The following is a 71,815-nucleotide window of genomic DNA, read 5'->3' as shown; positions in this document are numbered from 1 at the left end:
GGGGGTTGCCTCTGCCGCTCATGTTGTCTCTGCCAATAATAAAACAACCATGTTCACAAAGAATGGACACTCATTCCCTAAATTAAATCTAAATTTCAATTAAGTTTAGATAGTCATAAGCCTAATTTCATAACTTTTATAATCTACGTAATACCTTTAATATAAAAATGAGGTTACAATGATGACTGAACTACACATCATTCACCATTTCTGCCATGTTCCACTCCTTTTCACACACTCTTATAACTTACATGAAGTCGTTAAGGTTACCGCTCTCCAACCTTCTTCTATTCCACTTTATGGTGTTGGAGGACAGGACAACTTCATGTGCGATACCCAGTATGGAGAACACATTATCAAGGAGATTGATCATGCGACCTCTGAGCATCAACCTGTCATCTCTCAGATTCACCCTAGCCTATCTCGCCGCGGTCCAGTAGACGAGCTACCGCTCCCCGGCCACCCGACCCAACCTACCTCACCATAAGTCAGTACACAAGCCACCACACTTGCCATTTCTGGGATACCTCACCGCGACCCAGTATAGTAACCACCGCTTCGCAGCTGACCGAACACAAACGTACCTCACAATGATCCAGTTTGGTAGCCACCATTCACCCGCCTATTCTAGCCACCTCACCTTGACCCAGTGCAGTACCTCCCCGCCCACCCGACCGTAGCCTATGAAAATCTTACCTAACCTACCAAGAAACAGATAATCATAATGGAAATGAGCCATTATTATTGTGGTCTGCTGGTGTGACAACGGATGAAGTGACCACGTATAGGGGAGGTTAGGCAGTGGGGCGAACTCTTACCACAATTTCTAAGTTCTTTCCCTGGCAACACGAAACTTCAAAAGGACCCGGTGGTCTGTTACTCTTTGTATTTTGCAAATCCAAAACAAAGATCGTCATTCGGATGAGCTAAACTATCAATTTGCAAAAACCATGTTAACTGCAATAACGTCTATGGCGTTCCAGGATGAACAATCATAAGCTGTCACCTGAGTGAATAGCAATATATTTCGAAGTCTCTGTCTACAGAGTTTTTTGTTCTCTACATTTTCTAGCAATTGTAATTATATTAAGTACACCTAACTATAGTCCATCACTCTACATTGGTTGCAACCATAAATCTCCAAATGTTACACTTACCCGACTACATATAAGACCTATGTTTATGCAGAAATCAGTCATCTCCGAGCCGGGAGCACGAAGCCAGCTGGCAGCTACCGAGCTGGAGACCAGTCACCTGTGGTCACATATCCTCACCTTTCCACCACCACAAGACTTTTGTCAGGAAATTGAGTTTTACCCAGAGTGTCTCAAGTGACCCTGAAACCTCCTCCACCACTACACTTGCCGGAACTTTAACGCGATACTGTCACTCACCACAACAACCCAGGAAATAAAACCAGAAACATAATAATCTTCGATTCCGCAATAAACGCGCTCGTCCGCCATCTCGAAGCAGAAGCGGGGCTTCATTGTATCTCAAATTGTTGTCTCAGTCCAGTGAAATGACTTGCATGGCCTTTTATCATTTTGTAACGTTCCCTTTTGACTATGCACTTCCTAATATTCCATGTATTTGTGCTACATGCACATGTTACTAAAGAATCTATGAAGGAAAATTATTTTTGTTACTTTATAATGTATATTGTAAATGCGAGTCCGTCCATGTCAGAGCCAATGTAACAATTCGGATTCAGACATCGTCCACGTTTATAATGTATTCCGACTCTTCTGACCAGTCAATTTCTAAACAATGTTTTACTTGTTTGTCTTTCTATGGTCAACCACGACTGAAAAAAAAAAAAAATGTGATCTTAAGAACATATTTTTTCCTTGATGATGGAAATTCAACGACCTTTTCTTATCACGATTAAAGATAGAACATCTGGCAGGACGGCCGTAGCCAGGACTAACAACCTATTTCATCATTTACCACACTCACCATAGAAAGTGGAATTGTGTCGACGGTTTTCAATAACCACATATGTCTTAAAGTACTTCCCTAACGTGCAATGAGAAGTGGACACAAAATCAACAGAAGAGTGTAAACTTACCATACTAAAACATTAGCAATATTCTCATCCTGCTTTTAATGTGGTATTTCCTGAAACAACCTTTGTCGACGGAAATATCTAAGCCACGTATGCCAACTGTCCTGATTGATTTACTTTTTTGTGGAGTGTCCGAGGCAGAAGGATCATCTGAATGTCCTAATCAAAGCATCTTATTAACGAGTATATACATATACGTCCTAATGTACGACAGTGCACTACGATGGCCTGTTCTCTGACACGCATAAGGTATTCGCTTCCCGCTAAAAGAGAACGGGTCACTCTCTGAAGAATCAAAGCCGCTTTTTCCAATGACGTCTAACCAGCTGACATACGTCAGCACCTCATATCCTGGAGCATGTTGGCCCGTCTCCTCCTGATACAGGACGTCAACACACAATTCACTCTCTGACAGTAGGGTGTCAGTCACCGCCACGTGTCGGTGGCTCTTTTTCTGGGCGACTCCGGCAACTCGCTCCCTAACAAACAACCTCCTGCCTAATACCTAAAGCTCATATCTTTCTCTAAAAGCTAAATATAATCGCCAGTTATCGAACAAAAATATATAATTTGCTAAGTGAACCCTATTTTGATGACCCTTGGAGCTCGATAGAGCTGCAAAATATCGTTTGCCATTGGTCAGCATAAACTCAGAGTAGAGCTTTACTTTGATTACCTGTTGTGCCCTCAACAGCTAAATAAAATCGTCTGGCTCAGCCAGAGTAAAGTTACTAATGTGCAGCTTTACGTTGATGACCCATGAAGCCCGCATAAGTGTTTAGGCCAGAAGAAAATTCTCAAGGTAAAACTCTACTCTGATGACCTATATGCCCCATAAAATCTATATAAAACCGTCTAGCGTTAGCCTGAATATAAGTCTGAATGTAAATGTTTACTTTCACAACCCATAAACCAAGTTGAAAATAATCGTCTGGCATTAGCTGGATCAAATATCCTAAAGGGACGCTTTAGTTTGGCGTCGTTGGTTCATTTCTCGACAATCTACTTCGACTAATTCGTTTATACACACACATTGCGGATTCCTACGTGACACACTATAAAGGTGAAATGGAAGCGTTACTCACTCTCGACAGGCGTCGGTGGCTCAGTCTCTGATACACGTCGGTAGCTTACTTCACCACACATTACTTCGAACTCAAAAACTTTGCTCACTCTCCAACAGTCATCGATGAGCTTCGTCTCTAACACACGTGTGCCGGTAGCTCACTTCACCAAATTCGATTCTCTCTCAATGACACACAAAGGTATGGCTTCCTACCTGACACACTAAAAACACTGCTTGATCCCTGACAGACGTCAGTGGCATCGTGTCTGGTAAACATCGGTAGCTCACTCCAAGATACACTACATTGCCTAACTCCGTTTTGATTACTTCCTGCATGGCACACACGCTTCACAGGTAAAAACACGTCGGTAGCTCTGTTTCTAACGTACGTGGGTAGTTCACACTATGACACAATACATGACTAACTGTCTGATGCACAAGGCTGGCTTTCTGCCTCACACTACTACAGTGGCGACAACACAAAACTGCTGCTCACTTCCTAACAAACTACCATGTCAAAGAATGGCTGCTCACACTGACAGATTGTCTGGCTCCGTCTCTAGCACATGTTGGCACCTCACTCTAGGACACACTATTCCCACTAACTCCCTGGTACACAAGGGCGGCTACCTATCTGACGGTGGAGGAACGCTACTCACTCCCTGACAGACGTCAGTGGCTTCGATTCGACCACACGTCGTGGGCTTATGCCCAGATGTACAATAGTTTACCACGGCGGACTGTTGTTCTCTGGCACAGGACGAGAGGTTCTCTACCCCCGCAACAATGACAAACAACACCCGACGCGTCCCCTAACATCAAAGCCGTTCACTTTCAAACGACCATTTAACCAGCTGACATGCGTCTCCACCTCATATCCTGGTGCACTGGCACTTTCCTTCCTGACACACAGCTGCAGGTCACTCCAAGAGAGAGCAAGCATGACACATCATAACGAGCGAGTCATTCCCCAACACACAACAGTGTCTTACTGCCACGCGCTGTGTTCTCTCTCTCTCTCTCTCTCTCTCTCTCTCTCTCTCTCTCTCTCTCTCTCTCTCTCTCTCTCTCGTGCTACGGCAAATCACACCCTGACACAAAGCTATGGCTTCCTGGCTAACAATATCCTAAGAGCTTAACGCTCCCTGAGGAACCAAATGCTCCCTATCCTAACATATGTCGGAGGGAGGGTCCCAGTCTGCCACATACCGTCATGTCAATCATTTATGTCGGTGGTTTACGCCTCGACTCGACGAAGATCTAACCCCTACAAGACTTACACGTGAAGGAGGTACCACCCTCCTTGACTCGACAGTTTATCCCCCTATCAAACTTACACGTGAAGGAGGTACCACCCTCCTTGACTCGACGAAGGTTTACCCCACTATCAAACTTACACGTGAAGGAGGTACCACCCTCCTTGAGGCAAGACGCTTGAGTGATGTCATGACGGCTTCCTATCCTCCCTCTTGCGATGTCAGCAGGCGACTGAGGGTGACGTGGTCCTCGACGGTGGAATTCTTGAAATGAACGGCATCTTAATTTCCATTTCAACTTGAACACATTACGGCATATTTTTCATTAAGTTAAATTACGTCATGTTGTATATAACATCTACCAGTCTTTATGTGTGGGTTATGATAGAGTTGAAGTCATGGTTACATTATAGATTAATATATCCTAGCCTACCTCACCTTAACCCAGTGCAGTACCTCCCCGCCCACCCAACCGTAGCCTATGAAAATCTTACCTAACCTACCAAGAAACAGATAATTATAATGGAAATGTAATTATTATTGTGTTCTGCTGGTGTAAGAACGGATGAAGTGACCACGTATAGGGAGGTTAGGCAGTGGGGCGAACTTACCAAAATTTCTAATTTCTTTCACTGGCAACACGAAACTTCAAAAGGATCCGGTGGTCTGTTACTCCTTGTATCTTACAAATCCAAAACAAAGAACGTCATTCGGATGAGCTAAACTATCAATTTACAAAAATCATGTTAACTGTAATAACGTCTATGGCGGGTTACACGTTCCAGGATGAACAATCATATGCTGTCACCTGAGTGAACAGCAATATACTTCGAAGTCTCTGTCTACCGAGTTCATTGTTCTCTACATTTTCTAGCAGTTGTAATTACATCAAGTACACCTAACTATAGATCACCACCACTCACTCTACGTTGGTTACAACCATAAATCTCCGAATGTTACTCTTACCTAACTAGAAACAAGGCCTTTGTTTTTGCAGAAATCAGTCAACTCCGAGCCGGGAGCACGAAGCCAGCTGGCAGCTAGCGAGCTGAAGACCAGTCACCTGTGGTCACATATTCTCACCTTTCCACCACCACAAGACTTGTGTCAGCAAATTGAGTTTTACCCAGAGTGTCTCAGTGACTAGATCCTTACCTCTTCTCTAGTATCCTGAAACCTCCTCCACCACTACAGGAAAAGAACCACTGCAGGGAGTAATGCACCGACGCGTGGCGGTGGCTGACACCCTACTATCAGAGAGTGAATTGCCTGCATGTGTTGGGCATAGTCGTCAGTCTTGAAGTGTGTTGACGTCCTGTATCAGGAGGAGACGGGCCAACACGCTCCAAGATATGAGGTGCAGACGTATGTAAGCTGGTTAGACGTCATTAAAAAAAGCGGCTTTGATGCTTCAGGGAGTGAGCAGTTCTTGTTTAGCAGGGAGCGAATACCTTATGCGTGTCAGAAAACAGGCCATCGTAGTGCACTGTCGTACATTAGGACGCATATGTATATACTCGTTAATAAGATGCTTTGATTAGGGCATTCAGATGACCCTTCTTCTGCCTCGGACACTCCACAAAAAAGTAAATCAATCAGGACAGTTGGCATACGTGGCTTGGATATTTCCTTCGACCAAGGTTGTTTCAGAAAATACCACATTAAAAGCAGGACGAGTGTATTGCTAATTTTTTAGTGTGGTATGTTTACACTCTTCTGTTGATTCTGTGTCCACCTCGCATTGCACGTTAGGGAAGTACTTTAAGACATATGTGGTTATTGAAAACCATCGACGCAATTCCACTTTCTATGGTAAGTGTGGTAAATGGTGAAATAGGTTGGTAGTCCTCGCTACGGCCGTCCTGGCAAATGTTCTATCTATAATCGTGATAAAAATGTCGTTGAATTTCCCTCATCAAGGACAAAATGTGTTCTTATGATCACATTTTTTTTTTCAGTCGTGGTTGACTATAGAAAGACAAACAAGTAAAACATTGCTTAGAAATTGACTGATGTCAGAAGAGTCGGAATACATTATAAACATGGACGATCTTTAGATCCGAATTGTTACATTGGCTCTGACATGGATGGACTCAAGTTAGCAATATATATTCTTTATTATGTAACAAAAATAATTTTCCTTCATAGATATTTTAGTAACATGTGCATGTAGCACAAATACATGGAATATTAGTAAGTGTATAGTTAAAAGCGAACGTTATGAAATGATAAAAGTCCATGCAAGTCCTTTCACTGGATTGAGACAACGCTTTGCGATACAGTAAAGCCCCGCTTCTGCTTCGAGATGGCGGACGAACGCGTTTATTGCGGAATTGAAGATTATTATGTTTCTGGTTCATATGTTCATTTCCTGGGTTGTTGTGGTGAGTGGCAGTATCGCGTTAAGGGTTCCCGCAAGTGTAGTGGTGGAGGAGGTTTCAGGGTACTAGAGAAGAGGTAAGAATCTGGTCACTGAGATATTCGGGGTAAAACTCAATTTCCTGACACAAGTCTTGTGTGGGTGGAAAGGTGAGGATATGTAACCACAGGTGACTGGTCTCCAGCTTGGTAGCTGCCAGCTGGCTTCGTGCTCCCGGCTCGGAGTTGATTGATTTCTGCATAAACAAAGGTCTTATATCTAGTCGGGTAAGAGTAACATTTGGAGATTTATGGTTGTAACCAATGTAGAGTAAGTGATGGTGGACTATAGTTAGGTATACTTAATGTAATTACAATTACTAGAAAATGTAGAGAACAATAAACTCTGTAGACAGAGACTTCGAAATATATTGCTATTCACTCAGGTGACAGCTTATGATTGTTCATCCTGGAACGTGTAACCCGCCATAGACGTTATTACAGTTAACATGGTTTTTGTAAATTGATAGTTTAGCCCATCCGAATGACGTTCTTTGTTTTGGATTTGTAAGATACAAAGAGGAACAGACCACCGGGTCCTTTTGAAGTTTCGTGTTGCCAGTGAAAGAACTTAGAAATTGTGGTAAGAGTTCGCCCACTGCCTAACCTCCCCGATACGTGGTCACTTCACCCGTTGTCACACTAGCAGACCACAATAATAATGGCTCATTTCCATTATAATTATCTGTTTCTTGGTAGGTTAGGTAAATTTTCATAGGCTACGGTCGGGTGGGCGGGGAGGTATTGCACTGGGTCAAGGTGAGGTGGCTAGAATAGGCGGGTGAGTGGTGGCTATCAAACTGGATCATTGTGAGGTACGTTTGTGTTCGGTCAGCTGCGAAGCGGTGGTTACTATACTGGGTCGCGGTGAGGTATCCCAGAAATGGCAAGTGTGGTGGCTTGTGTACTGACTTATGGTGAGGTAGGTTTGGTCGGGTGGCCGGGGAACGGTAGCTCGTCTACTGGACCGCGGCGAGGTAGGCTAGGGTGAATCTGAGAGATGACAGGTTGATGCTCAGAGGTCGCATGATCAATCTCCTTGATAATGTGTTGTTCATACTGGGCATCGCACATGAAGTTGTCCTGTCCTCAAACACCATGAACTGGAATAGAAGGTTGGAGAGCGGTAACATTAACGACTTAATGTGAGTTATAAGAGTGTGTGAAAAGGAGTGGAATGTGGCAGAAATGGTGAATGATGTATAGAGAATGAAATACCTGCATCGGAGTTTATTAGCAGCCAACTCCGAAGTCCCTGTTCGCCGGTAGCTATATATGGATTTGGCTAAGTTTTGATAACAATGAAGTAACCTCATTTTCGTATTAAAGGTATTACATAGATTATAAAAGTTATGAAATTAGGCTTATAGGCCATATAGGTTATTACAGCTCTATGGTTATTTGCCTCAATTAGCAGTTTAGCTCAACATGGGAATAATGACTACTTAAGTTTTATGTTTGCAGTATACAAACAATGAGACCAGCTTTTGAAGCTCCATTTGCTGGTAAACGATGACATCCAATTGCATCTTGTTTATCCTAAATTTTCTCAGAACAAGAATAGTAAGGATAACATTGCGAGTGAAAAGTTTTTGTCCTCGCAGTTGCCACCAATTTTAAGCAAATATTCAAAGATGGATGATAATAGATTAATCTATAATGTACCCTTGACTTTAGCTCTATTATAACCCACACATAAAGACTGGTAGATGTTATATACAACATGACGTAATTTAACTTAATGAAAAATATGCCGTAATATGTTCAAGTTGAAGTGGAAATTAAGATACCGTTCATTTCCAGAATTCGTCAAACAACGGGTTGGATATGATGACCTTCCGACCACCGTCGAGGACCACGTCACTCTCAGTCGCCTGCTGACATCGCAAGAGGGAGATAGGAAGCCGTCATGACATCACTCAAGCGTCTTGCCTCAAGGAGGGTGGTACCTCCTTCGCGTGTAAGTTTGATAGTGGGATAAACCTTCGTCGAGTCAAGGAGGGTGGTACCTCCTTCACGTGCAAGTTTGATAGGGGGATAAACTGTCGAGTCAAGGAGGGTGGTACCTCCTTCACGTGTAAGTCTTGTAGGGGTTAGATCTTCGTCGAGGCGTAAACCACCGACATAAATGATTGACATGACGGTATGTGGCAGACTGGGACCCTCCCTCCGACATATGTCAGGATAGGGAGCATTTGGTTCCTCAGGGAGCGTTATGCTCTTAGGATATTGTTAGCCAGGAAGCCATAGCTTTGTGTCAGGGAGAGATTTGCCGTAGCACGTGAGAGAGAGAGAGAGAGAGAGAGAGAGAGAGAGAGAGAGAGAGAGAGAGAGAGAGAGAGAGAGCCCAGCGCGTGGCAGTAAGACACTGTTGTGTGTTGGGGAATGACTCGCTCGTTATAATGTGTCATGCATCTTGCTCTGTCTTGGAGTATTCTGCAGCTGTGTGTCAGGAAGGAAAGTGCCAGTGCACCAGGATATGAGGTGGAGACGCATGTCAGCTGGTTAAATGGTCGTTTGAAAGTGAACGGCTTTGATGTTAGGGGACGCGTCGGGTGTTGTTTGTCATTGTTGCGGGGGTAGAGAACCTCTCGTCCTGTGCCAGAGAACAACAGTCCGCCGTGGTAAACTATTGTACATCTGGGCATAAGCCCACGACGTGTGGTCGAATCGAAGCCACTGACGTCTGTCAGGGAGTGAGTAGCGTTCCTCCACCGTCAGATAGGTAGCCGCCCTTGTGTACCAGGGAGTTAGTGGGAATATTGTGTCCTAGAGTGAGGTGCCAACATGTGCTAGAGACGGAGCCAGACAATCTGTCAGTGTGAGCAGCCATTCTTTGCCACGGTAGTTTGTTAGGAAGTGAGCAGCAGTTTTGTGTTGTCGCCACTGTAGTAGTGTGAGGCAGAAAGCCAGCCTTGTGCATCAGATAGTTAGTCATGTATTGTCTTGGTGTGAACTACCCACGTACGTTAGAAACGGAGCTACCGACGTGTTTTTACCTGTTTAGCGTGTGTGTCATGCAGGAAGTAATCATAACGGAGTTAGGCAATGTAGTGTATCTTGGAGTGAGCTACCGATGTGTATCAGACACGAAGCCACTGACGTCTGTCAGGGATCAAGCAGTGTTTTAGTGTGTCATTGAGAGAGAATCGAATTTGGTCTGCCATGAAGTGAGCTACCGACACGCGTGTGTTAGAGACGAAGCTCATCGATGACTGTTGGAGAGTGAGCAAAGTTTTTGAGTTTGTCGAAGTAATGTGTGGTGAAGTAAGCTACCGACGTGTATGAGACTGAGCCACCGACGCCTGTCGAGAGTGAGTAACGCTTCCTTTTCACCTTTATAGCGTGTCACGTAGGAATCCGCAATGTGTGTGTATAAACGAATTAGTCGGAAGTAGATTGTCGAGAAATGAACCAACGACGCCAAACTAAAGCGTCCCTCTAGGACATTTGATCCAGCTAATGCCAGACGATAATTTTCAACTTGGTTTATGGGTTGTGAAAGTAAAGATTTACATTCAGACTTACATTCAGGCTAACGCTAGACGGTTTTATATAGGTTTTGTGGGGCATATAGGTCATCAGAGTAGAGTTTTACCTTGAGAATTTTCTGGCCTAACACTTGTGCGGGCTTCATGGGTCATCAAAGTAAAGCTGCACATTGGTAACTTTACTCTGGCTGAGCCAGACAATTTTATTTAGCTGTTGAGGGCACAACAGGTAATCAAAGTAAAGCTCTACTCTGAGTTTATGCTGATCAATGGCAAACGAGATTTTGCAGCTCTATCGAGCTCCAAGGGTCATCAAAATAGGGTTCACTTAGCAAATTATATATTTTTGTTCGATAACTGGCGATTATATTTAGCTTTTAGAGAAAGATATGAGCTTTAGGTATTAGGCAGAAGTTTGTTTGTTAGGGAGCGAGTTGCCAGAGTCGCCCAGAAAAAGAGCCACTGCAGGGGGTAAAGCACCGACGCGTGGCGGTGACTGACACCCTACTATCAGAGAGTGAATTGCTTGCGTGTTGGGCATAGTCGTCAGTCTTGAAGTGTGTTGACGTCCTGTATCAGGAGGAGACGGGCCAACACGCTTCAGGATACGAGGTGCTGACGTATGCTAGCTGTTTAGACGTCATTGGAAAAAGCGGCTTTGATTCTTCAGGGAGTGAGCCGTTCTCTTTTAGCGGGAAGCGAATACCTTATGCGTGTCAGAGAACAGGCCATCGTAGTGCACTGTCGTACATTAGGACGTATATGTATATACTCGTCAATAAGATGCTTTGATTAGGGCATTCAGATGACCCTTCTGCCTCGGACACTCCACAAAAAAGTAAATCAATCAGGACAGTTGGCATACGTGGCTTGGATATTTCCGTCGACAAAGATTGTTTCAGGAAATACCACATTAAAAGCAGGACGAGTATATTGCTAATTTTTTAGTGTGGTATGTTTACACTCTTCTGTTGATTCTGTGTCCACCTCTCATTGCACGTTAGGGAAGTACTTTAATACATATGTGGTTATCGAAAACCATCGACACAATTCCACTGGTAAAATAGGTTGTTAGTCCTGGCTACGGCTGTCCTGGAAGATGTTCTATCTATAATCGTGGTAAAATGTCGTTGAATTTCCATCATCAAGGAAAAAATATGTTCTTCAGATCACTTTTTTTTTTTTCAGTCGTGGTTGACCATAGAAAGACAAACAAGTAAAACATTGTTTAGAAATTGACTGATGTCAGAAGAGTCGGAATACATTATAAACGTGGACGATGTCTGAATCCGAATTGTTACATTGGCTCTGACATGGACGGACTCGCGTTCACAATATACATTATAATGTAACAAATGATTTTCCTGCATAGATTTTTTTAGTAACATGTGCATGTAGTACAAATACATGGAATATTAGCAAGTGTATAGTCAAAAGCGAATGTTACAAAATAATAAAAGGCCATGCAAGTCATTTCACTGCATTAAGACAACGCTTTGCTATACAGTGAAGCCCCGCTTCTGCTTCTAGATGGCGGACGAGCGCGTTTATTGCGGAATCGAAGATTATCATGTTTCTGGTTCATACCTTCATTTCCTGGGTTGTTGTGGTGAGTGACAGTATCGCATTAAGGGTTCCGGCAAGTGTAGTGGAGGAGGATTTTTCAGGGTAATAGAGAAGAGGTAAGAATTTGGTCACTGAGATACTCGTGGTAAAACTCAATTTGCTGACACAAGTCTTGTGTGGGTGGAAAGGTGAGGATATGTGACCACAGGTGACTGGTTTCCAGCTCGGTAGCTGCCAGCTGGATTCGTGCTCCCGGCTCGGAGTTGACTGATTTCTGCATAAACAAAGGTCTTATTTCTAGTCAGGTAAGAGTAACATTTGGAGATTTATGGTTGTAACCAATGTAGAGTAAGTGATGGTGGACTATAGTTAGGTATACTTAATGTAATTACAATTGCTAGAAAATGTAGAGAACAATAAACTCTGTAGACAGAGACTTCGAAATATATTGCTATTCACTCAGGTGACAGCTTATGATTGTTCATCCTGGAACGTGTAACCCGCCATTGACGTTATTACAGTTAGCATGGTTTTTGTAAATTGATAGTTTAGCTCATCCGAATGACGTTCTTTGTTTTGGATTTGCAAAATACAAAGAGAAACAGACCACCGGGTCCTTTTGAAGTTTCGTGTTGCCAGTGAAAGAACTTAGAAATTGTGGTAAGAGTTCGCCCACTGCCTAACCTCCCCTATACGTGGTCACTTCATCCGTTGTCACACCAGCAGACCACAATAATAATGGCACATTTCCAGTATAATTATCTGTTCCTTGGTAGGTTAGGTAATATTTTCATAGGCTACGGTCGGGTGGGCGGGGAGGTACTGCACTGGGTCAAGGTGAGGTGGCTAGAATAGGCGGGTGAATGGTGGCTACCAAGCTAAATCATTGTGAGGTAGGGTATGTTAGGTCAGCCGCGAAGCGGTGGTTACTATACTGGGTCGCGGTGAGGTATCCCAGAAATGGCAGGTGTGGTGGCTTGTGTACTGAGTTATGGTGAGGTAGGTTGGGTCGGGTGGCCGGGGAACGGTAGCTCGTCTACTGGACCGCGGCGAGGTAGGCTAGGGTGAATCTGAGAGATGACAGGTTGATGCTCAGAGGTCGCATGATCAATCTCCTTGATAATATGTTGTCCATACTGGGCATCGCACATGAAGTTGTTCTGTCCTCCAACACCATAAAGTGGAATAGAAGGTTGGAGAGCGGTAACCTTAACGACTTAATGTGAGTTATAAGAGTGTGTGAAAAGGAGTGGAACATGGCAGCAATGGTGAATTATAGAGAATGAAATACCTGCATCAGAGTTTATTAGCAGCCAAATCCGAAGTGTCTGTTCGCGGGTAACTATATATGAGTATGGCTAAGTTTTGATATTAATGCAGTAGGCAATATATTTGGAAATATTTCAGTCATTATTATAACTTCATTTTCATATCAAAGGCATTACGTAGATTATAAAAGTTATAATGACTACTTAAGTTTTATGTTTGTAGTGTACAAACAATAAGAGACCAGCTTTTGAAGCTCCTTTTGCTGGTAAATGATGACATCCGATTGCATTTTGTTTACCCTAAATTTTCACAGAACAAGAATAGTAAGGATAACATTGCTAGTGAGAGGTTTTTGTCCTCGCAGTTGCCACCCATTTATGCAAATATTGAAAGATGGATGATTATAGATTAATCTATAATGTACCCATGACTTTAGCTCTATCATAACCCACACATAAAGACTGGTAGATGTTATATACAACATGTCGTAATTTAACTTAATAAAAATATGCCGTAATGTGTTCAAGTTGAAATAGAAATTAAGATACCGTTCATTTCCATAATTCCAGTCAAACAACGGGTTGGATACGGCCGCCATCTTTAGTCTTCTCTGTGTCGGTTCCAAAGACGGATGTGTTCTTACGCTCTGTATCTCAAGTCTGTGTTTCCTGATGTCTTGGTGTCTATTCTTCTTTTTGGCAAGTCAGACTTTCCTTAGCACTAAGGCAATGTTTCTGTGCATTTTTCCTTGACAAGTGGGGCTTGCTTGAGTTTTTATTCGACGTATCAATACGTAGGAAGATTGCACAGCTCCTAGCTAGGACGCCATTTAGGTTTCGTTTAGAATGCCATGATCAACACTCTTCTTTCAGCCCTCCTATCTTCCGTTAACCTTCACTGCTTTCTTTGGATTATTCATTTATATTCAAATTTTGTGTGTGTTTATTGAACATATGCAAAGTGCTGCGTCTGGTAGACATACATGTTTATTGCTTTTTAAGTGTGGAACAGCGCTTATAGGGGCTGGGATCATAGTAAAGTGTATTATCTTCAGTGGCTCACTCTGAATATTGTTAGAGACCAGCCCCGCAGCAGTTGCAAAGGCGCGGACACCGTTGCTTCGTTGCCAGCGAACTTCATTGGGTCGTGCGTTCTGAAACTTAGTTCTACCGTTCTAATTTGCCTTTCGAAGGGGTCAAAATTGGGAGCCAGCCTCTTGAGAGCCCGAACAACGAGCTCTTTTCATTTTGTGGGCCAGTAACCAGTGTTAAGCGGGAGGGTTTCCTCTAGTGCGTCTGCCTAGTTCATAGTTAGACAAAACTAATGATATTCACTGACCCTTGCGTTCTGCTTGGCTTTCAAGCCTTAGAATTGGGCTTCGCAAATTCTGGTAAATGTTGGGTTCCTTGCTGTTCTATGATTTGCCAATTTTAGGTGCTTGGCGGCCTTAGTTGAGTAAAACGCTTCAATTCTCTAAGACTGTTTCAAAACGGCAAGTTTTGAACATTATTGAGGCCAATAAAATATCGTTATATTCGTCTCGCTAATAAAACTTTGCATATATGGAGTTTAGCTAAAAGAAAATAATTCCAAAGAATCAACATGCTCGAATACTTTAGTTACGCATGCCATCACTGCTCCCTAGCGGTGGTAGCCATAACTATATGCGCAGCGACATTGCGCAGGACAATGTGCAGTCTTTGGTGTTCCGACTCTGTCGCGTGCCAGCTACTGGCATGTTCGGAGCTGTAGTCGTTCTTTCAGAACGACTTCTTACTGCTCTTCCCTGCGCTGTCGCTACCCTTGTTTTGTTTTGAAGGGTTTTGAAATTTATTGTTCAATATATTTCATGATGTATTGAATGTCGAACCTCCCACAACATACAACAACGCATCAGTGTGATACGAACGAAGAGTCGTCAGTGAAGAGAGTAATTGATGGTTTCGGTATCGGCCAACTTTACCGGTGACGAATGATGGAGTGTATCAATATCATACTTACGAGAAGGAGAGGCAGGAGTGTTCATGCAAATATCGTATTATAATGGGGAAATCGTGTGACATAATTGTAAACTACTTGCAGAATTGATATCACAAGTGTTCAGTTAAAAATATATCTTGCTGCTCAGATACTTAACGGTACTACTGCAGCACTTGGTTCAGGGGTTTGCATTAACCACTTGCAGCCTTCACCTACCTCAGCTTTATAGATATCACACCCTCTCCAACTGAAATGTCCGAGGTACATTTTGATTGATAGGATAATGAATGAGGATGAATGTCACAAGTCGATCATCGTAGAAGTTGATGGTTTGGAAATAAGATTTTTTTCTTCTTATCCGCGAAGGATAATGACATTATAATTGTACACATGTACCACAAATATAGAAAAAAAAATTTGTTCTGTTTCACAAGCCTTCAGCATAAAATTACGGGTATATATAAAGGAGAAAGTATGGGTAACTTCGGTAGACTTACTGTACCAAAAAAGTAATAATGATTTATATGAGGGAATTGGAAAGAAATATTTCGGTACAATATGGAAACTGGTTATAAAAGGGATACTTTGTGCCAATATAAAATTTTGCAAAGGAAAAACGTACAAAGATAGACCTATTTTCCCAATAGTACGAGACATATTTTTATTAGAATGAGGGTATCGCATAACATCTAAAATGCAGAAGCGTAAACATTTTTGCAGATACAAAAGAAAAGTATATTAATTTCCGTACGTTCTCAACAATGCAATATATGTTTACAAGCAATGGCTTGATACTTTTTTCATCACTATGTAGGTCTTATTTGAGTTGTTTTGATATCAATTTTTGCACAGTTTTTGATGTTAACAGGTGTTGTATTTGGCAATCATTATATTAATTTACTTTACTGTCAGGCAGACATTATAAGATTAATTTACCTCAATTTGAGCCTTATTCTAATAATTACATGCTCTCTTGTTTCATCTTTGTGTGTTTGTTCGCAGTGCTGCGTCTGGTAGACTTGCATGTTTATTGCTTTTTTAAGTGTTGAACAGGGCTTATAGGAGTGTTTTTCACTTGAAGTGTTTACAAGAAAATGTTTTTTAAACTTGGTGCAATGCGTTATGTTTCCGTGTGCTCAGGGCTGGGATCAAAGTAAAGTGTATTACCTTCAGTGGCTCACTCTGAATATTGTTAGAGACCAGCCTCGCAGCAGTCGCAAAGGCACGGACACCGTTGCTTCGTTGCCAGCGAACTTCATAGGTTCGTGGGTTCTGAAACAGTTCTACCGTTCTAATTTGCCTTTCGAAGGAGCCAAAATTGGCAGCCAGCCTCTTGAGAGCCCGAACAACAAGCTCTTTTCATTTTGTGGGCCAGTAACCAGTGTTAAACGGGAGGGTATCCTCTAGTGCATTTGCCTAGTTCATAGTTAGACAGAGCTAATGAAATTCGCTGACCCTTGCGCTCTGCTTGGCTTTCAAGCCCTAGAATTGGGCTTCGCAAATTCTGGTAAATGTTGGGTTCTTTGCTATGATTTGCCAATTTTAGGTGCTTGGCGGCCTTAGTTGAGTAAAACTCTTCAATTCTCTGTTTCAAAACGGCAAGTTTTGAACATTATTGAGGCCAATTAAATATCGTTATATTCGTCTCGCTAGTATAACCTTGCATATATGGAGTTTAGCTAAAAGAAAATAATTCCAAAGAATCAACATACTCGAATACGTCAGTTAGGCAAGCCATCATTGCTCCCTAGCGGTGGTAGCCATAACTACATGCGCAGCGACATTGCGCAGGACAATGTGCAATCGTTGCTGTTCCGACTCTGTCGCGTGCCAGCTACTGACATGTTCGGAGCTGTAGTCGTTCTTTCAGAGCTAGTTGTTACTGCTCTTCCCTGCGTTGTCGCTACCCTTGCTTTGTTTTGAAAGGTTTTTGAAAGTTATTGTTCATCAATATATGATGTATTGAATGTCGAACCTCACACAACAACACTATGTTCAAATATTTTCTTTTCTAATACATCACATTCTGTCGAAGGTAGATTTGACACAATATTCCATTTTTTTTTCATTAATGGTGGCTTTGACAAAATGTTAAAGGTGAGAGTGACGATGGCTTTGACAATTTTTGAGATACCACCGTCTAAAAAGTTGGCTTTGGCCTTTTTGAAATACCACTGGTCTTTTAACGAAGGTGGGTTTGACACAAAATGCCAAAATTATACTATCAGCCAAACTGGCTTTGACCTTTCTCCAAATATCATAATTTTCAAGAGAACATGGCTTTGACACTTTTTGATATTCCACCATCCTTTAACGTCTTTTAACGAAGGTGGCTTTGACACCTTTTGAAATACTACCATCTTTTAACGAAGGTGTCTTTGACACTTTGAAATGCCACCGTCATTTAACGAAGGTGGCTTTGACACTTTGAAATGCCTCCGTCATTTAACTAAGGTGGCTTTGACACTTTGAAATGCCACAGTCATCTAAACAAAGGTGGCTTTGATACAAAATTCTAAGAATATGTCACCAGCCAAACTGGCTTTGACACAAATAGGCCAAAATGCACCTTCAGTGAAGGTGGCTTTGACACTTTTTGAAATAACCGTTTTTTTACGAAAGTGTTTTAACGATGGCGGCTTTGACAAAAGAAGCCAAAAATATACCATTGGCCAAGTTGGCTTTGACACTTCTCCAAATACCATCATTTTCAAGCAAAAGTGACTGACACAAATTGCCAAAAATATAACTTCAGCGAAGGTGGCTTTGACACCACTTGAAGTACCACCGGAAGTGACTTTGACACAAAATTCCAAAAATTGCTTTGACATCTGAAAAACCATTTTCTCTCAAATATGGCTTTGATTCAAAATGCATAAATCATACTAAACACAGTTCTCAAAGCTACCTTTATTTGAATGCCTACTTGCCTTTTAGAATAGTTGAAATATAGAAATTACATGGTAAACTTTGCCACCACTAGAAGAAAGAAACTATCGAGGAAATGAGTGGCTTTGAGACCTATTTGTGAGAAGTTGACCTGAAAGTACCTACCACATGGGTGGCTTTGTTAAGATAATTCAAAATAGCTTCGAACCTGGATGTCCATAAAATGTTCAAATATTCCGTTTTTTATTGATGGTGGCTTTGACAAAATGCCAAATGTGAGAGTTAAGATGGCTTTGGCATATTTTGAGGTACCACGGTCTATTAAAGAAGTTGGCTTTAAAACTTTTCGAGATACCACCTTCTTTTAACGAAGGTGGCCTTGACACTTTTGATATGCCACAGTCTTTTAACGAAGGTGACTTTGACACAAAATGCCAGAAGTATACCATCGGCCAAACTTGCTTTGACACTTCTCGAAATGCCATCATTTTCAAGCGAAAGTGGCTTTGACATGAATTGCCAAAAATATAACTTCAGCGAAGGTGGCTTTGACACCACCTGAAATACTACCATTTTGAACGAAAGTGGCTTTGACACAAAATTTCAAAGATATAATTTCTTTGAGATGGCTTTGACACCTATTGAAATACCATTTTCTGCCGATAGTGGCTTTGACTCAAAATACATAAATCATGCTGAACACATTTCAAAATGTTTTGAAATATTGAAATTACATGGCAATCTTCGCCACCTTCAGTAATAAGAATCTATGCATTGAGTCCTCCTCCTCCGATACATTTGCCCCCTTAGTACCTAGTCCAAGGAACCATTAAAGGGCGGTGAAAGGTAGCAAGCGCTCGGAGGACCTTATTACCTCTCTCGTCTTCACCCATTTGCGTAGAGAGTACAGTAGGAGGGCAAGTAGCGTACGGCCAACCGCTACATATCATTATTACCTTAGGTTTGTTCTTCGAAAAGAGAAAGCTAGCATTTGCCTTCATTTATCCCAACATTGAAATGAGTCCTCCTCCGATGCATTTGCCCCCTTAGTACCTAGTCCCTGGGAACCATTAAAGGACGGTAAAGGGCAGCCAGCGATAGGAGGAGCTTAAAATTAACACTCTCTCTTATTGATCCATTTGCGTAGTAGGTTAGCGCGCACAGTGTGTCTGAGGGCAAAAATGCGGCCGGAGACGCTCCACCGTCACTTTGCGCTCCTTACCTCTCAGCCTAGTGGGTACAACATAGTGTCGGAGGGCAAAAATAGGCTCGGAGGCGCTCCATCGTCACTTTGCGCTCCTTACCTCTCAGGTTAGGTTTCTGGCATCTCTGAACCGAGTCCTCCTACTGCTGCTGCTCCTCCGATACATTTGCCCCCTTAGTACCTAGTCCTGGGAACCATTAAAGGACTGTAAAAGGCAGCAAGCGCTCGGAGGAGCTTAATATTAACACTATTATTGATCCATTTGCGTAGTAGGTTAGCGCGCACAGATTGTCGGAGGGCAAAAATGCGCCCGGATACGCACCACCGTCACTGAGGCGTCGTCTACCCCGTGCCGCAGCATATGCCTTGACGGTTCCATAATGGAGGAGGAAGAGGATTTAGTAGTAGTGTGTCTTCGAAAAGACACCAAGGATATCATTTCTTCTCATTGATTATGAGGAGTAGGAGGACGTTGCATTGAAGGAGGCTCCTGCGGTTTTGGGGCAGATCACAGTTACTACGATTCGCACGCGCAAGGCCAAGCCATCGATATGATAGTTGCCGAGGGGCCGAGGTAGAAACTCAGGTCACCCCCCGTACTTCCACAAAACAACAACCTTCTTCAGCAAACGACCGACCAACAAACCAACTTCACCTCGCCTCAAACAAATTAGACATTCTTCTTTCTCCTATCCATCATCAACTTCTATGCCTCTATGGTAACAGGATTCAACTTTACATTGCTTCTGCACACACGTGCCAAGCAACGCCCTTAACATTCTTGGAGAACAACAAACATTTCATATGCTGCTCGATCAGAGGACTCCTCCTTTCCGTTACGATTGTCGCTCAAGAGAGAGGCATTTGCTCTTGCCGCAGCGGAGTCGCAAACCACCCGTGGCTAGATGATAGAGGAAAAATATAGGGTTCCTTTCTTTCGCACAAGACTAATAAGAACGTTTCCAATGAAATCCAAAAAGAGCTGACTTGAAGGCGACGGAGGAAAACAGGCCGCGCTCACAACAGGAAGACACTTACTAAAAGTACTTATTACTTCCACGGTGAGGCGTCGTCTCCCCCGTGCCGCAGCATATGCCGTGACGGTTCCATAATGGAGAAGGATGATGATGATGTCCTCTTCAAAAAGAAGACACACCAAGGATATCATTAGACAGGCTCTAATGGCATCCAAGAAGGCTTCTGCTGCTACTGTTGCTTCCTCGGCGGCATTGGGGGTAGAACACTAATACTACGATTCGCACGCGCACGGCCAAGCGACATGGTATAGCATGTACCTGCCCAGGCGCCGAGGTGGAAACTTAAGGCCTGTCTACACGAGCGGGCATGATCGGCGGGTTTGCCCGTTAACGGGCAAATTCTGGCGGGCCTGCCCGTGAATGTTGTCCACACGACCGAAGTGAAAAACAGCCGGGCCTGCCCGACGATGTTGCCAGTAGCGGGTGGAGTGCGGTACGAGAACCATGGTGCCTAGCATTGTCAAGAAAAGATGTTGTGCTATATGATAATAACTTTGTGTCTCAAGAGGAAAAAGAAGAAAAGGATATGGTGTAAAGACACATGAGTTATCCTGGGCTGCCATCGTTAAATGTTCACTGTGCTACTATGCCGTGGGATGTGGGATGAAGGCCCGCTGTGGGTTCACGATATGATCTTGCGTCTGGCAGGGTAGAAACTCCAGCTACCGGGCACCAGTTCAGTGATTTCGCTCGGCGGGCTTTCGGGCAATTTGATCGTTGGCCCGTCAAATATGCCCGTTAACGGGCAAGCCCGCCGATCAGGCCCGCTCGTGTAGACAGGCCTTTAGATCTCCCCGTACCGTCGTCTCGCAAACCAACAACAGTTATTACCTTCTTTTAAGCAAAACACCTCAAACATAGAGGCCTGCTTTTTTCTCGTTTTCTCTTTCTCCCTCCATCAACTCCCCACGGTTGTACCAGTAATAACACAGACCGTGGGTAGAGATGTTTGTCCCAGCATTGAATCCAGTCCTCGGATACATTTGGCCCATGTAGTCCTGGTGAGGCAGCAGCCAACAGCAGTCGGAGGAGCTTCATATTATCTCTCTCTCTCTCTCTCTTGACCTCTGGTCCCCATAGTACGCGGCGAGCAGACCAGGTGTTATCCATTTGGCTGAATTTGGTGTCCTCCGCACAAAAAAGGGTCATTTTGTAATCGGAGACATAAGAAATCACAAGGTGACGGAGAAAAGTGCGTCTAAGACACTTTTTGGCACCTTGCATGTCCAGTTTTGCTCTCCTCTAATCATAGACTCCTAGGCTGAGAGCATAGTAGTCCGTCACCTAAGAGATGGACACCACTTTTAGGCTAGTAGGAGTGTCCCAACAAAAGTGACAACCAAGGTCTCTCCTTACCTTTTAGGCTAGCGGGCACAATCGCAGGGAGTCTGAGGGCAAAAATGGCCTCGGATGCGCTCTAGACTTATCACTACTCTTTTAACTTGTCAGCAATATTGTGTTAGCTTGTATCATCGTTATTGTGTTAGCTTGTATCATAATTGTGCGAGCAAGTATCATCATTATTGTGATTGCTTGCATCATTATAATGTTGTATCGTAGTTGTTGTGTTTGTTTGTATCACCATTATTATCTTGTCTCAACATCATTTTGTTAGCTTGTATAATCATCATTGTGTTAACTTCAATCATCAGTATTGTGTTTGCTTGTACCATCATTTTCTTAGCTTGTATCATCCGTATTGTGTTCGGTTGCACCATCAATATTGCTTTATCTTTTATCATCCTTATTATATTAGCTTGTATCATCATTATGATAGCTTGTATCATCATTATTGTGTTAGCGGAGTCCATGTTGGAAAGGATCACAATTCAGCGCGTGATCAACATGGATTCCACACGGCTCTTCTATTACCTTTCGTTACTGCTTTTTCTAAATCGTTAATGAAGGCCCATCAACTGAAGTTACGATTTGGATTGCTTAATTTGACGAATTCCAAAACATCATTTAAAGAAACTTATTGAATTAAAGAAGATTACAATGGAGGAGGCTTTCCGTATAACAAGAGAGAAGAAACGTGCCTTTCAAATGGCTATACAGACATATTGGAAGAACTGGACGTTGGACTATTGATACAATTGATTGAGAAGTGAACGCAATAGGCTACAAATGAAACTCGATTGTAAGTTGGACCATCTTGTTGAAAACAGTGACTGGACTAAGAACATGAACCCTTCTTTTGTGAAAAACCTGTCCAAGACGAGGATTCTATGTGTGCTTTAGGCAGCTGCGTTAATGTCAGTCTTTTTGTGAATTAGAGAAGTACCGTGAATTATCTAATGAAATTAATATCTGTAAAGGTTTGGTGTATGCCAGTTTGTCAAAGCCAGTGGACCCTAATTGTCCTTAAAGATTTATGAGAACTTTTAAGACTAAAAAAAAAAAAGAAATGATATACATATTACTAAAGCAGATGAGGCTAACACTGTTGAAATTTTGGACAAAAGTAATTATTTATCTAAAATGAATGATCTTTTAAGTAATGACACAACATATTTCAATTCTCATTTCAATAAAGAAATGAAGTTGTTGTTGAAAGATAATGGTTCTCTTATCAACAGTTTATCTTTGTCACCTTAATTGCCATATATGTATGGAATTATCAAAACACAAAACCAGATTTTCCAGCAAGACGTATAGTGAGTTCAGTACACTCCATCGCAAATGAATTGTCAAAGTGGTTAGTTTCTTTTTAAGTGGGCAAGACATCAATTTCTAATATGAACAATGTAGATTTAGTTAAGCTTAAGAAAATCAAAGTAAATTTTGATTTCAAACTTCTTAGCTTTGATGTTTCCTCACTGTTCAAAAAAGTTCCAGTTGATGACCTCAGAATATTTATTTGTTGTTTTGGATGATGTTCATTTACCTGTTTCAAGGAATGTTTTTAAGGAACTGATAAAATTGTGTATAAAGGACTGTATGTCATTCAATGGAGAACATCATGCTAAAAAGTTTACACTAAGTAAACTTTATATAAAATGGAATTCTTTGAAACAAAATTACCAAAGGGTATTTTAGCTTCTAAAGCAATTACGTTTAGGTATGTAGATGATGTTCTTTGTGTTTGGCCAACAAATGAAAATTTACAAGCATTTCTCCCCTTAACAATTTAGTACCTCCCATCAAATTTACTGTAGAAAATGAAAATACTGGTATGATGATTCACATTACATAATCCATAGGCATGGAAACCAGTTTAGGTTCAGCATATACAGAAAACCTACCAATGTATGCTCATATATCCATTATTACTCGTTTCAAAATAAGTCAAATTATCAATTCAGTCTCATGTTCCCTTAAGTTAGCAAAGAAATCATTTTATAGTTCTCCCTTTTAACAATAGATTTACTTTACTTCCCATGTTGCTTAAATCCTTTAGTGCAAATGTTGCCTTCAGCAAAAATAATAATATAAGAACATTTCAATCAGGAACTCACCAGATCGTTCTCCTGGATACAACTATAAAGTGCCATGTAGAAATTGTGATAAGTTTTATGTTGAACAGACTGGTAAGGATCTTTCTGTTAGACTTGATCAACGTAGATATAGTATAAGAACAGGACAAGAATCAAATGCCTTGTTTGATCACATAAAAACTATGATTATTGTATTGACTGGAGTAATGACATCTCAGTTATATCATTGAATCTTCTATCATTGAATACACAAAGAATTATAACCTTAATATTAGTAAAGGTCAATACAAACTGGATAGCTTTATTGTTGATAAAATTTGTAAACAATTCCCTTCTGGTCCACGCAGTAAGTTTATGATATGCTTGTGATCTGTCTTGGACGCACCCAGATCTCCATTTGGACAGTCAATTGCTTACCAAATGGCGTCCTAGCTACATCTCTTCGTTATATATCAACTTATATTTCTTTCTTTCTTGATGACCTCTTAGAATATTCATTTGATGTTTTGGATGATATTCATTTACCTGTTTCAAAGTGTTTTCATGGAACTGATAAAATTGTGTATTCAAAGACTGTGTATTTCAATTCATTGGAAAACATATAGTCAAAAATTTGGTATGGCAATGGATAATCCTCTTTCACCTGTACTAATTAATCTTTACATGGAGTTCTTTGAAAGAAAATTACTAAAGGATATCGTACCTTCTAATACAATTAGGTTTAGTATGTAGATGACGTTCTTTGTGATTGGCCAACAAATGAAAATCTACAAACATTTTTCCTCTTACTTAACAATTTAGTACGTTCCATCAAATTTACTGTAGAAAATGAAAATAGTAGTATGTTATCATTTTTAGATTGCATGAACCATAGGCAAGGAAACAATTTTAGGTTTAGCATATATAGAAAACCTACCATTGTATGCTCATATATCCATTATTACTCATCTCAACATGAGAGTTGAATTATCATTTCAATCGATGTTCCTTAGGGCATTACGTATTTACAGTCCAGAGTTTATTGATAAGTTTGAGAAAATATATTCTATTGGATTTAAGTTAAAGTACCCTAAGATCTTTCATTGTTAGATCCCTTAAGTTAGGGAAAAAAATAATTTTAGAGTTGAACCGAAACGTCCCATTGACACAGTCTGTTTGTTCTCTTTTAATAATTATTTTACTTCTCATGCTGCTTAAATCCTTTAATGTAAATGTTTCTTTCAGCAACAACAATACTATGAATAATATCTTAATCAGGAACTCGTCAGAAAATTCTCCTGGGTGCATCTATAAAGTTACACGTAGAAACTGATAAGTTTTCTGTTGGTCAGAGTGGTAAGGATCTTTGTTAGACTTGTGCAACATAAATACAGTATAAGAATAGGACAAGGATCAAATGCGTTGTTAAATCACGTTAAAAACTAATGCCATCTCTCTTATCAACGCTAACTCCAGTACCACGAAAACTATCATTGAATTTTCTATTATCAATACACAAAGAATCATAACCTGAATATTAGTGAATGCCTATACAAATTGGATAGCTTTATTGTTGATAACATTTGTAAACAATGTCCCTTCTTGTCCACATAACAAATTTATGATTTGCTCGTTGTCTGTCTTGGACAATCACGTATTTACCAAATGGCGTCCAAGCTACGTCTCTTCGTTGTATATCAACTGACATATTTCTTGTATCTCCCCTTATGATGTGATTATTACACGAAAGCGCACTTGGGAACTTATCGTGTTCATTTTCCCCATGGACTCGTAGGACTATACTTGATCACGCCCAAAACTGTGATCTTTCCAATACATATATTCTATTTATATGTTTATTACACCTAACCACCGTCTCCCGCATTAGCAAGGTGCCGCAAGGAAAGAGACGAGGAATGGCCAAAGCCACCAGCATACACATGTATATACATAAACGACCGCAATCTCATATATATATATCTTTCTTTCATACTATTCGCCATTTCCCGCATTAGCGAGGTAGCGCTGAGAACAGAGGACTGGGCCCTTGAGGGAATATCCTCACCTGGGCCCCTTCTCTGTTCCCTCTTTTGGAAAATTAAAAAAAAGAAAAAAAAAAAAAGTGAGAGGGGAGGATTTCCAGCCCCCCGCTCCCTCCCCTTTTAGTCGCCTTCTACGACACGCAGGGAATACGTGGGAAGTATTCTTTCTCCCCTATCCCCAGGGATAATATATGTATATATATATATATATATATATATATATATATATATATATATATATATATATATATACATATTTCTTTCAAACTATTTGCCATTTCCCGCGTTAGCGAGGTAGCGTTGAAATATAAATACAACTGCTCTAATTTTTCATTCTGTAGCCTACACACAGCTGCCCATTAAAAACAAATTTCAAAGGACTTGGTTAAGGTGCATCTTCTATTGTGCTATTCTTTCTCTCCTCGAGCATATCTTTTGTCTTCATATCTTTATTCTCAAACCAAAGTTAATGTAGAAACTTCAGTCAAGCATCAAGCATAGCTCTTGAATAAACTGTTTTGTTAACTCCTGAAAATAAGTTCATTTATGATTGTACAAACAACCTTATGCAACACAATGTACATAAATGCAGGTATATCAGAATTCTACAAATAAAATTTCAGAATTTCACAATGAATTCTGGATATAAAGTAATAGAAATTATTTCATGGGAAGCAGCTGATTAAGAACACTGCATGAAATGATACTGAATATTTGAAGTTACTTGGATTTAAATATTCAATTCAAGGTGAAATCCTAAATTTTTTTGTAACTCACCAATCTAATAATTTACCTGTTGTGACATCTATTATGCATATATATAAATATATATATATATATATATATATATATATGTATATATATATATATATATATATATATATATATATATATATATATATATATTCCTATGAGTCCACGGGGAAAATGAAACACGAAAAGTTTCCAAGTGCATTTTCATGTAATAATCACATCATCAGGGGAGACACAAGAGAGAAATATAAGTCAGTTGATATACATCGAAGAGAAGTAGCTAGGACGCCATTTGGTAAACATGTGATTGGCCAAAACAAACAACAAGCGTTCATAAACTTATCATTTTACAAATCTTAACAATAAAGTTATCTGATTTGTACAGACCATCACTAATATTATTATAATTCTTTGTGTATTTAATAATAGAAGATTCAATGATATTTCTCTTGGTAATAGTTAGAGTTAACAACTGAGATGGCGTTACTCCAATCAATACAATGATCATAGTTTTTAACATGATTGAACAAGGCATTTGATTCTTGTCCCGTTCTTATACTATACTTATGTTGCTTAAGTCTAACAGAAAGATCCTTACCAGTCTGACCAACATAAAATTTATCACAGTTTCCACAAGGAACTTTATAGATGCAACCAAGAGAATTTTCTGGTGAATTCCTGATTAAGATATTTTTTATAGTATCATTGTTGCTAAAGGCAACATTTACATTTGTCATCCTTGTCCCCTTCATCGCCATATATGTATGGACTTATCAAAACACATAAACAAAATTTTCCAGCAAGACCTATAGTGAGTTCAGCAGGCTCCATCACATATAAATTATCAAAATGGTTAGTTTCCTTATTAAGCCCTTTAGTGGGTAAGGTATCAAATTCTAATATCATGAACAATGAACATTTAGTCAACAAGCTAAACAATATCAATATTAATTTTGATTTCAAACTAGTTAGCTTTGATGTTTCCTCACTTTTCACTAAAGTTCCAGTTGATGACCTTTTAGAATATTTGTGATGTCTTGGATGATATTCATTTACCTGTTTCAAAGTCTAATTTTATTGAACTGATAAAATTGTGTATAAAAGACTGTGTATTTCAATTTAATGGAGATTATTATGCTCAAAAATTTGGTATGGCAATGGGTAACCCTCTTTCACTTGTACTAAGTAATCTTTATATGGAATATTTTGAAACAAAATTACTAATGGATATCTTACCTTCTAATGCAATTTGGTTTAGGTATGTAGATGATGTTCTTTGTGTTTGGCCAACAAATGAAAATTTACAAATATTTCTCCCCTTACTTAACAATTTAGTACCTTCCATCAAATTTACTGTAGAAAGTGAAAATAATGGTATGTTACCATTTTTAGATTGCATGATCCATAGACAAGGAAACAAGTTTAAGTTTAGCATATACAGAAAAACCACCAATGTATGCTCATATATCCATTATTACTCATCTCAAAATGACAGTTAAATTACCATCATTTCAATCTATGTTCCTAAGGGCATTACGTATTTGCAGTCCAGAGTTTATTGATGATGAGTTTGAGAAGATATATTCTATTGGATCTAAGTTAAAGTACCCTAGATCTTTCATTGATGAATCCCTTAAGTTAGCAAAAAAATCATTTTATAGAGTTGAGCCCAAACCTCCCATTGACACCAAAAATCTTTTAGTTCTCCCTTTTAATAATAATTTCACTTTGCTTCCCATGTTGCTTAAATCCTTTAATGTAAATGTTGCCTTTAGCAACATTAATACTATAAAAAATATCTTAATCAGGAATTCACCGGAAAATTCTCTTGGTTGCATCTATAACGTTCCTTGTGGAAACTGTGATAAATTTTATGTTGGTCAGACTGGTAAGGATCTTTCTGTTAGACTTAAGCAACATAAATACAGTATAAGAACGGGACAAGAATCAAATGCCTTGTTTAATCATGTTAAAAACTATGATCATTGTATTGACTGGAGTAACGCCATCTAAGTTGTTAACTCTAACTTTATTACCAAGAGAAATATCATTGAATCTTCTATTATTAAATACACAAAGAATTATAATCTTAATATTAGTGATGGTCTGTACAAATTAGATAACTTTATTGTTGATAAGATTTGTAAAATAAGTTTATGAACGCTTGTTGTTTGTTTTGGACAATCACATGTTTACCAAATGGCGTCCTAGCTACTTCTCTTCGATGTATATCAACTGACTTATATTTCTCTCTTGTGTCTCCCCTGATGTGAATATATATATATATATATATATATATATATATATATATATATATATATATATATATATATATATTTCTTTCATACTATTCGCCATTTCTCGCATTAGCGAGGTAGCGTTAAGAACAGAGGACTGGGCCTTAGAGGGAATATCCTCACCTGGCCCCCTTCTCTGTTCCTTCTTTTGGAAAATTAAGAAAAAAAAAAGAGAGAGGGGAGGATTTCCAGCCACCCCCTCCCTCCTCTTTTAGTCGCCTTCTACGACACGCAGGGGAAGTATTCTTTCTCCCCTATCCCCAGGGCGCAAATGGGGAGGTGATAACAAGTAGTGGTGATGTGAGAAGGAGATGGAGTGAGTATTTTGAAGGTTTGTTGAATGTGTTTGATGATAGAGTGGCAGATATAGGGTGTTTTGGTCGAGGTGGTGTGCAAAGTGAGAGGGTTAGGGAAAATGATTTGGTAAACAGAGAAGTGAAAGCTTTGCGGAAGATGAAAGCCGGCAAGCAGCAGGTTTGGATGGTATTGCAGTGGAATTTATTAAAAAAGGGGGTGACTGTATTGTTGACTGGTTGGTAAGGTTATTTAATGTATGTATGACTCATGGTGAGGTGCCTGAGGATTGGCGGAATGCGTGCATAGTGCCATTGTACAAAGGCAAAGGGGATAAGAGTGAATGCTCAAATTACAGAGGTAAAAGTTTGTTGAGTATTCTTGGTAAATTATATGGGAGGGTATTGATTGAGAGGGTGAAGGCATGTACAGAGCATCAGATTGGGGAAGAGCAGTGTGGTTTCAGAAGTGGTAGAGGATGTGTGGATCAGGTGTTTGCTCTGAAGAATGTATGTGAGAAATACTTAGAAAAGCAAATGGATTTGTATGTAGCATTTATGGATCTGGAGAAGGCATATGATAGAGTTGATAGAGATGCTCTGTGGAAGGTATTAAGAATATATGGTGTGGGAGGAAAGTTGTTAGAAGCAGTGAAAAGTTTTTATCGAGGATGTAAGGCATGTGTACGTGTAGGAAGAGAGGAAAGTGATTGGTTCTCAGTGAATGTAGGTTTGCGGCAGGGGTGTGTGATGTCTCCATGGTTGTTTGATTTGTTTATGGATGGGGCTGTTAGGGAGGTAAATGCAAGAGTTTTGGAATGAGGGGCAAGTATGAAGTCTGTTGGGGATGAGAGAGCTTCTAAGTGAGTCAGTTGTTGTTCGCTGATGATACAGCGCTGGTGGCTGATTCATGTGAGAAACTGCAGAAGCTGGTGACTGAGTTTGGTAAAGTGTGTGGAAGAAGAAAGTTAAGAGTAAATGTGAATAAGAGCAAGGTTATTAGGTACAGTAGGGTTGAGGGTCAAGTCAATTGGGAGGTGAGTTTGAATGGAGAAAAACTGGAGGAAGTGAAGTGTTTTAGATATCTGGGAGTGGATCTGGCAGCGGATGGAACCATGGAAGCGGAAGTGGATCATAGGGTGGGGGAGGGGGCGAAAATTCTGGGGGCCTTGAAGAATGTGTGGAAGTCGAGAACATTATCTCGGAAAGCAAAAATGGGTATGTTTGAAGGAATAGTGGTTCCAACAATGTTGTATGGTTGCGAGGCGTGGGCTATGGATAGAGTTGTGCGCAGGAGGATGGATGTGCTGGAAATGAGATGTTTGAGGACAATGTGTGGTGTGAGGTGGTTTGATCGAGTGAGTAACGTAAGGGTAAGAGAGATGTGTGGAAATAAAAAGAGCGTGGTTGAGAGAGCAGAAGAGGGTGTTTTGAAGTGGTTTGGGCACATGGAGAGGATGAGTGAGGAAAGATTGACCAAGAGGATATATGTGTCGGAGGTGGAGGGAGCAAGGAGAAGAGGAAGACCAAATTGGAGGTGGAAAGATGGAGTGAAAAAGATTTTGTGTGATCGGGGCCTGAACATGCAGGAGGGTGAAAGGAGGGCAAGGAATAGAGTGAATTGGAGCGATGTGGTATACCGGGGTTGACGTGCTGCCAGTGGATTGAATCAAGGCATGTGAAGCGTCTGGGGTAAACCATGGAAAGCTGTGTAGGTATGTATATTTGCGTGTGTGGACGTATGTATATACATGTGTATGGGGGGGTTGGGCCATTTCTTTCGTCTGTTTCCTTGCGCTACCTCGCAAACGCGGGAGACAGCGACAAAGTATGAAAAAAAAATATATATATGTATATATATATATATATATATATATATATATATATATATATATATATATGTATATATATATATATATATATATATATATATATATATATATATATATATATATATATATTATGAAAGGATCACAATTTTGCGCGATCAAGATATTCCTATGAGTCCACTGCGAAAGTGAAACACGATAAGTTCCCAAGTGCACTTTCGTGTAATAATCGCATCCTCAGGGGAGACAAAAGAGAGAAATGTAACAGTCAGTTGATATACATCGAAGAGACGAAGTTAGGAAGCCATTTGCGTCTCCACTGATCTGATTATTATTATATTGGATTATTATTATATTATATACTATGTACTCGAATATATATATATATATATATATATATATATATATATATATATATATATATATATATATATATATATATCCCTGGGGATAGGGGAGAAAGAATACTTCCCACGTATTCCCTGCGTGTCGTAGAAGGCGACTAAAAGGGAAGGGAGCGGGGGGCTGGAAATCCTCCCCTCTCGTTTTTTTTTAATTTTCTAAAAGAAGGAACAGAGAAGGGGGCCAGGTGAGGATATTCCCTCAAAGGCCCAGTCCTCTGTTCTTAACGCTACCTCGCTATCGCGGGAAATGGCGAATAGTATGAAAAAAAAAAAAAAAAATATATATATATATATATATATATATATATATATATATATATATATATATATTCGAGTACATAGTATTCGAATACTTATTTCATATTAGCCAGGCCCATAGCCTAGCGGTCAGCATTCCGCCTCTTGCACAGGGGTCCCGGGTTCGATCCTGGCTGTTGGAAGTTTGCATGTTCTATGAAGGTGCGCATTTCTATGCACTATGTTCGTATTCATATACCTCCGAGTTGTACAGTTAGGTTTGGTAAAATGCTACCTGCTGGCTTTGTGCGCCTGTTGGGAAATGACCGGTGTAGACCCCATTAATCACCAACGTGAGACGAAGGGTATTTGAGTACATAGTATTCGAAGAGTTATTTTCTATAAGCCAGGCCCATAGACTAGCGGTTAAATTCCCGCCTCTTGCACAGGGGTCTCGGGTTAGATCCTGGCTGTTGGAGGTTGCTATGTTCTATGAAAGTGCGCGTCTCTATTCACCATGTTCGTATTTATATACCTGAAGTTGTACGATTGAGTTCGGTAAAATGCTATCTGCTGGCTATGTGCGCCTGTTGGGAAATGACCGGTGTAGACCCCGATGCTCACCAACGTGAGACGAAGGGTATTCGAGTATATAGTATTCGAATAGTTATTTCCTATTAGCTAGGCCTATAGCCTAGCGGTTAGAATTCCCGCCTCTTGCACAAGGGTTCTGGGTTCGATCCTGGCTGTTGGAGGTTAGTGTATTCTATGAAGGTGCGCGTTTCTATGCACAATGTTCGTATTCATATACCTAAATTTGTACAGTTGGGTTAGGTAAAATGCTATCTGCTGGCTGTGTGCGCCTGTTGAGAAATGACCGGTGTAGACCCCGTTGCTCACCAATGTGAGACGAAAGGTATTCGAGTACATAGTATTCGAGTCGTTATTTCCTATTAGCCAGACCCATAGCCTAGCTGTTAGCATTCCCGCCTCTTGCATAAGGGTCCCGGGTTCGATCCTTGCTGTTGGAGGTTGGTATGTTCAATGAAGGTGCGCGATTATATGCACTATGTTCGTATAGATATACCTAAATTTGTACAGTTAGGTTCGGTAAATTGCTATCTGCTGACTATGTGCGTCTGTTGGGAAATGACCGGTTTAGACCTACTTGCGCACCAACGTGAGACGAAGGGTTTTCGATTACATAGTATTCGAATAGTTATTTCCAATTAGGCAGGCCCATAACCTAGCGGTTAGCATTCCCGCCTCTTGCACTGGGTCTCGGGTTAGTTCCTGGCTGTTGGAGGTTTGTATGTTCTGTGAAAGTGCGCGTTTGTATTCACTATGTTCGTATTCATATACCAAAAGTTGTACAGTTAAGTTCGGTAAAATGCTGCGTGTGTTGGGAAATGAACGGTGTAGACCCCGTTGCTCACCAACATGAGACGAAGGGTATGCGAGCACATATTATTCGAATAGTAATTTCCTATTAGCCAGGACCATAGCCTAGTGGTTGGCATTCCCGCTTCTTGCACAAGGGTCCCGGGTTCGATCCTGGCTGTTGGAAGTATGTATGTTCTGTGAAGGTGCGCGTTTCTGTTCACTATGTTCGTATTCATAGACCTCCCGTTGTACAGTTAGGTCGGTAGAATGCTATCTGCTGGCTATGTGCTGGTTGGTAAGGTTATTTAATGTATGTATGACGCATGGTGAGGTGCCTGAGGATTGGCGGAATGCGTGCATAGTGCCATTGTACAAAGGCAAAGGGGATAAGAGTGAGTGCTCAAATTACAGAGGTATAAGTTTGTTGAGTATTCCTGGCAAATTATATGGGAGGGTATTGATTGAGAGGGTGAAGGCATGTACAGAGCATCAGATTGGGGAAGAGCAGTGTGGTTTCAGAAGTGGTAGAGGATGTGTGGATCAGGTGTTTGCTTTGAAGAATGTTTGTGAGAAATACTTAGAAAAGCAAATGGATTTGTATGTAGCATTTAGGGATCTGGAGAAGGCATCTGATAGAGTTGATAGAGATGCTCTGTGGAAGGTATTAAGAATATATGGTGTGGGAGGCAAGTTGTTAGAAGCAGTGAAAAGTTTTTATCGAGGATGTAAGGCATGTGTACGTGTAGGAAGAGAGGAAAGTGATTGGTTCTCAGTGAATGTAGGTTTGCGGCAGGGGTGTGTGATGTCTCCAAGGTTGTTTAATTTGTTTATGGATGGGGTTGTTAGGGAGGTGAATGCAAGAGTTTTGGAAAGAGGGGCAAGTATGAAGTCTGTTGGGGATGAGAGAGCTTGGGAAGTGAGTCAGTTGTTGTTCGCTGATGATACAGCGCTGGTGGCTGATTCATGTGAGAAACTGCAGAAGCTGGTGACTGAGTTTGGTAAAGTGTGTGAAAGAAGAAAGTTAAGAGTAAATGTGAATAAGAGCAAGGTTATTAGGTACAGTAGGGTTGAGGGTCAATTCAATTGGGAGGTGAGTTTGAATGGAGAAAAACTGGAGGAAGTGAAGTGTTTTAGATATCTGGGAGTGGATCTGGCAGCGGATGGAACCATGGAAGCGGAAGTGGATCATAGGGTGGGGGAGGGGGCGAAAATTCTGGGAGCCTTGAAGAACGTGTGGAAGTCGAGAACATTATCTCGGAAAGCAAAAATGGGTATGTTTGAAGGAATAGTGGTTCCAACAATTTTGTATGGTTGCGAGGCGTGGACTATGGATAGAGTTGTGCGCAGGAGGATGGATGTGCTGGAAATGAGATGTTTGAGGACAATGTGTGGTGTGAGGTGGTTTGATCGAGTAAGTATCGTAAGTGTAAGAGAGATGTGTGGAAATAAAAAGAGCGTGGTTGAGAGAGCAGAAGAGGGTGTTTTGAAATGGTTTGGTCACATGGAGAGAATGAGTGAGGAAAGATTGACCAAGAGGATATATGTGTCGGAGGTGGAGGGAACGAGGAGAAGAGGGAGACCAAATTGGAGGTGGAAAGATCGAGTGAAAAAGATTTTGTGTGATATATATATATATATATATATATATATATATATATATATATATATAATATATATATATATATAATATATATATATATATATATATATATATATATTATATATATATATATATATATATATATATATATATATATATATAATATATATATATATTTATTATTTTAATTTTTATTATACTTTGTCGCTGTCTCCCGCGTTTGCGAGGTAGCGCAAGGAAACAGACGAAAGAAATGGCCCAACCCCCCCCCCCCCCCATACACATGTATATACATACGTCCACACACGCAAATATACATACCTACACAGCTTTCCATGGTTTACCCCAGACGCTTCACATGCCTTGATTCACTCCACTGACAGCACGTCAATCCCGGTATACCACATCGCTCCAATTCACTCTATTCCTTGCCCTCCTTTCACCCTCCTGCATGTTCAAGCCCCGATCACACAAAATCTTTTTCACTCCATCTTTCCACCTCCAATTTGGTCTCCCTCTTCTCCTCGTTCCCTCCACCTCCGACACATATATCCTCTTGGTCAATCTTTCCTCACTCATTCTCTCCATGTGCCCAAACCACTTCAAAACACCCTCTTCTGCTCTCTCAACCACGCTCTTTTTATTTCCACACATCTCTCTTACCCTTACGTTACTCACTCGATCAAACCACCTCAGACCACACATTGTCCTCAAACATCTCATTTCCAGCACATCCATCCTCCTGCGCACAACTCTATCCATAGCCCACGCCTCGCAACCATACAACATTGTTGGAACCACTATTCCTTCAAACATACCCATTTTTGCTTTCCGAGATAATGTTCTCGACTTCCACACATTCTTCAAGGCCCCCAGAATTTTCGCCCCCTCCCCCACCCTATGATCCACTTCCGCTTCCATGGTTCCATCCGCTGCCAGATCCACTCCCAGATATCTAAAACACTTCACTTCCTCCAGTTTTTCTCCATTCAAACTCACCTCCCAATTGATATGCAAACATATCATCAGCTATCACTGCAACCTGTATTTTTCTGAGGTAGGAAAGAGAAGCTCATCTTTACATTTAGGGTGTATCTAGTATGATGTGTTCATTATAGCAGGACGGTGTTATTTATGGAAAGATATGAGCAGCCAGGAGTGCTTGATTTCAGACTCACCCGTACTCATTGTTTTTCACGTTTAAGTCATTCCTTACTAACGGTATGTTGTAATCAAAGTCATTTCTTTTATGGTCAGTTAAGTGCTAAAGTATTTCGTTCATATTCTCTGTCCAGTTTTATGGGGGAAATGTTAAAAAGTAAAACAAGGAAAGAAAGTGAAGACAAGTAAACTGTTCACGTCCCTCGTCAATTCTCCCTTACAAAAATAACCCTACCAGAGATATATTTGAATACTTAGTCAGTCACAGTAATAAAATGGTTGGTAAGAATGAGGATATGAAAACAAGAAGCATAAAGAAGTAGGACTCATGTGTGGTACATATAGGAGGAAAGGTTACGAATAGCCCAGAAGGCAAGTATCAATGAGAGAAAGTAAAACGAGAAGTCATGGCACAAAGAGGGTAAGATGATTCCAGCCAACACTTTAACTCTCGTCAGTTAGGATGGTCGTATTTCCCTACTCCAAAAATCTACAACTAAAAACAGAAAATACTGTGGCAGTATCAGATAGAGCTTCATCAGATGGGACTACATGGATAATCATACGACCACTTACCGTGGATTGAGAGATGTCAAGGGCGAAGTAGCTGGGAGTGGCCGAGGTTTGACACCTTCACAACATCAATCACTTTATCTGCATCCTCAACGGTCAAGTGACTGCAATGACCTACAGAGTACCATTAGAAAATGCAGAAGATCCAATGATGAAAATGGAAGTGTATGAAGGTGAGCCTCATCAGCGTAAAACTCTTGCCTCATACCTTGTAAAAGGATTTAACTCATAGAAATAAACAGGTACACGAAAGGCCACATACATTCTTATACCAGAAAAAGTTAATATGAGGCTTTTAAGGTGTAGATCTCACTTCTTGGATGTAATAATAAGCAATTACACTCAAACAGAAACAGACAGAATTACATCAAGGAACATAGACAAAATTCGATAAACACACACATAAATATGTGAAAAACTCTCATGAAGACATAAACTTACACACACACACACACACACACACACACACACACAAGATGTAACATGAAATCACAGCGAGCATGTTTCTGTCTGCTTCTTGGAAGTAGGTAACTATGCACTCCTCCTCCTGTACGATGCCAGCTTATCTTATGGCTAAAACATCATATTTTTCCATCAGCTATTGGTAAAGACAAATCACTTCTTCTTTTGTCGAAGGTTTATATTATAAATAATTGTCCTTAATGGTGACTAGAAGCCTGAAAATGCAGAAGACATCAAATAAATGATACTTAGTCTACAGTACAACAGAGTTGACAATGCGGATGCCAGACGTATGATATCCCCTTTTTTTTTTTTCTTTCTACGAAGAATTTACTCAGTAGCCATATCACCCTGTATGTTTGTGTAGGTGAGTTTGTGTGGGTGCGTGTTTTGTGATCATCCATTTACGAGAATGTACAGCCAACAATTACTGTGGTTAGGGAACATGGTGCAACCCTACCCTGAGTTAATAATGACGTCCTGAGATATCCTCATCCTGTTTTATAAAAACAAGGAACGCTCGGACCAACATGTCAATAATGCCCAGAAATTTTAACAATAGATAATATATTTCCCTGATGCCATAGTTTCAATCAACACAGGAAAAATCTAATAGATTATCACAACAAAAAAACATCTGTTTTAACATTGTCAATGTACTCGGGAACAAGTCGAGTACTATTGACAAATTGATGGCCTTCCTCAGAACATAATTAATCAAGATACGATGATGTAAGGCATTTCGTGAGTTGTTCTCTGTAGCGGGTTGCCTTCGGTGAGAGGCTCCTCCTACTTGGGCTACTCGTATGGCGGGTGGACATGTCCACTCATTAGGAGGTGGGCCTTGAGGTTATATGGTACACTTTGGGTTAGCTGCTCAATTGGGTTGAACCGTCGGGCCTCTGAAGAAATTATATTCTATGTGTACGACGTGGTGGAGGACTATCTCTCGTCTGTTCTATCTCTTCGCACTCTTGGGTAAATTGCATCTGTGGGTCTGTGCCGATTGGGCGGTGTTTGCCGCCACGTTGGATCAATATCCACCAAATTTTTTCTTTCCATTATTTTTTCAAATTATATTAATCTTTATTATTAGAATATCAGAATCATAGTTTTCATTTTTTCTTTTTCTTCTAGCACAGGTATTTAGGGATAATGACATCAATCACGTATTAAACAGGGTTGCAGGCCTAATAACCTTCCTCATTGGTCCATGGCCGTATAATCCAAAGAACAACTTCAAAACAGTTTTCTGGTGCACTATTAAGTGAAACGAGCACTTGTCATACACACCCTGGCCTTGGCTTCTTTGGTGGGGTTGCCGACAGAGGAATTGCAGTGGAATTTATTAAAAAAGGGGGTGACTGTATTGTTGACTGGTTGGTAAGGTTATTTAATGTATGTATGACTCATGGTGAGGTGCCTGAGGATTGGCGGAATGCGTGCATAGTGCCATTGTACAAAGGCAAAGGGGATAAGAGTGAGTGCTCAAATTACAGAGGTATAAGTTTGTTGAGTATTCCTGGTAAATTATATGGGAGGGTATTGATTGAGAGGGTGAAGGAATGGACAGAGCATCAGATTGGGGAAGAGCAGTGTGGTTTCAGAAGTGATAGAGGATGTGTGGATCAGGTGTTTGCTTTGAAGAATGTATGTGAGAAATACTTAGAAAAGCAAATGGATTTGTATGTAGCATTTATGGATCTGGAGAAGGCATATGATAGAGTTGATAGAGATGCTCTGTGGAAGGTATTAAGAATATATGGTGTGGGAGGAAAGTTGTTAGAAGCAGTGAAAAGTTTTTATCGAGGATGTAAGGGATGTGTACGTGTAGGAAGAGAGGAAAGTGATTGGTTCTCAGTGAATGTAGGTTTGCGGCAGGGGTGTGTGATGTTCCATGGTTGTTTAATTTGTTTATGGATGGGGTTGTTAGGGAGGTGAATGCAAGAGTTTTGGAAAGAGGGGCAAGTATGAAGTCTGTTGGGGATGAGAGAGCTTCTAAGTGAGTCAGTTGTTGTTCGCTGATGATACAGCGCTGGTGGCTGATTCATGTGAGAAACTGCAGAAGCTGGTGACTGAGTTTGGTAAAGTGTGTGAAAGAAGAAAGTTAAGAGTAAATGTGAATAAGAGCAAGGTTATTAGGTACAGTAGGGTTGAGGGTCAAGTCAATTGGGAGGTGAGTTTGAATGGAGAAAAACTGGAGGAAGTGAAGTGTTTTAGATATCTGGGAGTGGATCTGGCAGCGGATGGAACCATGGAAGCGGAAGTGGATCATAGGGTGGGGGAGGGGGGCGAAAATTCTGGGAGCCTTGAAGAATGTGTGGAAGTCGAGAACATTATCTCGGAAAGCAAAAATGGGTATGTTTGAAGGAATAGTGGTTCCAACAATGTTGTATGGTTGCGAGGCGTGGGCTATGGATAGAGTGGTGCGCAGGAGGATGGATGTGCTGGAAATGAGATGTTTGAGGACAATGTGTGGTGTGAGGTGGTTTGATCGAGTAAGTAACGTAAGGGTAAGAGAGATGTGTGGAAATAAAAAGAGCGTGGTTGAGAGAGCAGAAGAGGGTGTTTTGAAATGGTTTGGGCACATGGAGAGAATGAGTGAGGAAAGATTGACCAAGAGGATATATGTGTCGGAGGTGGAGGGAACGAGGAGAAGAGGGAGACCAAATTGGAGGTGGAAAGATGGAGTGAAAAAGATTTTGTGTGATCGGGGCTTGAACATGCAGGAGGGTGAAAGGAGGGCAAGGAATAGAGTGAATTGGATCGATTTGGTATACCGGGGTTGACGTGCTGTCAGTGGATTGAATCAGGGCATGTGAAGCGTCTGGGGTAAACCATGGAAAGCTGTGTAGGTATGTATATTTGCGTTTGTGGACGTATGTATATACATGTGTATGGGGGTGGGTTGGGCCATTTCTTTCGTCTGTTTCCTTGGGCTACCTCGCAAACGCGGGAGACAGCGACAAAGCAAAAAAAAAAAAAAAAAAAAAAAAAATATATATATATATATATATATATATATATATATATATATATATATATATATATATATATATATAAAGCGAGATATACATAAGTATACGTACGTAGGTGGGAAAGATGGCCAGAGAGCGTTATTGGATTACGTGTTAATTGACAGGCGCACGAAAGAGAGACTTTTGGATGTTAATGTGCTGAGAGGTGCAACTGGACGGATGTCTGATCATTATCTTGTGGAGGCTAAGGTGATGATTTGTATGGGTTTTCAGAAAAGAAGAGTGAATGTTGGGGTGAAGAGGGTGGTGAGAGTAAGTGAGCTTGGGAAGGAGACTTGTGTGAGGAAGTACCAGGATAGACTGAGTACAGAATCGAAAAAGGTGAGAACAATGGAAGTAAGGGGAGTGGGGGAGGAATGGGATGTATTTAGGGAATCAGTGATGGATTGCGCAAAAGATGCTTGTGGCATGAGAAGAGTGGGAGGTGGGTTGATTAGAAAGGGTAGTGAGTGGTGGGATGAAGAAGTAAGATTGTTAGTGAAAGAGAAGAGAGAGGCATTTGGACGATTTTTGCAGGAAAAAAATGCAATTGAGTGGGAGATGTATAAAAGAGACAGGAGGTCAAGAGAAAGGTGCAAGAGGTGAAAAAGAGGGCAAATGAGAGTTGGGGGTGAGAGAGTATCATTAAATTTTTGGGAGAATAAAAAGATGTTCTGGAAGGAGGTAAATAAAGTGCGTAAGACAAGGGAGCAAATGGGAACTTCAGTGAAGGGCGCTCATGGGGAGGTGATAACAAGTAGTGGTGATGTTAGAAGGAGATGGAGTGAGTATTTTGAAGGTTTCTTGAATGTGTTCGACTTTAGAGTGGCAGATATAGGGTGTTTTGGTCGAGGTGGTGTGCAAAGTGCGAGGGTTAGGGAAAATGAGTTGGTAAACAGAGAAGAGGTAGTAAAAGCTTTGCGGAAGATGAAAGCCGGCAAGGCAGAAGGTTTGGATGGTATGGCAGTGGAATCTATTAAAAAAGGGGGTGATTGTGTTGTTGACTGGTTGGTAAGGTTATTTAATGTATGTATGACTCATGGTGAGGTGCATGAGGATTGGCGGAATGCGTGCATAGTGCCATTGTACAAAGGCAAAGGGGATAAGAGTGAGTGCTCAAATTACAGAGGTATAAGTTTGTTGAGTATTCCTGGTAAATTATATGGGAGGGTATTGATTGAGAGGGTGAAGGCATATACAGAGCATCAGATTGGGAAGAGCAGTGTGGTTTCAGAAGTGGTAGAGGATGCGTGGATCAGGTGTTTGCTTTGAAGAAAGTATGTGAGAAATACTTAGAAAAGCAAATGGATTTGTATGTAGCATTTATGGATCTGGAGAAGGCATATGATAGAGTTGATAGAGATGCTCTGTGGAAGGTATTAATAATATATGGTGTGGGAGGCAAGTTGTTAGAAGCAGTGAAAAGTTTTTATCGAGGATGTAAGGCATGTGTATGTGTAGGAAGAGAGGAAAGTGATTGGTTCTCAGTGAATGTAGGTTTGCGGCAGGGGTGTGCTATGTCTCCATGGTTGTTTAATTTGTTTATGGATGGGGTTGTTAGGGAGGTGAATGCAAGAGTTTTGGAAAGAGGGGCAAGTATGAAGTCTGTTGGGGATGAGAGAGCTTCTAAGTGAGTCAGTTGTTGTTCGCTGATGATACAGCGCTGGTGGCTGATTCATGTGAGAAACTGCAGAAGCTGGTGACTGAGTTTGGTAAAGTGTGTGAAAGAAGAAAGTTAAGAGTAAATGTGAATAAGAGCAAGGTTATTAGGTACAGTAGGGTTGAGGGTCAAGTCAATTGGGAGGTGAGTTTGAATGGAGAAAAACTGGAGGAAGTGAAGTGTTTTAGATATCTGGGAGTGGATCTGGCAGCGGATGGAACCATGGAAGCGGAAGTGGATCATAGGGTGGGGGAGGGGGGCGAAAATTCTGGGAGCCTTGAAGAATGTGTGGAAGTCGAGAACATTATCTCGGAAAGCAAAAATGGGTATGTTTGAAGGAATAGTGGTTCCAACAATGTTGTATGGTTGCGAGGCGTGGGCTATGGATAGAGTGGTGCGCAGGAGGATGGATGTGCTGGAAATGAGATGTTTGAGGACAATGTGTGGTGTGAGGTGGTTTGATCGAGTAAGTAACGTAAGGGTAAGAGAGATGTGTGGAAATAAAAAGAGCGTGGTTGAGAGAGCAGAAGAGGGTGTTTTGAAATGGTTTCGTCACATGGAGAGAATGAGTGAGGAAAGATTGACCAAGAGGATATATGTGTCGGAGGTGGAGGGAACGAGGAGAAGAGGGAGACCAAATTGGAGGTGGAAAGATGGAGTGAAAAAGATTTTGTGTGATCGGGGCCTGAACATGCAGGAGGGTGAAAGGAGGGCAAGGAATAGAGTGAATTGGAGCGATGTGGTATACCGGGGTTGACGTGCTGTCAGCGGATTGAATCAAGGCATGTGAAGCGTCTGGGGTAAACCATGGAAAGCTGTGTAGGTATGTATATTTGCGTGTGTGGACGTATGTATATACATGTGTATGGGGGTGGGTTGGGCCATTTCTTTCGTCTGTTTCCTTGCGCTACCTCGCAAACGCGGGAGAGAGCGACAAAGCAAAAAAAAAAAAAAAAAAATACGTGTGTGGACGTGTATATATATGTATATATGTGTATGTGGATGGGTTGGGCCATTCTTTCGTCTGTTTCCTTGCGCTACCTTGTTAACGCGGGAGACAGCGACAAAATATAATATATAAATATAATGTATACATCTGCGTATGTGTACGTATATGTGTATATGGTCGAAGGTATGTGTCTGTGTATGTATGTGTATGGGCGTTTATGTATATATACCTGTATATGAGTGGATGGCCCGTTCTTCGTCTATTTCCCGGAGCTACCTCGCTGACGCAGGAAACGCCAATCGCGTACAATGAGTAGAATATAAATAACTATGTATTCGTATGTATGTATGTATGTATGTATGTACACATTACCTCACCCTCCTTCCCTAGGAGTCCCGTATGTTCTTATAAGTCTGGTGAAGCGATCAGGATGTTGGCCACATCCACCGGTCAGGACCATAATTCACCAAGTGTCGTGATGTTGTGTCTGTGTACAGAGTGTGTGAGGCAATGACGTAATCAAGTGTTTGGTGACCTATATTTATGTTAGTTACATCGTGTGCATGATTTGTGTTGTGGTATGAGGGAATGGTGGTGTTTGTAGTGTTGCAGTGATGGCTAATGTCCATTGTATGTAAGTGGGGAGTGTTGCTCGTGTTTGTGTGTGGGATGTGGTCCCTGATGGGTGATCGTCTGGTGGGGAGTGTTGCTCCTGTTTGTGTGTGGAATGTGGTCACTGATGGGTGATCGTCGGGTGGGAAGTATTGCTCGTGTTTGTGTGGGGGATGTGGTCCCTGATGGATGATCGTCTGGTGGGGAGTGTTGCTCCTGTTTGTGTGTGGGATGTGGTCCCTGATGGGTGATCGTCTGGTGGGGAGTTTTGCTCATGTTTGTGTGTGGGATGTGGTCCCTGATGGGTGATCGTCTGGTGGGGAGTGTTGCTCCTGTTTGTGTGAGGGATGTGGTCCCTTATAGGTGATCGTCTGGTGGGAAGTGTTGCTCCTGTTTGTGTGAGGGATGTGGTCCCTGATGGGTGATCGTCTGGTGGGGAGTGTTACTCCTGTTTGTGTGGGGGATGTGGTCCCTGATGGGTGATCGTCTGGTGGGGAGACTTGCTCCTGTTTCTGTGGGGGGATGTGGTCCCTGATGGGTGATCGTCTGGTGGGAAGTGTTGCTCCTGTTTGTGTGGGGGATGTGGTCCCTGATGGGTGATCGTCTGGTGGGGAGTGTTGCTTCTAATTCTGTGGGGGATGTGGTCCTGATGGGTGATCGTCTGGTGGGGAGTGTTCCTAGTGTTTGGGGGATGTGGTCCCTGATGGGTGATCGTCTGGTGGGAAGTGTTGCTCCTGTTTGTGTGGGGGATGTGGTCCCTGATGGGTGATCGTCTGGTAGAGAGTGTTGCTGGTATTTTTGTGGGGGATGTGGTCCTGATGGGTGATCGTGTGGTGAGGAGTGTTACTCCTGTTTGTGTGGGGGGATGTGGTCCCTGATGGGTGATCGTCTGGTGGGGAGTGTTGCACGTGTTTGTGTGGGGGATGTGGTCCCTGATGGGTGATCGTCTGGTGGGGAGTGTTGCACGTGTTTGTGTGGGGGGATGTGGTCCCTGATGGGTGATTGTCTGGTGGGGAGCGTTGCTCGTGTTTGTGTGGGGGATGTGGTCCCTGATGGGTGATCGTCTGGTGGGGAGTCTTGCTCGTGTTTGTGTGGGGGATGTGGTCCCTGATGGGTGATCGTCTAGTGAGGAATGTTGCTCGTGTTTCTGTGGGGGGATGTGGTCCCTGATGGGTGATCGTTTGGTGGGGAGTGTTGCTCGTGTTTGTGTGGGGGGACGTGGTCCCTGATGGGTGATCGTCTTGTGGGGAGTGTTGCTCCTGTTTGTGTGGGGGGGATGTGGTCCCTGATAGGTGATCGTCTGGTGGGGAGTGCTGCTCCTGTTTGTGTGGGGGATGTGGTCCCTGATGGGTGATCGTCTGGTGGGAATTGTTGCTCCTGTTTGTGTGGGGGATGTGGTCCCTGATGGGTGATCGTCTGTTGGGAAGTGTTGCTCGTGTTTGTGTGGGGGATGTGGTCCTGATGGATGATCGTCTGGTGGGGAGTGTTGCTTCTGTTTGTGTGGGGGATGTGGTCCCTGATGGGTGATCGTCTGGTGGGGAGTGTTGCTCCTGTTTGTGTGGGTGATGTGGTGCCTGATGGGTGATCGTCTGCTGGGGAGTGTTGCTTCTGTTTGTGTGGGGGGATGTGGTCCCTCATGGCGATCGTCTGGTGGGGAGTGTTGCTCATGTTTTTGTGGGGGATGTGGTCCCTGATGGGTGATCGTTTGGTGGGGAGTGTTGCTCCTGTTTGTGTGAGGGATGTGGTCCCTGATGGGTGATCGTTTGGTGGGAAATGTTGCTCCTGTTTGTGTGAGGGATGTGGTCCCTGATGGGTGATCGTCTGGTGGGGAGTGTTACTCCTGTTTGTGTGAGGGATGTGGTCCCTGATGGGTGATCGTCTGGTGGGGAGACTTGCTCCTGTTTGTGTGGGGGATGTGGTCCCTGATGGGTGTTCGTCTGGCGGGAAGTGTTGCTCCTGTTTGTGTGGCGGATGTGGTCCCTGATGGGTGATCGTCTGGTGGGGAGTGTTGCTTCTAGTTTTGTGGGGGATGTGGTCCTGATGGGTGATCGTCTGGTGATGTGGTCCCTGATGGGTGATCGTCTGGTAAGTAGTGCTGCTCCTGTTTGTGAGGGGGATGTGGTCCATGATGGGTGATCGTCTGGTGGGAAGTATTGCTCCTATTTGTGTGAGTGATGTGGTCTATGATGGGTGATCGTCTGCAGGGGAGTGTTACTCCTGTTTGTGTTAGGATGTGGTCCTGATGGGTGATCGTCTGGTGGGAAGTGTTGCTCTTGTTTGTGTGGGGGGATGTGGTCCCTGATGGGTGATCGTCTGGTGGGGAGTGTTGCTCCTGTTTGTGTGGGGGGGATGTGGTCCCTGATGGGTGATCATCTGGTGGGGAGTGTTGCTCGTGTTTGTGTGGGGGATATGGTCCTGATGGGTGATCGTCTGGTGGGAAGTGTTGCTCCTGTTTGTGTCGGGGGATGTGGTCCCTGATGGGTGATCGTCTGGTGGGGAGTGTTGCTCATGTTTGTGTGTGGGAAGTGGTCCCTGATGGGTGATCATCTGGTGGGGAGTGTTGCTCCTGCTTATCTGGGGGATGTGGTCCCTGATGGGTTATCGTCTTGTGGGGAGTGTTGCTTCGGTATGTGTGGGGGGATGTGGTCCCTGATGGGTGATGGTGTGGTGAGGAGTGTTGCTCATTTTTGTATGAGGGATGTGGTTCCTGACGGGGGATCGTGTGGTGGGAAGTGTTGCTCCTGTTTGTGTGGGGGGATGTGGTCCCTGATGTGTGATCGTGTGGTGGGGAGTGTTGCTCGTGTTTGTGTGAGGGATGTGGTCCCTGATGGGTGATCGTCTGGTGGGGAGTGTTGCTCATGTTTGTGTGAGGGATGTGGTCCCTGATGGGTGATCGTCTGGTCGGGAGTGTTGCTCCTGTTTGTGCGGGGGATGTGGTCCCTGATGGGTGATCGTGTGGTGGGGAGTGTTACTCCTGCTTGTGTTAGGATGTTGTCCTGATGGGTGATCGTTTGGTGGGAAGCGTTGCTCTTGTTTGTGTGGGGGGATGTGGTCCCTGATGGGTGATCGTCTCGTGAGGAGTGTTGCTCCTGTTTTTGCGGGGGGATATGGTCCCTGATGGGTGATCGTATGGTGGGGAGTGTTACTCATGTTTGTGTGGGGGATGTGGTCCCTGATGGGTGATCGTCTGGTGGGAAGTGTTGCTCCCGTTTGATTGGGGGATGTGGTCCCTGATGGGTGATCGTCTGGTGGGGAGTGTTGCTCCTGTTTGTGTGAGGGATGTGGTCCCTAATGGGTGATCGTCTGGTGGGGAGTGTTGCTCGTGTTTTTGCGGGGGATGTGGTCCTGATGGGTGATCGTCTGGTGGGGATTGTTGCTCCTGTTTGTGTGGGGGGATGTGGTCCCTGATGGGTGATCGTCTGGTGGGGAGTGTTGCTCCTGTTTGTGTGAGGGATGTGGTCCCTAATGGGTGATCGTCTGGTGGGGAGTGTTGCTCGTGTTTTTGCGGGGGATGTGGTCCTGATGGGTGATCGTTTGGTGGAAGTGTTGCTCCTGTTTGTAGGAGGGATGTGGTCCCTGATGGGTGATCGTCTGGTGGGAAGTTTTGCTCCTGTTTGTGTGAGGGATGTGGTCCTGATGGGTAATCGTCTGATGGGGTGTGTTTCTCCTGTTTGTGTGGGGGCATGTAGTCCCTGATGAGGGATCGTGTGCTGGGGAGTGTTGCTCCAGTTTGTGTGAGGGATGTGGTCCCTGATGGTTGATAGTCTGGTGGGGAGTGCTGCTTATGTTTGTGTGAGGCATGTGGACCTGATGGGTAATTGTCTGATGGGGTGTGTTTCTCCTGTTTGTGTGGGGACATATGGTCCCTGATGGGTGATCTTGTGGTGGGGAGTGTTGCTCCAGTTTGTGTGAAGGATGTGGTCCCTGATCGGTGATCGTCTGGTAAGGAGTGTTGCTCCTGTTTTTGAGGGGGATGTGGTCCCTGATGGGTGATCGTCTGTTGGGGAGTGTTACTCCTGTTTGTGTTAGGATGTGGTCCTGATGGGTGATCGTCTGGTGGGAAGTGTTGCTCTTGTTTGTGAGGGGGGATGTGGTCCCTGATGGGTGATCGTGTGGTGAGGAAGTGTTGCTCATGTTTGTGTGGGGGATGTGGTCCCTGATGGGTGATCGTCTTGTGGGGAGTGTTGCTCGTGTTTGTGTGGGGGATGTGGTCCTGATGGGTGATCGTCTGGTGGGAAGTGTTGCTCCTGTTTGTGTGGTGGGATATGGTCCCTGATGGATTATCGTCTGGTGGGGAGTGTTGCTCCTGTTTGTGTGAGGGATGTGGTCCCTGATGTGTGATCGTCTGGTGGGGAGTGTTGCTCCTGTCTGTGTAGAGGGATATGGTCCCTGAAGGGTGATCATGTAGTGGGTGGTGTTGCTCCTGTTTGTGTGAGGGATTTGGTCCCTGATGGGTGATCGTCTGGTGGGGAGTGTTGCTCCTTTTTCTGTGAGAGATGTGGTCCCTAATGGGTGATCGTCTGGTGAGGAGTGTTTCCCGTGTTTGTGTGGGGGATGTGGTCCCTGATGGGTAATCGTCTGGTGGGGAGTGTTGCTTCGGTTTGTGTGGGGGATGTAGTCCTGATGGATGATCGTCTGGTGGGAAGTGTTGCTCCTGTTTGTGTGTGGGATGTGGTACCTGATGGGTGATCCTCTGGTGGGGAGTGTTGCTCATGTTTGTGTGAGGGATGTGGTCCTGATGGGTGATCGTCGGGTGAGGAGTGTTGCTCCTGTTTGTATGGGGGGATGTGGTCCCTGATAGGTAATCGTCTAGTAAGGAGTGTTGCTCCTGTTTGTGTGAGGGATGTGGTCCCTGATGGATGATCGTGTGGTGGGGAGTGTTGCTCCTATTTGTTTGAGGGATGTGGTCCGTGATGGGTGATCGTCTGGTGAAGAGTTTTGCTCCTGTTTGTGTGGGGGATGTGGTCACTTGTGGATGATTGTCTGGTGGGAAGTGTTCCTCCTGTTTGTGTGAGGGATGTGGTCCCTGATGGGTGATTGTCTGGTGGGGAGTGTTACTCCTGTTTCTGTTAGGATGTGGTCCCTGATGGGTGATCGTCTGGTGGGAAGTGTTGCTCTTGTCTGTGTTGGGGGATGTGGTCCCTGATGGGTGATCGTCTGGTGGGGAGTGTTGCTCCTGTTTTTGTGGGAGATGTGGTCCCTGATGGGTGATCATCTGGTGGGGAGTGTTGCTCCTGTTTGTGTGGGGGGATGTGGTCACCGATGGGTGATCGTCTGGTGGGGAGTGTTGCTCTTGTTTGTGTGAGGGATGTGGTCCCTGATGGGTGATCGTGTGGCGGGGAGTATTGCTCCTGTTTGTATGGGGGATGTGGTCCTGATGGGTGATCGTCTGGTGGGAAGTATTGATCCTCTTGGTGTGAGGGATGTGGTCCCTGATGGGTGATCGTCTGATGGGGAGTGTTGCTCATGTATGTGTGGGGGATATGGTCCCTGATGGGTTATCGTCTGGTGGGGAGTGTTGCTTCTGTTTGTGTGGGGGGATGTGGTCCCTGATGGGTGATCGTGTGATGGGAAGTGTTGCTCATTTTTGTGTGAGGGATATGGTCCCTGATGGGTGATCATGTGGTGGGGAGTGTTGCTCCTGTTTGTGTGGGGGATGTGGTCCTGATGGGTGATCGTCTGGTGGGAAGTGTTGCTCCTGTTTGTGTGAGGGATGTGGTCCCTGATGGGTGATCGTGTGGTGGGGAGTGTTGCTCTTGTTTGTGTCGGGGATGTGGTCCTGATGGATGATCGTCTGGTGGGATGTGTTGCTCCTATTTGTGTGAGGGATGTGGTCCCTGATGGGTGATCGTCTGATGGGGAGTGTTGCTCATGTTTGTGTAAGGGATGTGGTCCTGATGGGTGATCGTCTGGTGGGGAGTGTTGCTCCTGTTTGTGTGAGGGATTGGTCCCTGATGGGTGATCGTCTAGTGGGGAGTGTTGCTCCTTTTTGTGTGAGAGATGTGGTCCCTGATGGGTGATCGTCTGGTGGGGATTTTTGCTTGTGTTTGTGTCGGGGATGTGGTCCTGATGGATGATCGTCAGGAAGGAAGTGTTGCTCCTGTTTGTGTGAGGGATGTGGTCCATGATGGGTGGTCGTCTGGTGGGGAGTGTTGCTCATGTTTGTGTGGGGAATGTGGTCCTGATGGGTGATAGTCTGGTGGGAAGTGTTGCTCCTGTTTGTGTGAGGGATGTGGTCCTGATGGGTAATCGTCTGATGGGGTGTGTTTCTCCTGTTTGTGTGGGGGCATGTAGTCCCTGATGAGGGATCGTGTGCTGGGGAGTGTTGCTCCAGTTTGTGTGAGGGATGTGGTCCCTGATGGTTGATAGTCTGGTGGGGAGTGTTGCTTATGTTTGTGTGAGGCATGTGGACCTGATGGGTAATTGTCTGATGGGGTGTGTTTCTCCTGTTTGTGTGGGGGCATATGGTCTCTGATGGGTGATCTTGTGGTGGGGAGTGTTGCTCCATTTTTGTGTGAAGGATGTGGTCCCTGATCGGTGATCGTCTGGTAAGGAGTGTTGCTCCTGTTTTTGAGGGGGCTGTGGTCCCTGACAGGTGATCGTCTGTTGGGGAGTGTTACTCCTGTTTGTGTTAGGATGTGGTCCTGATGGGTGATCGTCTGGTGGGAAGTGTTGCTCTTGTTTGTGTGGGGGGATGTGGTCCCTGATGGGTGATCGTCTGGTGAGGAGTGTTGCTCATGTTTGTGTGGGGGATGTGGTCCCTGATGGGTGATCGTCTTGTGGGGAGTGTTGCTCGTGTTTGTGTGGGGGATGTGGTCCTGATGGGTGATCGTCTGGTGGGAAGTGTTGCTCCTGTTTGTGTGGTGGGATATGGTCCCTGATGGATTATCGTCTGGTGGGGAGTGTTGCTCCTGTTTGTGTGAGGGATGTGGTCCCTGATGTGTGATCGTCTGGTGGGGAGTGTTGCTCCTGTCTGTGTAGAGGGATATGGTCCCTGATGGGTGATCATGTGGTGGGGAGTGTTGCTCCTGTTTGTGTGAGGGATTTGGTCCCTGATGGGTGATCGTCTGGTGGGGAGTGTTGCTCCTTTTTCTGTGAGAGATGTGGTCCCTAATGGGTGATCGTCTGGTGAGGAGTGTTTCTCGTGTTTGTGTTGGGGATGTGGTCCCTGATGGGTAATCGTCTGGTGGGGAGTGTTGTTTCGGTTTGTGTGGGGGATGTGGTCCTGATGGATGATCGTCTGGTGGGAAGTGTTGCTCCTGTTTGTGTGTGGGATGTGGTACCTGATGGGTGATCCTCTGGTGGGGAGTGTTGCTCATGTTTGTGTGAGGGATGTGGTCCTGATGGGTGATCGTCGGGTGAGGAGTGTTGCTCCTGTTTGTATGGGGGGATGTGGTCCCTGATAGGTAATCGTCTGGTAAGGAGTGTTGCTCCTGTTTGTGTGAGGGATGTGGTCCATGATGGGTGATCGTGTGGTGTGGAGTGTTGCTCCTATTTGTTTGAGGGATGTGGTCCGTGATGGGTGATCGTCTGGTGAAGAGTGTTGTTCCTGTTTGTGTGGGGGATGTGGTCCCTTATGGATGATCGTCTGGTGGGAAGTGTTCTTCCTGTTTGTGTGAGGGATGTGGTCCCTGATGGGTGATTGTCTGGTGGGGAGTGTTACTCCTGTTTCTGTTAGGATGTGGTCCCTGATGGGTGATCGTCTGGTGGGAAGTGTTGCTCTTGTCTGTGTTGGGAGATGTGGTCCCTGATGGGTGATCGTCTGGTGGGGAGTGTTGCTCATGTTTTTGTGGGAGATGTGGTCCCTGATAGGTGATCATCTGGTGGGGAGTGTTGCTCGTGTTTCTGTGAGGGATGTGGTCCCTGATGTGTGATCGTCTGGTGGGAAGTGTTGCTCCTGTTTGTGTGATGGATGTGGTCCCTGATGGGTGATCGTCTGGTGGGGAGTGTTGTTCATGTTTGTTTGAGGGATGTGATCCCTGATGGGTGATCGTTTGGTGGGGAGTGTTGTTCCTCTTTGTGTGGGGGTTGTGGTCCTGATGGGTGATCGTCTTGTGGGAAGTATTGCTTCTGTTTGTGTGATGGATGTGGTCCCTGATGGGTGATCGTCTGGTGGGGAGTGTTGCTCCTGTTTGTTTGGGGAGATGTGGTCCCTGATGGGTGATCGTCTGGTGGGGAGAGTTGCTCGTGTTTGTGTGGGGGATGTGGTCTCTGATCGGTAATCGTCTGGTGGGAAGTGTTGCTCCTGTTTCTGTGGGGGGATGTGGTCCCTGATGGGTGATCGTCTGGTGGGGAGTGTTGCTCGTGTTTGTGTGGGGGATGTGGTCCCTGATGGGTGATCGTCTGGTGGGGAGTGTTGCTCGTGTTTGTGTGGGGGATGTGGTCCCTGATGGGTGATCGTCTGGTGAGGAGTGTTGCTTCTGTTTGTGTGGGGGGATGTGGTCACCGATGGGTGATCGTGTGGTGGGGAGTATTGCAATTGTTTGTGTGAGGGATGTGGTCCCTGATGGGTGATAGTGTGGTGGGGAGTATTGCTCCTGTTTGTGTGGGGATGTGGTCCTGATGGGTGATCGTCTGGTGGGAAGTGTTGCTCCTCTTTGTGTGAGGGATGTGGTCCCTGATGGGTGATCGTCTGGTGGGGAGTGTTGCTCATGTTTGTGTGGGGGATATGGTCCCTGATGGGTTATCGTCTGGTGGGGAGTGTTGCTTCTGTTTGTTTGGGGGGATGTGGTCCCTGATGGGTGATCGTGTGATGGGGAGTGTTGCTCATTTTTGTGTGAGGGATATGGTCCCTGATGGGTGATCATGTGGTGGGGAGTGTTGCTCCTGTTTGTGTGGGGGATGTTGTCCTGATGGGTGATCATCTGGTGGGAAGTGTTGCTCCTGTTTGTGTCAGGGATGTGGTCCCTGATGGGTGATCGTCTGGTGGGGAGTGTTGCTCTTGTTTGTGTGAGGGTTGTGGTCCTGATGGATGATCGTCTGGTGGGGTGTGTTGCTCCTATTTGTGTGAGGGATGTGGTTCCTGATGGGTGATCGTCCGATGGGGAGTGTTACTCATGTTTGTGTAAGGGATGTGGTCCTGATGGGTGATCGTCTGGTGGGGAGTGTTGCTCCTGTTTGTATGGGGGGGATGTGGTCCCTGATGGGTGATTGTGTGGTGGGGAATGTTTCTCCAGTTTGTGTGAGGGATGTGATCCCTGATGGGTGATCGTCTAGTAAGGAGTGTTGCTCCTGTTTGTGTGTGGGATGTGGTCCCTGATGGGTGATAGTCTGGTGGGGAGTGTTGCTCCTGTTTGTGTGGGGGATGTGGTCCCTGATGGGTGATCGTCTGGTGGGGAGTGTTGCTCCTGTTTTTGTGGGAGATGTGGTCCCTGATGGGTGATCATCTGGTGGGGAGTGTTGCTCCTGTTTGTGTGGGGGGATGTGGTCACCGATGGGTGATCGTCTGGTGGGGAGTGTTGCTCTTGTTTGTGTGAGGGATGTGGTCCCTGATGGGTGATCGTGTGGCGGGGAGTATTGCTCCTGTTTGTATGGGGGATGTGGTCCTGATGGGTGATCGTCTGGTGGGAAGTATTGATCCTCTTGGTGTGAGGGATGTGGTCCCTGATGGGTGATCGTCTATTGGGGAGTGTTGCTCATGTATGTGTGGGGGATATGGTCCCTGATGGGTTATCGTCTGGTGGGGAGTGTTGCTTCTGTTTGTGTGGGGGGATGTGGTCCCTGATGGGTGATCGTGTGATGGGAAGTGTTGCTCATTTTTGTGTGAGGGATATGGTCCCTGATGGGTGATCATGTGGTGGGGAGTGTTGCTCCTGTTTGTGTGGGGGATGTGGTCCTGATGGGTGATCGTCTGGTGGGAAGTGTTGCTCCTGTTTGTGTGAGGGATGTGGTCCCTGATGGGTGATCGTCTATTGGGGAGTGTTGCTCATGTATGTGTGGGGGATATGGTCCCTGATGGGTTATCGTCTGGTGGGGAGTGTTGCTTCTGTTTGTGTGGGGGGATGTGGTCCCTGATGGGTGATCGTGTGATGGGAAGTGTTGCTCATTTTTGTGTGAGGGATATGGTCCCTGATGGGTGATCATGTGGTGGGGAGTGTTGCTCCTGTTTGTGTGGGGGATGTGGTCCTGATGGGTGATCGTCTGGTGGGAAGTGTTGCTCCTGTTTGTGTGAGGGATGTGGTCCCTGATGGGTGATCGTGTGGTGGGGAGTGTTGCTCTTGTTTGTGTCGGGGATGTGGTCCTGATGGATGATCGTCTGGTGGGATGTGTTGCTCCTATTTGTGTGAGGGATGTGGTCCCTGATGGGTGATCGTCTGATGGGGAGTGTTGCTCATGTTTGTGTAAGGGATGTGGTCCTGATGGGTGATCGTCTGGTGGGGAGTGTTGCTCCTGTTTGTGTGAGGGATTGGTCCCTGATGGGTGATCGTCTAGTGGGGAGTGTTGCTCCTTTTTGTGTGAGAGATGTGGTCCCTGATGGGTGATCGTCTGGTGGGGATTTTTGCTTGTGTTTGTGTCGGGGATGTGGTCCTGATGGATGATCGTCAGGAAGGAAGTGTTGCTCCTGTTTGTGTGAGGGATGTGGTCCATGATGGGTGGTCGTCTGGTGGGGAGTGTTGCTCATGTTTGTGTGGGGAATGTGGTCCTGATGGGTGATAGTCTGGTGGGAAGTGTTGCTCCTGTTTGTGTGAGGGATGTGGTCCTGATGGGTAATCGTCTGATGGGGTGTGTTTCTCCTGTTTGTGTGGGGGCATGTAGTCCCTGATGAGGGATCGTGTGCTGGGGAGTGTTGCTCCAGTTTGTGTGAGGGATGTGGTCCCTGATGGTTGATAGTCTGGTGGGGAGTGTTGCTTATGTTTGTGTGAGGCATGTGGACCTGATGGGTAATTGTCTGATGGGGTGTGTTTCTCCTGTTTGTGTGGGGGCATATGGTCTCTGATGGGTGATCTTGTGGTGGGGAGTGTTGCTCCATTTTTGTGTGAAGTATGTGGTCCCTGATCGGTGATCGTCTGGTAAGGAGTGTTGCACCTGTTTTTGAGGGGGATGTGGTCCCTGACAGGTGATCGTCTGTTGGGGAGTGTTACTCCTGTTTGTGTTAGGATGTGGTCCTGATGGGTGATCGTCTGGTGGGAAGTGTTGCTCTTGTTTGTGTGGGGGGATGTGGTCCCTGATGGGTGATCGTCTGGTGAGGTGTGTTGCTCATGTTTGTGTGGGGGATGTGGTCCCTGATGGGTGATCGTCTTGTGGGGAGTGTTGCTCGTGTTTGTGTGGGGGATGTGGTCCTGATGGGTGATCGTCTGGTGGGAAGTGTTGCTCCTGTTTGTGTGGTGGGATATGGTCCCTGATGGATTATCGTCTGGTGGGGAGTGTTGCTCCTGTTTGTTTGAGGGATGTGGTCCCTGATGTGTGATCGTCTGGTGGGGAGTGTTGCTCCTGTCTGTGTAGAGGGATATGGTCCCTGATGGGTGATCATGTGGTGGGTGGTGTTGCTCCTGTTTGTGTGAGGGATTTGGTCCCTGATGGGTGATCGTCTGGTGGGGAGTGTTGCTCCTTTTTCTGTGAGAGATGTGGTCCCTAATGGGTGATCGTCTGGTGAGGAGTGTTTCTCGTGTTTGTGTTGGGGATGTGGTCCCTGATGGGTAATCGTCTGGTGGGGAGTGTTGTTTCGGTTTGTGTGGGGGATGTGGTCCTGATGGATGATCGTCTGGTGGGAAGTGTTGCTCCTGTTTGTGTGTGGGATGTGGTACCTGATGGGTGATCCTCTGGTGGGGAGTGTTGCTCATGTTTGTGTGAGGGATGTGGTCCTGATGGGTGATCGTCGGGTGAGGAGTGTTGCTCCTGTTTGTATGGGGGGATGTGGTCCCTGATAGGTAATCGTCTGGTAAGGAGTGTTGCTCCTGTTTGTGTGAGGGATGTGGTCCATGATGGGTGATCGTCTGGTGGGGAGTGTTGCTCATGTTTCTGTGAGGGTTGTGGTGCCTGATGGGTGATTGTGTGGTGGGGAGTGTTGCTCCTGTTTGTGTGGAGGGAAGTGGTCCCAGATGGGGTATCGTCTGTTTGGGAGTATTACTCCTGTTTGTTTGAGGGATGTGGTCCCTGATGGGTGATCGTCTGGTGGGGAGTGTTGCTCCTGTTTGTGTTGGGGGATGTGGTCCCTGATGGGTGATGGTCTGGTTGGGAGTGTTGCTCCTTTTTGTGTGAGGGATATGGTCCCTGATGGGTGATCGTCTGGTGTGGAGTGTTGCTCCTGTTTGTGTGGGGGGATGTGGTCCCTGATGGGTGATCGTCTGGTGGGGAGTGTTGCAAATGTTTGTGTGAGGGATGTGGTCCCTGATGGATGATTGTCTGGTGTGGAGTGTTGCTCCTGTTTGTGTGAGGGATATGGTCCCTGATGGGTGATCGTCTGGTGGGGAGTGTTGCTCGTGTTTGTGTCGGGGATGTGGTCCCTGATGGGTGATCGTCTGATGGGAAGTGTTGCTCCTGTTTGTGTGAGGGATGTTGTCCCTGATGGGTGATCGTGGGTGGGGAGTGTTGCTCCTGTTTGTGTGGGGGATGTGGTCCCTGATGGATGATCGTCTGGTGGGAAGTGTTGCTCCTGTTTGTGTGAGGGATGTGGTCCTGATGGGTGATCGTCTGGTGGGGAATGTTTCTCCTGTTTGTGTGGGGGGATGTGGTCCCTGATGGGTGATCGTCTGGTGTGGAGTGTTGCTCATGTTTGTGTGAGGGATGTGGGCCCTGATGGGTGATCGTCTGAAGGGGAGTGTTGCTCCTGTTTGTGTGAGGGATGTGGTCCCTGATGGGTGATCGTGTGGTGGGGAGTGTTGCTCCTGTTTGTGTGAGGGATTAGATCCCTGATGGGTGATCGTATGGTGGGGAGTGTTGCTCCTGTTTCTGTGAGGGATGTGGTCCCTGATTGGTGATCGATCGTCAGGTGGGAAGTGTTGCTCCTACTTGTGTGAGGGATGTGGTCCCTGATTTGTTATCCTCTGGTGAGGAGTGTTGCTCCTGTTTGTGTGAGGGATGTGGTCCCTGATGGATGATCATCTTGTGGGGAGTGTTGCTCATGTTTGTGTGGGTAATGTGGTCCCTGATGGGTGATCCTCTGGTACGGAGTGTTGCTCATGTTTGTGTGAGGGATGTAGTCCCTTATGGGTGGTCATCTAATGTGGAGTGTTGCTCCTGTTTGTGTGGGGGATGTGGTCCTTGATGGGTGATCGTCTGGTGGGGAGTGTTGCTTCTGTTTGTGTGGGGGGATGTGGTCCCTGATGGGTGATCGTGTGGTGGGGAGTGTTGCTACTGTTTGTGTGAGGGATATGGTCCCTGATGGGTGATCGGCTGGTGATGAGTGTTGCTCGTGTTTGTGTTGGGGATGTGGGCCTAATGGGTGATCGTCTGGGGGAAGTGTTGCTCAAGTTTGTGTGAGGGATGTCGTCCTGATGGGGGATCGTCTGGTGGGGAGTTGTGCTCCTGTTTGTGTGGCGGGATGTGGTCCCTGATGGGTGATCTTCTGGTAGGGAGTGTTGCTGCTGTTTTTGTAGGGGATTTGGTCCTGATGGGTGATCGTCTGTTTGGAAGTGTCGCTCCTGTTTGTATTGGGGATGTGGTCCCTGATGTGTGATCGTCTGGTGGGAAGTGTTGCTCCTGTTTGTGTGTGGGGATATGGTCCCTGATGGGTGATCGTCAGGTGGGGAGTGTTGCTCCTGTTTGTGTGGGGGATGTGGTCCTAATGGGTGATCGTCAGGAGGGGAGTGTTGCTCCTGTTTGTGTGAGGGATGTGGTCCCTGATGGATGATCGTCTGGTGGGGAGTGTTGCTTCTGTTTGTGTGGGGGGATGTGGTCCCTGATGGGTGATCGTGTGGTGGGGAGTGTTGCTACTGTTTGTGTGAGGGATATGGTCCCTGATGGGTGATCGGCTGGTGATGAGTGTTGCTCGTGTTTGTGTTGGGGATGTGGGCCTGATGGGTGATCGTCTGGGGTAAGTGTTGCTCAAGTTTGTTTGAGGGATGTCGTCCTGATGGGGGATCGTCTTGTGGGGAGTTGTGCTCCTGTTTGTGTGGCGGGATGTGGTCCCTGATGGGTGATCGTCTGGTGGGGAGTGTTGCTCCTGTTTTTGTGGGGGATGTGGTCCTGATGGGTGATCGTCTGGTGGGAAGTGTCGCTCCTGTTTGTATTGGGGATGTGGTCCCTGATGTGTGATCGTCTGGTGGGAAGTGTTGCTCCTGTTTGTGTGTGGGGATATGGTCCCTGATCGGTGATCGTCAGGTGTGGATTGTTGCTCCTGTTTGTGTGGGGGATGTGGTCCTAATGGGTGATCGTCTGGTGTGGAGTGTTGCTCGTGTTTGTGTGGGGGGATGTGGTCCCTGATGGGTGATCGTCAGTAGGGGAGTGTTGCTCCTGTTTGTGTGAGGGATGTGGTCCCTGATGGATGATCGTCTGGTGGGGAGTGTTGCTCCTGTTTGTGTGAAAGATGTGGTCCCTGATGTGTAATCGTCTGGTGGGAAGTGTTGCTCCTGTTTGTGTGAAAGATGTGGTCCCTGATGGGTGATCGTCTGGTGGGGAGTGTTCCTCATGTTTTTGTGCGGGATGTGGTTCCTGATGGGTGATCGTATGGTGGGGAGTGTTGCTCCTGTTTGTGTGGGGATGTGGTCATGATGGGTGATCGTCTGTTGGGAAGTATTGCTTCTGTTTGTGTGTGGGATGTTGTCCCTGATGGGTGATCGTGTGGTGGGGAGTGTTGCTCCTATTTGTGTGAGGGATGTGGTTCCTGATGGGTGATCGTCTGGTGGGAATTGTTGCTCGTGTTTGTGTGGGGGATGTGGTCCCTGATGGGTGATCGTCCGGTGGGGAGTGTTGCTCGTGTGTGTGTGGGGGATGTGGTCATTAATGGGTGATCGTCTCGTGGGGAGTGTTGCTCCTGTTTGTTTGGAGGGAAGTGGTCCCTGATGGGGAATCGCCTGGTTGGGAGTGTTGCTCCTGTTTGTGTGAGGGATGTGGTCCCTGATGGGTGATCGTCTGGTGGGGATTGTTGCTCCTGTTTGTGTGGGGGGATGTGGTCCCTGATGGGTGATCGTCTGGTGGGGAGTGTTGCTCATGTTTGTGTGAGGGATGTGGTCCCTGATGGATGATCGTCTGGTGTGGAGTGTTGCTCCTGTTTGTGTGAGGGATATGGTCCCTGATTGGTGATCGTCTGGTGGGGAGTGTGTCTCGTGTTTGTGTCGGGGATGTGGTCCCTGATGGGTGATCGTCTGATGGGAAGTGTTGCTCCTGTTTGTGTGAGGGATGTTGTCCCTGATGGGTGATCGTGGGTGGGGAGTGTTGCTCCTGTTTGTGTGGGGGATGTGGTCCCTGATTGATGATCGTCTCGTGGGAAGTGTTGCTCCTGTTTGTGTGAGGGATGTGGTCCTGATATGTGATCGTCTGGTGGGGAATGTTTCTCCTGTTTGTGTGGGGGGATGTGGTCCCTGATGGGTGATCGTCTGGTGTGGAGTGTTGCTCATGTTTGTGTGAGGTATGTGGTCCCTGATGGCTGATCGTCTGAAGGGGAGTGTTGCTCCTGTTTGTGTGAGGGATGTGGTCCCTGATGGGTGATCGTGTGGTGGGGAGTGTTGCTCTTGTTTGTGTGAAGGATGAGATCCCTGATGGGTGATCGTATGGTGGGGAGTGTTGCTCCTGTTTCTGTGAGGGATGTGGTCCCTGATTGGTGATCGATCGCCTGGTGGGAAGTGTTGCTCCTTCTTGTGTGAGGGATGTGGTCCCTGATATGTGATCGTCTGGTTAGGAGTGTTGCTCCTGTTTGTGTGAGGGATTTGGTCCCTGATGAGTGATCATCTGGTGGGGAGTGTTGCTCATGTTTGTGTGGGGGATGTGGTCCCTGATGGGTGATTCTCTGGTAGGGAGTGTTGCTCATGTTTGTGTGAGGGATGTGGTCCCTGATGGGTGGTCATCTAGTGTGGAGTGTTGCTCCTGTTTGTGTGGGGGATGTGGTCCCTGATGGGTGATCGTCTGGTGGGGAGTGTTGCTCTTGTTTGTGTTGGGGGATGTGGTCCCTGATGGGTGATCGTGTGGTGGGGAGTGTTGCTACTGTTTGTGTGAGGGATATGGTCCCTGATGGGTGATCGGCTGGTGATGAGTGTTGCTCGTGTTTGTGTTGGGGATGTGGGGCTGATGGGTGATCGTCTGGGGGAAGTGTTGCTCAAGTTTGTGTGAGGGATGTGGTCCTGATGGGTGATCGTCTGGTGGGGAGTTGTGCTCCTGTTTGTGAGGCGGGATGTGGTCCCTGATGGGTGATCTTCTGGTAGGGAGTGTTTCTCCTTTTTGTGTGGGGGATGTAGTCCTGATGGGTGATCGTCTGGTGGGAAGTTTTGCTCCTGTTTGTATGAGTGATGTGGTCCCTGATGTGTGAACGTCTGTTGGGAACTGTTGCTCCTATTTGTGTGAGGGGATATGGTCCCTGATGGGTGATCGTCCGGTGAGGAGTGTTGCTCCTTTTTGTGTGGGGGATGTGGTCCTGATGGGTGATCATCTGGTGGGGAGTGCTGCTCGTGTTTTTGTTGGGGGATGTGGTCCCTGATGGGTGATCATTTGGTGGGGAGTGTTTCTCCTGTTTGTGTGAGGGATGTGGTCCCTGATGGATGATCGTCTGGTGGAGAGTGTTGCTCCTGTTTGTGTGAGGGATGTAGTCCCTGATGTGTGATCGTCTGGTGGGAAGTGTTACTCCTGTTTGTGTGAGGGATGTGGTCTCTGATGGGTGATCGACTGGTGGGGAGTGTTCCTCACATTTGTGTGAGGGATGTGGTTCCTGAAGGGTGATCGTATGATGGGGAGTGTTGCTCCTGTTTGTGTGGGGGATGTGGTCCTGATGGGTGATCGTCTGGTGGGAAATATTGCTTCTGTTTGTTTCTGGGATGTGGTCCCTGATGGGTGATCGTATGGTGGGGAGTGTTGCTCCTATTTGTGTGAGGTATGTGGTCCCTGATCGGTAATCGTCTGGTGGGAAGTGTTGCTCGTGTTTGTGTGGGGGATGTGGTCCCTCATGGGAGATCATCCGGTGGGGAGTGTTGCCCGTCTGTGTGTGGGGGATGTGGTCCCTAATGGGTGATCGTCTCGTGGGGAGTGTTGCTCCTGTTTGTGTGGTGGATGTGGTCCCTGATGGGTGATCGTCTGGTGAGGAGTGTTGCTCAAGTTTGTGTGAGGGATGTGGTCCCTGATGGGTGATCGTCTGGTGGGGAGTGTTGTTCCTGTTTGTGTGGGGGGATGTGGTCCCTGATGGGTGATCGTCTGGTGGGGAGTGTTGCTCCTGTTTGTGTGAGGGATGTGGTCCATGATGGATGATCGTCTGGAGTGGAGTGTTGCTCCTGTTTGTGTGAGGGATATGGTCCCTCATGGGTGATCGTCTGGTGGGGAGTGTTGCTCGTGTTTGTGTGGGTATGTGGTCCCTGATGGGTGATCGTCTGGTGGGAAGTGATGCTCCTGTTTGTGTGAGGGATGTTGTCCCTTATGGGTGATCGTGGGTGGGGACTGTTCTCCTGTTTGTGTGGGGGGTGTGGTCCCTGCTGGATGATCGTCTGGTGGGAAGTGTTGCTCCTGTTTGTGTGAGGGATGTGGTCCTGATGGCTGATCGTCTGGTGGGGAATGTTGCTTCTTTTTGTGTGGGGGGATGTGGTCCCTTATGGGTGATCGTCTGGTGTGGAGTGTTGCTCATGTTTGTGTGAGGGATGTGGTCCCTGATGGGTGATCGTCTGAAGGGGAGTGTTGCTCCTGTTTGTTTGAGTGATGTGGTCCCTGATGGGTTTTCGTCTGGTGGGGAGTGTTGCTCCTGTTTGTGAGAAGGATGAGATCCCTGATGGGTGATCGTCTGAAGGGGAGTGTTGCTCCTGTTTGTGTGAGGGATTTGGTCGTCTGGTGGGAAGTGTTGCTCCTGCTTGTGTGAGGGTTGTGTTCCCTGATTTGTGATCGTCTGGTGGGGAGTGTTGCTCCTGTTTGTGTGAGGGATGTTGTCCCTGATGGGTGATCGTGTGGTGGGGAGTGTTGCTCGTGTTTTCGTGGGGGATGTGGTCCCTGATGGGTGATCGTCTGGTGGGAAGTGTTGCTCATGTTTGTGTGAGGGATGTGTTCCCTGATGGGTGATCGTGTGGTGGGAAGTGTTGATCCTGTTTGAATGGGGGATGTGGTCCCTGATGGATGATCGTCTGTTCGAGGTGTTGCTCCTGTTTGTGCGAGGGATGTGGTCCTGATGGTTGATCGTCTGGTGGGGAGTGTTGCTCCTCTTTGTTTGGGTGGATGTAGTCCCTGATGGGTGATCATCTGGTGTGGAGTGTTGCTCATGTTTGTGTGAGGGATGTGGTCCCTGATGGGTGATCGTCTGGTGGGGAGTATTGCTCCTGTTTGTTTGAGGGATGTGGTCCCTGATGGGTGATCGTGTGGTGGGGAGTGTTGCTCCTGTTTGTTTGAGGGATGTGGTCCCTGATGGGTGATCGTCTGGTGAAGATTGTTGCCCCTGCTTGTGTGGGGGATGTGGTCCCTTATGGATGATCGTCTGGTGGGAAGTGTTCCTCCTGTTTGTGTGAGGGATGTGGTCCCTGATGGGTGATTGTCTGGTGGGGAGTGTTACTCCTGTTTCTGTTAGGATGTGGTCCCTGATGGGTGATCGTCTGGTGGGAAGTGTTGCTCTTGTCTGTGTGGGGAGATGTGGTCCCTGATGGGTGATCGTCTTGTGGGAATTATTGCTTCTGTTTGTGTGATGGATGTGGTCCCTGACGGGTGATCGTCTGGTGGGGAGTGTTGCTCCTGTTTGTGTGGGGATATGTGGTCGCTGATGGGTGATCGTCTGGTGGGGAGTGTTGCTCGTGTTTGTGTGGGGGATGTGGTCCCTGATCGGTGATCGTCTGGTGGGAAGTGTTGCTCCTGTTTCTGTGGGGGGATGTGGTCCCTGATGGGTGATCGTCTGGTGGGGAGTGTTGCTCGTGTTTGTGTGGGGGATGTAGTCCCTGATGGGTGATCGTCTGGTGGGGAGTGTTGCTCGTGTTTGTGTGGGGATGTGGTCCCTGATGCTTTATCGTCTGGTGGGGAGTGTTCCCTCTGTTTGTGTGGGGGGATGTGGTCACCGATGGGTGATCATGTGGTGGGGAGTGTTGCTCTTGTTTGTATGAGGGATGTGGTCCCTGATGGGTGATCGTGTGGTGGGGAGTATTGCTCCTGTTTGTGTGGGGGACGTGGTCCTGATGGGTGATCGTCTGGTGGGAAGTGTTGCTCCTCTTTGTGTGAGGGATGTGGTCCCTGATGGGTGATCGTCTGGTGGGGAGTGTTGCTCATGTTTGTGTGGGGGATATGGTCCCTGATGGGTTATCGTCTGGTGGGGAGTGTTGCTTCTGTTTGTGTGGGGGGATGTGGTCCCTGATGGGTGATCGTGTGATGGGGAGTGTTGCTCATTTTTGTGTGAGGGATATGGTCCCTGATGGGTGATCATGTGGTGGGGAGTGTTGCTCCTGTTTGTGTAGGGGATGTGGTCCTGATGGGTGATCGTCTGCTGGGAAGTGTTGCTCCTGTTTGTGTGAGGGATGTGGTCCCTGATGGTTGATCGTCTGGTGGTGAGTGATGCTCTTGTTTGTGTCGGGGATGTGATCCTGATGGATGATCGTCTGGTGGGATGTGTTGCTCCTATTTGTGTGAGGGATGTGGTCCCTGATGGGTGATCATCTGGTGGGGAGAGTTGCTCCTGTTTGTTTGAGGGATGTGGTCCCTGATGGGTGATCGTGTGGTGGGGAGTGTTGCTCCTGTTTGTTTGAGGGATGTGGTCCCTGATGGGTGATCGTCTGGTGAAGAGTGTTGCTCCTGTTTGTGTGGGGGATATGGTCCCTTATGGAGGATCGTCTGGTGGGAAGTGTTCCTCATGTTTGTGTGAGGGATGTGGTCCCTGATGGGTGATTGTCTGGTGGGGAGTGTTACTCCTGTTTCTGATAGGATGTGGTCCCTGATGGGTGATCGTCTGGTGGGAAGTGTTGCTCTTGTCTGTGTGGGGAGATGTGGTCCCTGATGGATGATCGTCTTGTGGGAATTATTGCTTCTTTTTGTGTGATGAATGTGGTCCCTGATGGGTGATCGTCTGGTGGGGAGTGTTGCTCCCTTTTGTGTGGAGAGATGTGGTCCCTGATGGGTGATCGTCTGGTGGGGAGTGTTGCTCGCGTTTGTGTCGGGGATGTGGTCCCTGATCGGTGATCGTCTGGTGGGAAGTGTTGCTCCTGTTTCTGTGGGGGGATGTGGTCCCTGATGGGTGATCGTCTGGTGGGGAGTGTTGCTCGTGTTTGTGTGGGGGATGTGGTCCCTGATGGGTGATCGTCTGGTGGGGAGTGTTGCTCGTGTTTGTGTGGGGATGTGGTCCCTGATGCTTTATCGTCTGGTGGGGAGTGTTCCTTCTGTTTGTGTGGGGGGATGTGGTCACCGATGGGTGATCATGTGGTTGGGAGTGTTGCTCTTGTTTGTGTGAGGGATGTGGTCCCTGATGGGTGATCGTGTGGTGGAGAGTATTGCTCCTGTTTGTGTCGGGGATGTGGTCCTGATGGGTGATCGTCTGGTGGGAAGTGTCGCTCGTCTTTGTGTGAGGGATGTGGTCCCTGATGGGTGATCGTCTGGTGGGAAGTGTTGCTCATGTTTGTGTGGGGGATATGGTCCCTGATTGGTTATCGTCTGGTGGGGAGTGTTGCTTCTGTTTGTGTGGGGGGATGTGGTCCCTGATGGGTGATCGTGTGATGGGGAGTGTTACTCATTTTTGTGTGAGGGATATGGTCTCTGATGGGTGATCATGTGGTGGGGAGTGTTGCTCCTGTTTATGTGGGGGATGTGGTCCTGATGGGTGATCGTCTGGTGGGAAGTGTTGCTCCTGTTTGTGTGAGGGATGTGGTCCCTGATGGGTGATCGTCTGGTGGGGAGTGTTGCTCTTGTTTTGTCGGGGATGTGATCCTGATTGATGATCGTCTGGTGGGATTTGTTGCTCCTATTTGTGTGAGGGATGTGGTCCGTGATGGGTGATCGTGTGATGGGGAGTGTTGCTCATGTTTGTGTAAGGGATGTGGTCCTGATGTGTGATCGTCTGGTAGGGATTGTTGCTCCTGTTTCTGTGGAGGGATGTGGTCCCTGATGGGTGATCGTGTGGTTGGGAATGTTGCTCCTGTTTGTGGGGGGATGTGGTCCCTGATGGTTGATCGTCTGGTGGTGAGGTGATGCTCCTGTTTGTGTCGGGGATGTGATCCTGATGGATGATCGTCTGGTGGGATGTGTTGCTCCTATTTGTGTGAGGGATGTGGTCCCTGATGGGTGATCATCTGGTGGGGAGAGTTGCTCCTGTTTGTTGAGGGATGTGGTCCCTGATGGGTGATCGTGTGGTGGGGAGTGTTGCTCCTGTTGTTTGAGGGATGTGGTCCCTGATGGGTGATCGTCTGGTGGCAGAGTGTTGCTCCTGTTTGTGTGGGGGATGTGGTCCCTGATGGGTGATCGTCTGGTGGAAGTGTTGCTCCTGTTTGTGTGGGGATGTGGTCCCTGATGGGTGATCTGTCTGGTGGGAGTGTTACTCCTGTTTGTGTGAGGGATGTGGTCCCTGATGGGTGATCGTCTGGTGGGAAGTGTTGCTCTTGTTCTGTGTGGGGGATGTGGTCCCTGATGGTGATCGTCTGGTGGGAAGTGTTGCTCCTGTTTGTGTGAGGGATGTGGTCCCTGATGGGTGATCGTCTGGTGGGAGTGTTGCTCCTGTTTCTGTTAGGATGTGGTCCCTGATGGGTGATCGTCTGGTGGGAAGTGTTGCTCCTGTTCTGTGTGGGGGATGTGGTCCCTGATGGGTGATCGTCTGGTGGGAAGTATTGCTCTGTTTGTGTGAGGGATATGGTCCCTGATGGGTGATCGTCTGGTGGGAGGTGTTGCTCCTGTTTGTGTCGGGGGATGTGGTCCCTGATGGGTGATCGTCTGGTGGGGAGTGTTGCTCGTGTTTGTGTGGGGGATGTGGTCCCTGATGGGTGATCGTCTGGTGGGAAGTGTTGCTCCTGTTTGTGTGGGGGATGTGGTCCCTGATGGGTGATCGTCTGGTGGGGAGTGTTGCTCGTGTTTGTGTGGGGGATGTGGTCCCTGATGGGTGATCGACTGGTGGGGAGTGTTGCTCGTGTTTGTGTGGGGGATGTGGTCACTGATGGTGATCGTCTGGTGGGGAGTGTTGCTCTGTTTGTGTGGGGGATGTGGTCCCTGATGGGTGATCGTCTGGTGGGGAGTGTTGCTCGTGTTTGTGTGAGGGATGTGGTCCCTGATGGGTGATCGTGTGGTGGGGAGTGTTGCTCCTGTTTGTGTGGGGGATGTGGTCCTGATGGGTGATCGTCTGGTGGGGAGTGTTGCTCCTGTTTGTGTGAGGGATGTGGTCCCTGATGGGTGATCGTCTGGTGGGGAGTGTTGCTCCTGTTTGTGTGGGGGATGTGGTCCTGATGGGTGATCGTCTGGTGGGGAGTGTTGCTCCTGTTTGTGTGAGGGATGTGGTCCCTGATGGGTGATCGTCTGGTGGGGAGTGTTGCTCATGTTTGTGTGAGGGATGTGGTCCCTGATGGGTGATCGTCTGGTGGGAGTGTTGCTCCTGTTTGTGTGAGGGATGTGGTCCCTGATGGGTGATCGTTGGTGGGAAGTGTTGCTCCTGTTTGTGTGAGGGATGTGGTCCCTGATGGGTGATGTCTGGTAGGAGTGTTGCTCCTGTTTGTGTGGGGGATGTGGTCCCTGATGGGTGATCGTCTGGTGGGAGTGTTGCTCCTGTTTTGTGTGGGGTGTTGTCCCTGATGGGTGATCGTCTGGTGGAAGTGTTGCTCCTGTTGTGTTGTGGATGTGGTCTGATGGTGATCGTCTGTGGGAGTTTGCTCTATGTGTGGGGATGTTGATCCTGAGGGTTCCTGTGTGGGAGTGTTGCTCCTGTTGTGTGTGGAATGTGGTCCTGTGGGTGATGTGTGGATGTTCTCTGTTTGTGTGGGGGATGTGGTCCCTGATGGGTGATCGTGTCTGGTGGGATGTTCCTGTTTGTGTGGGGATTGGTCCTGATGGGTGATCGTTGGTGGGGAGTGTTGCTCCTGTTTGTGTGTGGGGATGTGGTCCATGATGGGTGATCGTCTGGTGGAAGTGTTGCTCCTGTTGTGTGGGGGATGTGGTCCCTATGGGTTGATCGTCTGGTGGGGAGTGTTGCTCCTGTTAGTGTGAGGATGTGGTCCCTGATGGGTGATCGTCTGGTGGGGAGTGTTGCTCCTGTTTGTGTGGGGATGTGGTCCCTGATGGGTGATCGTCTGGTGGGGAGTGTTGCTCTGTTTGTGTGAGGGATGTGGTCCCCGATCGGTTGATGTCTGGGGGGAGTGTTTGCTCCTGTTTGTTTGGGGATGTGGTCCCTGATGGTGATCGTTGGTGGGGAGTGTTGCTCGTGTTTGTGTGGGGATGTGGTCCCTGATGGTGATCGTCTGGTGGGAAGTGTTGCTCCTGTTTGTGTGGGGATGTGGTCCCTGATGGTGATCGTCTGGTGGGGAGTGTTGCTGCTGTTTGGGTGGGGGATGTGGTCCCTGATGGGTGATCGTCTGGTGGGAGTGTTGCTCTGGTTTGTGTGGGGATGTGGTCCCTGATGGTGATCGTGTGAGGGGAGTGTTGCTCCTGTTTGTGTGGGGGATGTGGTCCTGATGGGTGATCGATGTGGTGGGGAGTGTTGCTCGTGTTTGTGTGGGGATGTGTCCTGATGGGTGATCGTTCTGGTGGGAAGTGTTGCTCTTGTTTGTGTGAGGGATGTGGTCCCTGATGGGTGATCGTCTGGTGGGGAGTGTTGCTCTCTGATTGTGTGAGGGATATGGTCCCTGATGGGTTGATCGTGTGGTGGTGAGTGTTGCTCTGTTTGTGTGAGGGATGTGGTCCTGATGGGTGATCGTTCTGGTGGGGAGTGTGCTGCTCCTTTTTGTGTGAGGGATGTGGTCCCTGATGGGTGATCGTCTGGTGGGAATGTTGCTCCTGTTTGTGTGGGGGATGTGGTCCCTGATGGGTGATCGTCTGGTGGGAGTGTTGCTCTGTTTGTGTGGGGATGTGGTCCTGATGGGTGATCGTCTGGTGGGGACGTGTTGCTCTCTTTGTGTGGGGGATGTGGTCCCTGATGGGTGATCATCTGGTGGGGAGTGTTGCTCATGTTTGTGTGGAGGGATGTGGTCCCTGATGGGTGATCGTCTGGTGGGAGAGTGTTGCTCCTGTTTGTGTGAGGGATGTGGTCCCTGATGGGTGATCGTGTGGTGGGGAGTGTTGCTCCTGTTTGTGTGAGGGATGTGGTCCCTGATGGGTGATCGTTGGTGGGAGTGTTGCTCCTGTTTGTGTGGGGATGTGGTCCCTGATGGGTGATCGTCTGGTGGGGAGTGTTCTCCTGTTTGTGTGAGGGATGTGGTCCCTGATGGTGATCGTCTGGTGGGGAGTGTTGCTCCTGTTTGTGTGGGATGTGGTCCCTGATGGGTGATGTCTGGTGGGAGTGTTGCTCCTGTTTGTGTGAGGGATGTGGTCCCTGATGGGTGATCGTCTGGTGGGATTGTTGCTTCTGTTGTGTGGGGGATGTGGTCCCTGATGGTGATCGTGTGGTGGGGAGTGTTGCTCCTGTTTGTGTGAGGGATGTGGTCCCTGATGGGTGATCGTGTGGTGGGGAGTGTTGCTCCTGTTTCTGTGGGATGTGGTACCCTGATGGGTGATCGTCTGGTGGGGAGTGTTGCTCTGTTTGTGTGGGGGATGTGGTCCCTGATGGGTGATCGTCTGGTGGGGAGTGTTGCTCATGTTTTGTGTGGGGATGTGGTCCCTGATGGGTGATCGTCTGGTGGGGAGTGTTGCTCCTGTTTGTGTGGGGGATGTGGTCCTGATGGGTGATCGTCTGGTGGGGAGTGTTGCTCATGTTTGTGTGAGGGATGTGGTCCCTGATGGGTGATCGTCTGGTGGGGAGTGTTGCTCCTGTTTGTGTGGGGGATGTGGGTCCCTGATGGTGATCGTCTGCTGGGAAGTGTTTGCTCCTGTTTGTGTGAGGGATGTGGTCCCTGATGGGTGATCTGTCTGGTGGGGAGTGTTGCTCCTGTTTGTGTAGGGGATGTGGTCCCTGATGGGTGATCGTCTGTGGGATGTGTTGCTCCTGTTTGTGTGGGGGATGTGTCCCTGATGGGTGATCGTCTGTGGGGAGTGTTGCTCCTGTTTGTGTGGGGATGTGGTCCCTGATGGGTGATCGTCTGGTGGGAAGTGTTGCTTCTGTTTGTGTGGGGGATGTGGTCCCTGATGGGTGATCGTCTGGTGGGGAGTGTTGCTCCTGTTTGTGTGAGGGATGTGGTCCCTGATGGGTGATCGTCTGGTGGGGAGTGTTGCTCCTGTTTGTGTGGGGATGTGGTCCCTGATGGGTGATCGTCTGGTGGGAGTGTTGCTCCTGTTTGTGTGAGGGATGTGGTCCCTGATGGGTGATCGTCTGGTGGGGAGTGTTGCTCCTGTTTGTGTGAGGGATGTGGTCCCTGATGGGTGATCGTCTGGTGGGGAGTGTTGCTCCTGTTTGTGTGGGGGATGTGGTCCCTGATGGGTGATCGTCTGGTGGGGAGTGTTGCTCCTGTTTGTGTGGGGGATGTGGTCCCTGATGGGTGATCGTCTGGTGGGAAGTGTTGCTCCTGTTTGTGTGAGGGGATGTGGTCCTGATGGGTGATCGTCTGGTGGGGAGTGTTGCTCCTGTTTGTGTGGGGGGATGTGGTCCCTGATGGGTGATCGTGTGGTGGGGAGTGTTGCTCCTGTTTGTGTGAGGGATGTGGTCCCTGATGGGTGATCGTCTGGTGAGGAGTGTTGCTCCTGTTTGTGTGGGGGATGTGGTCCCTGATGGGTGATCGTCTGGTGGGGAAGTGTTGCTCCTGTTTGTGTGAGGGATGTGGTCCCTGATGGGTGATCGTCTGGTGGGGAGTGTTGCTCCTGTTTGTGTTAGGGATGTGGTCCTGATGGGTGATCGTCTGGTGGGAAGTGTTGCTCTTGTTTGTGTGGGGGGATGTGGTCCCTGATGGGTGATCGTCTGGTGGGGAGTGTTGCTCCTGTTTGTGTGAGGGATGTGGTCCCTGATGGGTGATCGTCTGGTGGGGAGTGTTGCTCCTGTTTGTGTGAGGGATGTGGTCCTGATGGGTGATCGTCTGGTGGGAAGTGTTGCTCGTGTTTGTGTGGGGGATGTGGTCCCTGATGGGTGATCGTCTGGTGGGGAGTGTTGCTCCTGTTTGTGTGGGGGGATGTGGTCCTGATGGGTGATCGTCTGGTGGGAGTGTTGCTCCTGTTTTTGTGGGGGATGTGGTCCCTGATGGTGATCGTCTGGTGGGGAGTGTTGCTCCTGTTTGTGTGGGGGATGTGGCCCCTGATGGGTGATTATCTGGTGGGGAGTGTTGCTCCTGTTTGTGTGGAGGATGTGGTCCCTGATGGGTGATCGTCTTGTGGGGATTGTTGCTTCTGTTTGTGTGGGGGATGTGGTCCCTGATGGGTGATCGTGTGGTGGGGAGTGTTGCTCATGTTTGTGTGAGGGATGTGGTTCCTGATGGGTGATCGTGTGGTGGGGAGTGTTGCTCCTGTTTCTGTGGGGATGTGGTCCTGATGGGTGATCGTCTGGTGGGGAGTGTTCCTCCTGTTTGTGTGAGGGATGTGGTCCCTGATGGGTGTTCGTCTGCTAGGGAGTGTTCCTCATGTTTGTGTGAGGGATGTGGTCCTGATGGGTGATCGTGTGGTGGGAAGTGTTGCTCCTGTTTGTGTGGGTGGATGTGGTCCCTGATGGGTGGTCGTGTGGTGGGGAGTGTTGCTCTGTTTTGTGTGAGGGATTGTGGTCCCTGATGGTGATCGTCTGGTGGGAGTGTTGCTCTGTTTGTGTGGGGGATGTGGTCCTGATGGGTGATCGTCTGGTGGGAAGTGTTGCTCTGTTTGTGTGAGGGATGTGGTCCCTGATGGGTGATCGTCTGGTGGGGAGTGTTTGCTCTTGTTTGTGTAGGGGATTGGTCCCTGATGGTTGATCGTCTGGTGGGGAGTGTTGCTTCTGTTTGTGTGGGGGGATGTGGTCCCTGATGGGTGATCGTCTGGTGGGGAGTGTTGCTCCTGTTTGTGTGAGGGATGTGGTCCCTGATGGGTGATCGTTTGGTGGGGAGTGTTGCTCCTGTTTGTGTGGGGATGTGGTCCTGATGGGTGATCGTCTGGTGGGAAGTGTTTCTCCTGTTTGAGTGGGGGGATATGGTCCCTCATGGGTTATCGTCTGGTGAGGAATGTTGCTCGTGTTTGTGTGAGGGATGTGGTCCCTGATGGGTGATCGTCTGGTGGGGTGTGTTGCTCCTGTTTGTGTGGGGGGATGTTGTCCCTGATGGGTGATCGCCTGGTGGGGAGTGTTGCTCCTTTTTGTGTGAGGGATGTGGTCCCTAATGGGTGATCGTCTGGTGGGGAGTATTGCTCCTGTTTGTGTGGGGGGATGTGGTCCCTGATTGGTAATCGTCTTGTGGGGAGTGTTACTTCTGTTTGTGTGGGGGGATGTGGTCCCTGATGGGTGATCGTGTGGTGGGGAGTGTTGCTCATGTTTGTGTGAGGGATGTGGTTCCTGATGGGTGGTCGTGTGGTGGGGAGTGTTGCTCATGTTTGTGTGAGGGATGTGGTCCTGATGGGTGATCGTCTGGTGCGGAGTGTTGTTCCTGTTTGTGTGGGGGGATATGGTCCATGATGGGTGGTCGTGTGGTGGGGAGTGTTGCTCCTGTTTGTGTTAGGGATGTGGTCCCTGATGGGTGATCGTCTGGTGAGGAGTGTTGCTCCTGTTTGTGTGGGGGATGTGGTCCCTGATGGGTGATCGTCTGGTGGGAAGTGTTGCTCCTGTTTGTGTGAGGGATGTGGTCCCTGATGGGTGATCGTCTGGTGGGGAGTGTTACTCCTGTTTGTGTTAGGATGTTGTCCTGATGGGTGATCGTCTGGTGGGAAGTGTTGCTCTTGTTTGTGTGGGGGGATGTGTTCCCTTATGGGTGATCGTGTGGTGGGGAATGGTGCTCCTGTTTGTGTGAGGGATTTGGTCCCTGATGTGTGATCGTCAGGTGGGGAGTGTTGCTCCTGTTTGTGTGAGAGATGTGGTCCTGATGGGTGATCGTCTCGTGGGAAGTGTTGCTCGTGTTTGTGTGGGGGATGTGGTCCTGATGGGTGATCGTCAGGGGGGGAAATGTTGCTCCTGTTTGTGTGAGGGATGTGGTCCTGTATGGGTGATCGTCTGGTGGGGAGTGTTACTCCTGTTTCTGTGGGGGCTTTGGTCCCTGATGGGTGATCGTCTGGTGGGAAGTTTGCTCCTGTTTTTGTTGGGGATGTGGCCCCTGATGGGTGATCATCTAGTGGGGAGCGTTGCTCCTGTTTGTGTGGGGGATGTGGTCCCTGATGGGTGACCGTCTTGTGGGGATTGTTGCTTCTGTTTGTGTGGGGGGATGTGGTCCCTGATGGGTGATCGTGTGGTGGGGAGTGTTGCTCATGTTTGTGTGAGGGATGTGGTTCCTGATGGGTGATCGTGTGGTGGGGAGTGTTGCTCCTGTTTGTGTGGGGATGTGGTCCTGATGGGTGATCGTCTGGTGGGGAGTGTTCCTCCTGTTTGTGTGAGGGATGTGGTCCCTCATGGGTGTTCGTCTGCTGGGGAGTGTTCCTCATGTTTGTGTGAGGGATGTGGTCATGATGGGTGATCGTGTGGTGGGGAGTGTTGCTCCTGTTTGTGTGGGGGGATGTGGTCCCTGATGGGTGTTCGTGTGGTAGGGAGTGTTGCTCCTGTTTGTGTAAGGGATGTGTTCCCTGATGGGTGATCGTCTGATGAGGAGTGTTGCTCCTGTTTGTGTGGGAGATGTTGTCCCTGATGGGTGATCGTCTTGTGG

The 71,815-nt window shown here is 46.4% G+C and overlaps 1 long non-coding RNA gene across 1 annotated transcript in view; it reads right to left on the bottom strand.

The window, feature by feature from the left end:
- LOC139757872 (uncharacterized) overlaps window positions 1-1,406 on the bottom strand; it is a 2,463-nt gene extending 1,057 nt beyond the window's left edge. Inside the window, exons 1-2 of the long non-coding RNA XR_011714725.1 lie at window positions 1,158-1,406; window positions 1-29 (exon numbers count right to left, since the gene is read on the bottom strand). The exon at window positions 1-29 is cut by the window's left edge and continues 185 nt beyond it. This is a non-coding gene — a long non-coding RNA (uncharacterized lncRNA). The remainder of the gene's footprint in view (window positions 30-1,157) is intronic.
- Between the last annotated feature and the right edge of the window lie 70,409 nt (window positions 1,407-71,815).

This window comes from Panulirus ornatus, chromosome 28 (assembly GCF_036320965.1).
Source record: "Panulirus ornatus isolate Po-2019 chromosome 28, ASM3632096v1, whole genome shotgun sequence".
NCBI classification, from domain to species: Eukaryota; Metazoa; Arthropoda; class Malacostraca; order Decapoda; family Palinuridae; genus Panulirus; species Panulirus ornatus.
The sequence above is the reverse complement of the archived record's forward strand: the minus strand, read 5'-3'. Positions and strand labels throughout refer to the sequence as shown.